Source organism: Molothrus ater, chromosome 4 (assembly GCF_012460135.2).
Source record: "Molothrus ater isolate BHLD 08-10-18 breed brown headed cowbird chromosome 4, BPBGC_Mater_1.1, whole genome shotgun sequence".
NCBI lineage: Eukaryota > Metazoa > Chordata > Aves > Passeriformes > Icteridae > Molothrus > Molothrus ater.
In genome coordinates this window covers 60,287,976-60,342,884 of record NC_050481.2, presented here as the reverse complement: position 1 = coordinate 60,342,884, position 54,909 = coordinate 60,287,976, and the positions used below count along the sequence as shown (strand labels likewise).

Genomic DNA, 54,909 nt, shown 5'->3' with positions numbered 1-54,909 from the left:
GGAGGGGGGTGGGGGAATGTGAGTGAGCAAAGTGGGAGAAACTCCCTCCGGCTCGCTCGGGGGGGCTGGGGAGGTTCGGAGCTTTTCTCTTCTTTTTCTCTTTTTCTTTTCGCCTCCCTTTTATTCCAGCCCCGAAGCCACGCAGCTGCGGTGACCGGCACCCGCCCGCCCGCAGGGCAGGACCCCGCTGGCTCCGGCCGCGTGTGCATGCGGCGGGCTCCCTCCCTGCCTCCGCCCCCTGCCTCCCGCCCCCCGGATCATTCTATACCGGGGGAGCTGTGCACTGCGGTCCCTGCTCGGGGAATCGCTGCTGCTCTTCCCATTCGTCAGGGGCTTTCCAATCACCTGCCTCTGCCACCCTCTCCGCTCCGCTCTTTGTACTTTATTTTCACGTGCTCTTTACTAACACGGCTATTTTTAAATCCCGCTCGGATTTATTTCTCTCTCTTTCCTTCTTTCTTTCTTATTTTCCCTTTTTAATTTTTTTTCCTTTTTTTAATTTTTTTTTTTCCGGGGGGGTGGGTGGGGGAGGGAGGTTAACGTTTGCAGGTCCCTAACGTTTGCAGAAGAGATCCCACCAGCCAACCCAGCTCCGCCACTGCTGCATCCATCCATTCATTTTTATGGTCACTAACAGCCTATCCCGGTAGTGGAAGGTGCAGAGAAGTGGGAGGCAGGGAGAGAGATAGAGAGAGAGAGAGAGAGATCCGGACAGCGAGAATGGCCGAGAGAAAGAGGAACTGGAATAAAGAAGATGACCTGCCTGTGTATCTAGCTAGGCCGGGCACGACAGCCCAGACACCGCGACAGAAATATGGGGGAATGTTCGCCTCCGTGGAGGGGGCCTATGAGAACAAAACCATCGACTTCGATGCCTACAGCGTGGGGAAGAAGGGGTCCCGGACCCCGCGGAGCGGCAGCCGGCACGACATGCTGGACGGAGGGGACAACTACAGCGAGACCGCCAGCGACATCAGCGAGATCTCCGGCTCCGTCATCAGTTCCCCGGGAGACCGGGAGGACAAGACCCCGGGCGTGGAGATCAAATACCCCACGGGGAAGGAGCTGCTGCAGGGCCAGGACAATGGACAGGTGAGCGGGGCCCGGGCTGGGGAGGTGGGAGCCGCCGCCCCCGCTCGCTGGGCGAGCCGAGCCGAGATTGCTGTACCGAGCGGGGCCGTGCCGTGCCGTGCCGAGCCGTGCCGTGCCGCAGAGCCCCGCTCGCCGGTGCAGGGGACTGGGGCCGCCTTCGCGGGGGAGTTTCGGCACGGCAGGTCGGGGAGGCACGGCCCCCTCCCCCTGGGCACGCTGATGCTCTGGGAAGAGCCCGGCTAGCCCCCGAACTACCTCACTTGGCAGAGCTTAGCGGGGGCGGGAGGGAGCGACCCCAGAATCGTTTTCCTTTGTAAGTGATGGCGATGAGTTTTCTCCGTTTCCATTCCTGCCTGTGCCGGGGGGCTGGAGGGCAGCTCGGGTCCCTCAGCGCCTCCCGGCCGCCCCCCGGAACAAAGCCGGGCCCGCTGCACTCCCGAACTCGCCGGGGAAACTCCGCGGAGCCTGTCCCAGGCACAGCTCCAGGATCTGCCCCGACCCCCCGCCCTGTCTCTGCCCCTGCTCCCCCCGGCTCCCTCTGCGCCTGCATTGTCTCCCCGGCAGGGAGCGCGGAAGGCGGGAGGATCGGCCCAAACCTCTGCCCCAGGTTCCCGTTCCCTGGCTCTGCAGCTGGACTCATGCTGGTGGCCCAAGGAAGAAGTGAAGCCGGTGGGCTGGCCGGCCCCTGACGGCAGTGCATCTCCATCTTAGCCCTGTCGGTGGCATGCAGGCTGAGGCAGACCCGGGGGGATGGCTCTCATGGGATCCCGGGCTGTCATTGATTTCCCCTTAGAAAGAAATGCGGCCTTGCAGTGATGCTTCTGCATGGATACACCCTGTTCCTGAGTACCCAGCCTGGAGCCTCTGAGGCTTGTCCGCACTCTGCTCTTTCCACAGGCTGAACTGAGAGTTTCCACTCTCTTCACCCCTCTTCAATTTGAGCATGAATGGGGTGCTGGTTTGCTCTGCCCTGGGATTGTGTGCAGGTGCCACATGGCCTCCCGTGCAGCCCAGTGGGTGTCTGCTGTGGTGGGACACTGCAGCGAGCAGGCAGGGCTTGGTGGGACACTGTGCCTGGGATGCTGCTGCTTTCTCTGCAACGACCCCAGGGCTGCCTTCAGAGGCTGCCAGCTGCAGTGCAGCCTTCTCTTCTCTAGCTCACCTGAACTCCTGAGTTTTTTTGATCAGGACCCTGGGGCAGTGGGAGGGCACAGCACACCCCATCTTCTAGCACATCCATGGTGCTGCATCCCCATTTTCCCTGCTCCCTAGTTCACCCTGGGACTCAGGATAGTGAGCACACACTGCACACTACCTCTCTGGATCCCACTGTGCTTGCAAAGTTGACCAAAGTGAGGTGAGGATGAGGTTAGAGGTAAAGCAGGCAAGATTTGGCCACTGGCTTAGGAAGGTGCACTGTAAGCAGCAGATACATGTGACCCCTGTGCAGTGACTTCCAGAGTTTTTTACAAGCTTCAAACAATGATTTCTGTGCAGATGTGTTGGGGATGTGGCCTGGGTGCTCAATGGCTTTTATCTATGTGTGTATCACAGGGGTGGGTGTGCTAAGAGCCCCAGAGTTCCTGTCCTTGAGGGGATTTACTTGGGCACAGCTTTGCAGCGCCTTTTACCCTCAAGCACCATGGGTGTAGGGATGCATTCTGTGAGTCACAGAAAAGACAGAAGAATTTCAACTAGCCATTTTACCTCTCCAGCAGCTGCTGCTATAGCATCTGCCTGGCCTGGCCTTGTTGTGTTATCCCCATGAGCTCCATGGGCACAGGAGAGAGCAGGTGTGTGACAATGGGGCGGTGAGGAGGGCAGAGCATGACAGTGCTGTTGGGTCAGAGTTGCTGGTGAGGACAGAGCAGGCAGTGCCACCTGGGTCAGTGCCATCAGGGACAGAGCAGGCAGGGTCATTGGGGCAGTGCAAGGCAATGCCATCAGGATCAGTGGTATGGGGACAGCACAGGGCAGTGCCATCGGGGTCAGTGCTATGGGGACAGTGCCGTGGGGACAGCGCAGAGTACTGCCAGGCTTCACGCCGTGGGGACGGGGCAGGCAGTGCCATTGCCATGTGCAGCACAGCAGCACCCACCGCCGGGGGTTTTATCCCCCGTCCCCACCCTGCGGCAACCCACGCGTGGGATCCTGCGGGTGACCTCAGCGTGCGAGCGGGGCGGCGGCGGAGCTGGCGGGGCGGCGTTTCCCAGCGCCGGTGCGGAGGGAGGGAGGCTCCGGCTGGATTGATGGGCTGTGAAGGGGGGCCAGGCGGAGGGGTGGGGGACAGGAGGGAAGGAAACGCTTCCTGGGTTGCGCTGAGCGAATCCTGCTCCGACCTGCAGCCGGGAGGGCGCTGCTGCCGCCGGCAGAGGCAGCGCTCGCCGACCCCCCCGGGAGCCGCGTCCCCGTTTGATTGCAGCCGGAAAAAAAAAGGTGCCGGGTTTGCCGGGCTCCCCTTCCTCTGGGCGACGGAACTTCGGCCCCATTCCACCGCTGTGCCGGGTCGCCCCTGCCCCGCCCCATCACCCGACCGGGCTTCGCATTATTATTCGTCTCAGCACCGCCGGTGTTGTTCCGCTGGGCTCGGCTCGCTCCTCGGGTTCGTTGCGTGCTCCCGGCGCTAGGGAGAGCCGACATGTCTTACCAGGGCAAGAAGAGCATCCCGCACATTACGGTAAGCGGCCCCGGTAGGCGCTGCCCGCGCTCCTTTGTTCGCGGGGCGGGGAAGGGCGAGCGGCGGGAGCGCAGTGCCCGGGGCCGGGGCAGCCCCCAGACTGCGGGGCCGGGGCTCCCCGGAGCGGCGGGGTGCGGGCGCCGCCGCCCGTCCTCCTCCCGCTGGAGCTGTGGACGAGGGCTGATTTAATTTAATTTAATTTTAGAATTTCATTATTACATTTTAATTTTATTTCTTTATTGTATTCTGCCTCCCCTTGCTCGCCCGCCGCCCGGCCGGGGCTCAGCGCTGTGTGCTCGCTCCAGCCCGGGGCGGGCAGGGAGGGAGGGCCGGCGGGGGGCTCGTCCCGGCGCTGCCGGGGCCGGGGCCGGGGGTACCGCCCTCCCGAGGAGCCGGGCCCGGGGAGGCTCGGCCGCCGGGCTCGGCAGAACAAAAGAGGGAGGGGACCACCGCAGCACAACGTGCCCCTGCCACCGCCCCCCGCAGCGGGCAGGGGCAGCGCAGCCTCGGCGGGGCACGGGCTGTGGGCAGGGGGGAGGCACAGGGTGCGGAGAAATGGGAGGTGGGCGAGCGTGGGCGTAGGGGGAAGCGTGGAAAATCAAAGAGCGCCATGATGCCAGCAGCAACACCTCTGCGCGCTATTAATACATCAGGCGTGGTGGGAATCAGAAGTCAAAGAGTTAATCATAACCATCCTCTTCCTATCGGTGCCTGTCTCCCGCTAGATGCTTTTGTACCCGAGCAGCGAGAGCTACAATAGGGTGTGCTTTCCGTGCTAGAAAGAAAGGATTTGGGTTCTCTCATAGAGTGTATGCTTTCCTTTAATACACACGATCAGGGGATATAGGGGCTGAGATAAAGAACAGGCAGAGCTGGCGGATAGGGGTGTGGCGGGGCAAATCGCACCCGGAGCTTGCTCACACGGCTGAGGTTTTCCCCAGCACCGGTGTTGGTCTCCAGGTTGATGCTTTCCTCTTGGGGGACTGGATCAGTGGATGATGGGGTCACTGTTGCTGTGGCACCTGGGGCAGGGATGAGCGGAGAAGCTCGCAGGTTCCTTGGGTTCGTGGAGCTTTCCCCGGAAAGCTGGCACGGTGTGATGCGGGCAAGTTTCGGTGCCTGAAGGAGCGGCTGCCGGGTGGGTGTGGCACCTTCTGGGCAAACCCGGCGCTTATCGGCATTAGTGCAGCGAGTGTTACAAAGCTCGTAAGCTCCTCGCGGTTTTCTCCCTGTACAATAAAAGCATCCTTCAGTCAAAATATTTGTTCGGGAGGGAAGCAACATCCTTCTAAAAGCTGAGTTTCATGATACTGAAGTGCCGCATTTATGCAGGTTTCCACTATCAACAGGCTGCAGTGCCTGGTGGCCAGGGCTGAACCTGGGTGCTGCAGTGGCTTTTTGGGTGATGGCTCCTCTTGCCTCGTTCCTCAGTGCGTTGTGTGACTTACTCAGGGCATGGCTGGGTCGAGGGAGACCCCGGTTACCCTCTGGGTGAGTGTCAGGTGCTTTGTGCATGGCTCAATCTTCCTTTGAAGCTGGAGTGTAACAGGGTCACACCCATAGCTAGTTCTTTGCTCTCCAGTTTGGAGTAGAATGAGAAGCTGGAAGACTTAGGAGTCTTTGCCTTAGAATCAACAGTTCCTTTTAATTTCATCATTTCTCACTGAATTTTTCTCTGTGGTGTGGAGAGGATTGCTGTGAAAAAGAAAGCCCAAACCTCAGCCTTTTCTCTTTGAAATGAGATGTGCTGAAGTGTCTATAAATTAATATTCATTAACATTACTGTTGAGTTTTGTGACCAAATCAAAGGCATAAATTAACATTAGTGAACTTGGCAGGCATCAGGGCTGGACTGTTTTTGGTTTTTTTTACACTTCTGGCTCTTCTCCTCCATCAGAAGCAATTCAGAGTCTTTGTGTCAGACCTTGCACACTGCTGCCTGTCCCACAAGAACCCACAGGGTCTATCTGTGTGTATCTTCTGAAGCCCCATTCCAGTGTGGTAAATTAGATGTTTCATTCATCCACTAAGGAAATACATTGTAGCTTCAAGTCCTCTGGGCTCTAAGGAAATGTGATAGCTCTGTGGAAGTATACAACAGTGATGATGAAATTATATAAAAATGTCATTTGTTACTGTTCTTAACACTCCCCCACTCACACTCCTGCTTTTTGGAGCTACACCGGCTCCTGGGTTCATTGGAGAAATGACAAACTAATTTCTGATGGTGTCCTGGGTGCTGATACTTTGCTGTGGGTTTTCCAGTACCAAGTCTGTGTTACTTGCATGGGCCAGGAGCTGTCCTGAGCACTCAACAGCAACACCCAGCAACAGCATCCAGCCACAGGCACTGCAGGCAGCAGTCAGTACCTGGCCAAAACTTCCCTCGGGGATCAGGTCTGCAGCATCAGGAACAGGGAAGGAAGAGGCAGCAGCTGGTTTCACCTCTGACTGGTGTGGAAGCAGACACCACAGGGTTGTCTTCCCAAGAGTGGTATCCTGCCTGGGTTACTGCTCTTGGTGCATGTGGCCATAGCTTCCTCCTTGTGCTTAGTCTGACTGAGCCTTATCTCCTGACTCCTTCAGACTGCAGGGCCTGACTGACAGCCCCTGCACCTCTTTTACCCAAAGCAGCTTTATTCCTGCTTTCCCTTCTCCCCCTGCTTGTGGTAAAGACACTTGCACGTAACCCTCTTTGACACTGGGCATCTCCCTGCTCTCATTTACCAATCTGCATGGGGTTTTTTTGTATCATCTGCCTCTTTTTCCCTTTCCATTTCAGCTTGTGAACATTCATGCTTCTTGCATTTTATCTCATTTGTGGCTGCCCTGCTGCCTGTTATGCATCCCCTGCAGCATCCAGGCTTGCTGTTAGTGGAGCACCAGCACTGTGCCTGTGTAAGGTGCCATTCAGTTGTGAGTCAGACTGGACCCTTTTGTGTAACTACAGTGGGAGGAGGGGAAGGACCTCTGTATTTGAAGCACCAGACCAGTTTGGGGATGTATAATAGAAATGCATTGAACCAGTAAGTGTAAGCACTTCAGTTGTGTCTTCTGCACTGTGTTGAAGTCCTTGGCAGGTGGGTTTCAGACCCCTGGTTCAGGAGTGTTGTTTGGGGATGGAGCAGGGGATGGTGCATGATGTAAGGGTGGCCAAGAGTGCAGGAGCAGTTTTCCCAGCCTTTGTAGTATGGACAGCCACATCCATTGCTGAGGTGTTTTTATGCATGAGGTGGCAATCTTTTGTGCTTTGGTTGTGCAGGATGTTCTCAGGCACACCAGATTTTTCAGGATATACCCCCCAGCCCATTGCTTTTAACATCACTATTATACTCCTCTTGTGCAACTTATTACAGGGAATCAATGGACATGATGACACAGAAATACCTGTTACAAATTATTCTGGCTTCTGTGTTTTGGTAGCAGTTGGCAATTTTCAAACAAGGCCTGAGCTTAGATGAACTCAGAATTGTACCATGGTTTAAAAAAGGCATGTGGCATGTTAAATGCCTGTGACAGGACATATTTGTTCCAGCAGCAACTGCACCCATTAAAACATAATCTGTGTGAGCTCAGTGAAGAGGAGGTGTGAACACAATTCTACTGAGTAAAGGCAGAATAGCTAGTCACCAAGGCAAATGCAAGGAGGCATTTGGGAGAGGAAAATGGTGCCTGAATCCCTTGGAAAAAAAAAGGGAATCATCTTTCTGGGTATGGTCCAAGGGTTGGCGTGTGAGTGGGGAAGTGCACTGCTGGTCCTGAGCTGACAGACTGTAAGGCACAGGGAGATAGAGAGCACAAAAATGTGGTGTTACAGAGGAAGGATCTCACTATTGAGCATTACAAAATAAAAAAAAGAAAATAGAAGATCTGCCACTGCATGAAAAAAAAAAAAACAGATGCAGAAAAATGGCGAGACTGAAGAAATTCAGAGGACTGGGCAGAAAGAATAATTATAGCTGTTACATTTAGAACTGGTATGAAGAGAGATGAGAAGCAAGTAGGCTTCAGTTGAAGATGGCAGAATACCTTGAGAGAGAAAAAATCCATTCATCAGGATTTTTTCTGTGTGACACAGTGGTTCAGGATGGAAACTTTCTGTTTGGTCTGAACAAAGTGCTGGGATAATGTGTAGTGTTCTGGTGTGAGACAGCAGCAGTGTGAGAGCTGCCAGCCAATTCATTTTGAACACCAGAGGGGACATATCCTACAGATGCAGGACATGGTGAGTACCTGGGATGGAGGACCAAAGTCCTTGTCTAGGTTTGGATCTATTCTGTATCTCCCCTGACTATGGTTTTTTACCACCCACGTTTGTTTAACATAGCTGCATAAAAGCTACACTCAGATTGCTCTGTTACTTGCCAGAAGTGTTTGAAAAGCCTACTGAGTGCTGGCCATGGGAACACTGCCTCATGTTACTATCTGCTCTTGGTGCAAGATTTTGGATGATTTAGACAGCACTTTTTGTCCTGTTTTAAAACACCAAGGCCTGGGACTTCTGGATGCCTTCTTACTCTTGAACATTTGCTTAATCCTCAAAATTACATGTTCCCATGTGTGTCTGTTTAACAGACTTGTCCCCTCTCAGTTTACTCATCTATCAGTGAACATATGTGAATTCACATTGTGTAGTGGGCTGGACTGCAGCCTGGCGCCTCTGGGGATGCTTTAGATGCTTCACTGTAAGTTTTGTGACTTCCAACGACCATTTCCATGATTCTGTGACACATCTTTTCCTTTCTTTTTTCTATAGGAGAAAATGTGGCTACTTTTTCATATGTCAGTTCCATATGGTGACTTAAATTACATTCAGAGTAGGTTCTTCTGGGGACATTTCTATGGAGACTGAAACCTTTGGCAGAGGGACAGAAGGAAGGGTTTGGGGCAGAGATTCCTTTAACTGCCACAGCAAGTTCATCAGTCAGTGCCCTCAGCAGGGCATCAGTGTTTTCAGCATCATAGCTGGTGCCATCGCAGAGAACTGAGCTGTGCTTTGCTGGAAGCTGGGCAGGTTTGGAAAGGGGACAGCGTCTGTCTGGGAAGACATCTGATCCAGTGGGGTGCTTATCTGAATCTTCTTGCAAGTGCTGAGAGCAACTGCTGCCAATGAACCACTTTTCTGATGAGAGATCAGGATCTGTTGTCTGCTTTGCTGCCATTTCTTTCAGAATCAAGAATTAGTTGAGTGGTAAAAGTGTGAAACTTCCATTTTCATTTGAAGGAGCCAGCAGAGGCCACTGGCTTGTGAAACACTTGGGAGTTAGTTGAGATAAACTTGGGGTTTGTACATACAAGAGAGATAAATGGTTTTGTATGTATGAGAAAGAAGGAATAGAGATGAGCAGCAAAATAATTTGCAGGTTTCTAATCTTGCTACATGTGCAGATGGTGGCCTTGTCCCCTGAAACAGAGATACTTTGGGATTATGTTTGCTTGTCAAAAGACAAAAGTTTTCATCTGTAGTGCATGTCCTAATGAGTTTTAAGATGTAAGGTATTGTTTATGAGTAATAAATGTTCCTGCTGACTTCAGTGACGTCTACACTCTGTAAAATCTCCTCTGTGTAATAGTGAGGACCCAGGTGGCTGGCTAGAGGAGTAGGCAGTGCTCAGAGTGAAGAGGCTGTGGAAGGGCAATCAGGGCTGATAGCATGTGAGGTGAGGCAGCAAGCATCACAACTTGCTCTCACTGGCAGAAATAGTGGGTACACAACATGACAGCACAAAGTGTCGGAGTGCAAACAATACACATGGTATCCACTGCATTTAGCTGATCGTGAATTGTCATTGCTAACATCATCTTAAAGGCATTTTCTACTATTCTGTTTCACTTGCATCCACCTGCTCTGTCAGAGAAGGGATTCCATATGGTCTTAGTTGGATTTTGACTGTGATTGGTGCCAAGTCAGATATGTCCCAGTAACCTGATGCAGGTTTCTGATTAGAACTTAGATAAAACACATTTTCAGTTCAGTGCCCTAGAGAGGTCAGCCATGATGTAAATGACTGTTATTTTCTTCCCAAGTTAAAGCTTTCCTATGAATGGCTTGCTGAGATTTTGAGATCCCCTTTAATTGACATAACCTGTGTGTAACCCAAGGGATGGGTATAGCAACATACAATGCAATGGTTTCAGCCCTCCAGCCCCTACTTAGGTGAAACCCCTGCTGATGCCAAAGAATATTGTCATCAATAAGATGTTTGTTGTGCTTCCCCTCTAAAAGCAAAGCAAAGATGACATTTTCAGTGAAGAAATCCCCATGGAGTTGGTAGCTGTAGGAGTAGCCCCTTTAGAGTGGGTGATTAAGCAATGAAACTGCTAGCTGAATAGGAAGCCAGGTCTCAAAAGGGGAAACAAAAGAACATCAGATCTCTTAAATGAATAAAGATGAATGAATACATTGGCTACAGACCAAGATACAGCACTATTACCATCAGCATAATCCTTCCTAAATTAATTGCCATATAGTAGAGTGCATCTGTTAAGAAAAGAACCTTAAAAGGAGGATTCTCCATTAGTGGCCTATCGGAAATGATGCCTCAAGGATGGAGTGTTTTACAAGGAATTCCCAGAGTTGATTCAGAGTTCACCCTAACTAAAAGCCACTTCCTATAGAGGGTAATCTAGATGTGAATTCAAAAGGAGGGATACTGCTGATTAAAAGCAGATCTTTTATAAGCAGACAGTACTTCATGAAATCCCATTTACGGCTCTTTGATCCTTATGAAAGGATTTTAAGCAAACATTCCTCTAGGGAAAGATATCTTTCTTCTTTTGCCATTAAGTTTAAAAATGTTCCTTATTTGTAAGTACTTTGCCTAAAGTGAGGTAATTTAACTGTATTGTATCACAGCTGGGTCTGAATCTGAGCAGCTCTGACAAAAGACAACCAAATATATCCACACACACTCAAAAAAAGTAAATCTCTTGTATATTGTGGGAAATAAGTCTGCAAGAATGAACACATGGAAGCACAGAGGAGCTCTGAGTGTCTCCTTCCACTGTTTGCCAGGGGGTCTTCAGCCTTTGAGAAATGTATTCCATGCAAATAGTCCTCTTGTGGAGATTTAGATAATCATGGAGAGCACAAATATCAGCCTGTTTTTCTTGTGTCTTTCCTCTGAACTGAATTCTGTGTCTTTTGTAACTCTCAGTGGACTCTTTAAGACCTTAGTAACAAAGAATTCTGCCTCTCAAATGCTAAAAAAGTAATGTCTTGGCTGCAAGTGTGATAACATAGCTTAATGCCTTTTTATGTCTATTGCATTTGTTCTGATGCCTTTTAAACCACATGACATTATAGGGAACTGAAGTGCAGGTGGATTTAGAATTTAAACTGTTTTCAAATGGCTATTTAGCATAAAATCCTTAGTCATCTTCAGGGCTCTTGACTAATCTGGGTTTTAGAGAAAACAGCCATTGTTGCTCTGGAAATGTATAGACAATGTTATATTCTAGTAAGTCCTTACAATTACACAGAGGGTGAAATCACTGCTGTTTCCTCATCCTCTAGGTGTGGAAAATCTGGGTTTGAGTGTTGCAAAGACTTTTTTGGTTGAAAAAAAGCTGCAATGCAGCAATTGTAAAGGTCCAAACCAAGAATTAAGCAGCACAGCACTTAGACCTGTATGCTGGATAAGTTATCTGAAGTTAATTGTATATGAAAGGTAAAGCAAACTGTCAATAATTAAAAATATATGGCTTACTTGATTTAGAGATGAAGATCTAATGGGAAGATCTTCCACTTGTGGAAGAAAAGCAAAAATGTAATAGCATGTGTTGGAATTGCAGTCTGGACAGATGCTGCTATTTGATGGAAACACTACTCTTGGAATTTCTTGGATTCTTCTTGTGTGGCTAGAATACATAATGGTTGTTTTTTTTTAAACTCCATCTTGTATCACAGAAGTGTGGTTTTCTCTGAAAGGTTCCTGCAGATGCATTGCATAGGTATCTGTGCTGTAAAGAACTGTGTGGTTTCTATAACTTGTGCTGCATTGTATTTTGACACACTGCACCAATTTGAAATAATGTTTGGTAAATCTTATGGCAGGTTTTTTTTTTCTGTTACTGTGTTTTAGTAGTCCCAAGAAGCAGATTTGAGAACTGCATGTCTAAAAGCTATTTGAATTTTGTTGTGTATTTTTAGATACCACTAGCTCTGAGGGGAGTGGGTGAATGGGAAAAGGCTAATTTTAAATTTCTTTGCAACTGTTCTTGCTCTAACATTTGGTTTGTAATTTCGAATAATCCACAGCAAAGTGATTTTCTGCCCAAGAGAATTTGGTTTCATTTGTATTTGCATGGAGCCATGGGGACCATGGCAGGGCTCAGGCTGGTGGTCCTGAAGCTTGGTCAGATGCTGCTTCTCTCTGCTGGCCTTTTGCCATCGGTGTCCATAAAAGTGTGGACACGCTTCACAAGAGCTGAGCCAAGCTGATTCAAACCCCAGCAAAACAGGCAGTCAGTACCAAGTGTGCCAGTCACCAGCTTACAGATGTTTGGTGTTGCTCCTGCTGTAGTGGAAACAATGGTTGTGAGGGAGCGACAGCCACCGCCTCCAGTCTGAGCAGCCAGCCCCTCCTCCTGCAGCAAACGTTTGTGCCATCTCCTTCTGCTGCCATGAAAATTGCTGTCATGTCACAGACTAAGCTCTGCAGCTTTGCTGCCAGGTTAAGCAGGAGAAGCTAGACTGTGATTAGGAGGAGATCCCCAGGGAAGCAGTGTGCAGGGCTTGAAGGCGAAGGGCTGGGAGTAGCAGGAGTGGCTGTGTCACACTCAGCAGTGGGCTGAGCTGGCAGGTGCCAGAGCGCCTGTGGAATGGAGCTGCAGGGGACACAGCAGATGTGCATCGTGGCTGAGCTGATGCTGTGTCATGGCCAGGCACAGAGCTCAGAGGCAAGCAGCATTGCAGCAATGCAGTTGCATCGTTGCAATAGTGATGGCTGGAGAAGAAACACCTTGGCTCCCACACCCAGCAGTGACTGTGGAGCATGGGTTTACAGTGTGCTTTCTGCTCCTCCCTTGTCAATGAGAGCAGGCCTTTTTACCCCTTGCATCTTGGCATCCCATTAACTGCTCTAGGTAATACTCCCTCTCTGTTTTGCTATGTTCCTGCTGTCTGTCCTTGGCAGCCTGGAGGGAGGAGAGGGCCCCAGAAGCTTCTTTCGGCTTGCAGTGGGAAGAGGTGGACTGGCAGCTTCTTGTGCCAGGCAATGCAATGAAGGCTTGGTATGGAGCCCTTGGAGCTCAGCAGGCAGGGCACCAGTGCCTGAGGCACCTGTCAGCTGAATAGAAAGGTGGCAGCCACCCTAGAAAGGCTGACAGTGCTGTCACCTCCTGAGCTGAGTGATGAGCCCATTGCTGTTTGCATTGTGAGAGCACCTGGGGGTCAGTGACTGGCTGAGAGTACCTCTGGGATCTGGGTGTTCTTCCTCATGGAGATTACAGCTGGGAAGGAGAAATACAGGCCAGCACTGCCAGGATTAGTTCAGGAACTTCAGGTCACTCTTCCCTTCCTTCACTGCTTTCCCCAGGGCACTGCAGTGTGTCTCTCCTCCAGCCTGAAACAGGGAGAAGGGGACTCTGGTCCCTAGTTTACCTGGACGTTTGTCACTTGGTAAGAAAATTGCAAGCAGTCTGCCTGACATCATGCCCTTGGTAAATAATAAATGGCCCCTGGTCACACACAGCCTTCTGCCTGTGCTAACCCACTTCACAGAGCCTGTGTGTGACCAGGTTTCTGTTCAGGATTTCCCTGCAGCAAGGACCAGTGACCTAAACCAGTGCAGGATCACCCAGGCTCCAGTGGCTGTCCCTGAAGCCTGTGCTTGGGCTGTAGCACGGAATGAATACTGCATGTGAACTAATCGTTTGTATGAAATCTTGTTTCATGAAGAATAGAACAAATTTCTTGTCAACATTAATCTGTGTCTCCTTTCTAGTGATTTATTTTTGTGTAATTTTTCCAGCCTATTCATGGAAGTGCATCCCTGTGATCTGTGCATCCAGGCATTGGGTACTGCTGCTTTGGCTAAGGACAAGCCAGCCCTGGTCTGGAGCAGGGTGTTTGAGGCAGTGCTGGTTTGCTTGGGCACAGTGTGCTGCTGAGGTGTCCACAGGACACCTAAACCTCACCTGGGCTGCTGGTGCCCACCAACACCATCTGCCTCAAGGTGCTTTGCTTCGCAGCAATCTGCAATGTGTCCTACACTTGGCAGATCAAGGTGGTTGGAGATGTTCCAACAGAACTCTTTTTCTTCTGAATTGGCTGATATGCTGGAATGGAAGCATGCTAGAGATGCTTCCACAGCTCTCAGATTCTGATGATAGCTGGGCAAGGCTCCACAGCACTGTCCCCAGTGGCTGCCTGGGGTTGTGTGGTTTTTTGGCAGCCCAGTCTTCCATGACTTCCTATACCCAGCTGGGGTAACATTAGCCTCAGGTGCAGGACTACTCTTGCAACAATTCTGAATTGTTTGTATTTTCTTCTGAGGTGCAAAGAATTAAAATTTTCAAATTTTCCATGAAGTGCAGGTTATTTATTCTCTACCAGAATTTCTTACACCCTCCAAAATTCTGAACAAGGAGAGACTTTGTAGCTGAACGTTCAGTAATCCTTTATAGGATATGAGGCCTAATTTAATGGCTGACTCCATAATTGAGTTCTTTCTTAAGACTGAATTTGTATCTTTTTTAGATCAGCTTATTCTAATACCCAATTTTGTTACTTTCATATTTATATCTATATGTAAAAACATTTAAAATCCTTATGTCTGCAGTTATTTTTGTGGAGCTGCGCTTTAGCTTTTATTTTCCTTGCCTGTTACATTTCTTTCTACTTACTATGCATCTTCTCCTGTTTTAAAATAAATGAAATGTAGAAATTCTTGATGAGGGTGCTGATTTTTTCACTCCTTAGCAGTGACAGATGCAGTGCTCTGGGAACACTGCCTGCCTCTATTAGTAAGCTTGTGCCTCTTGTAATTGGACAGTGTTAATGTTTAGGAAGGCAATTGAATGAGCTTAAAAAGAGCTCACAAGATGGTGGTCCCTGCAGGTCAGCAGGCAGTGCAGTAAATCATCATAGGGAGGAGGTGCAACTGCCTGCACATAGCAGAATAACTTATTACTATTCTGGCTGCTGATTCACGAGTCCTGCTGCAATTACAAGTGACAGTAGAGAGGCTGGGGAGAAAACAGGGAGCCTGCTCTGGCAAATTCCAGATGGAGGACTTGCATTCATCTCCATTCTCTAATGACAGGGTGACAATGTCTGAGGCAGGTCCTGGAGACATGTCATCATAGCTCTGTGCCCTGGTTACCCCCCTGGCCCCCAAGGTTGCTGCTGCAGCACTTCTCTGGAGAAGAGCTTCAGACCTGCTGTGTATATACTCTTTTGTTGTGCACTGTATTTAAAATATCTTCCCCCCTTCTTCCTCTTTTAGAAGTGTCTGTTTCTCCCTTTTTCCTTTTTCTAGAATGATACAGAGGGCTATAAATGCTTTGAACCTGCAAAATTGTTCAAGTACGAGCTAAAAAGTAAATGTGCATTGCATAACAGAGGTTACATTGTAACACCCCTAGCTCTGCCTTAGCGCTTTTTAATGAACAGGTTTTTTAGAAATTTATTGGTTTTGTTGTCCTGGTTTTATAGATTAAGAATATATCAACTTGTTTGCTTTCTAAAGTAGGAACTCAGGACGCTCATAGTTTATATGCCTGAGTCATGCTGTAATTAAATTGGAATTGAATCTGGACTGAGTAGTATAAAACATGGACAAACTGGAGATTCTGAGCTATTGTCTGGTGAGCCAAGGAAATAATTTATATTAAATGGCTATTTTTATGTATGAATGGGAAAAAATTGTTCTGACTTCTTTAAGAGTTCTCCAGCATTCACAGTCACTTGGCAAAATTCTTTCCAAAAGTGTTAAAGTGTACTTGTCATGGTTTAACCCCAGCTGGCAGCTCAGCCTCACACAACCACTTGCTCAGTTCTCCCCCCACCCCACCCCACCCCCATCCCACTGTGGGATGGGGGAGAGAACTGGAAGAGTAAAAGTGAAAAAACTCTTGGGTTGAAATGGAAACACTTTGATAATGGAAATAGAATAATCATAATAATAGTAATGATGATAATGCAATTGGTAGGAAAATAAAAAAAATATTAATAAAACCAAAGAAAGACAAGTGATGCACAGCCCAATTGGTTACCACCCACCTATTGATGCCCAGCCAGTCCTGAGGCAGTGCTCCCCCCATCAACCTCCTCATGAGTTTTTATTGCTGAGCATGATGGCAAATGGTATGGAACATCCTTTGGGTCAGCTGTCCCAGCTATCCCCCTCCCAGTTCCTTGTGCTCACCCAGCCTCTTTCCTGGTGCTGAGCAGAGGAGACATTCACTCTCTAAGCTCTGCACAGCAATAGTAAAACATCCTTGTGCTATCAGCACTGTTTCCAGCACAAATCCAAAGCAGCCCCCTACAAGCTGCTGTGAGGAAGATTAACTACCCCAGCTAAAGTCAGAAGAGCACTGGAGTGCTTGCCTGACTTGCCCTGTCTTTGGGTAGGTGGTAGGGGGCTGGCATTTCCAGTATGACTTCTTCAGTGAGAGAGTTTAAGTATTGGTTCTCTGGAATATGCACTGGTAAAATCTGTTTTCTATAAAATGCAGTTTTTGAGAACAGAATATAACCATTTGAATGGAGAAGAATATAAGCAGACAATTGTGAACAGTAACTCTTGCAGACTTTATATTTTGAACAGTCCTTCTTGGAAAAAAAAAAGTTTTCTTCCTGGCACTTTAGAAAATACCAGGAGTTGATTACAATTAATTCTTCATGCCCATAGAAGCTCTGTGTTCAGCTGTGGGTCTGTACCATGGTACCGGAGGCACAAGCTGTGGGCTGTGTCCCTTGGCTGCTGCACAGGAGTTGCTCCTGCTGGGCTGGTGTTGAAGGAGCTTCCCTGGTGAGGAATTTCTAAGTGGAAGGGCTAAGCAGCCTCTTAGGACCTTGTGACTCTCCATTCAAAGTTTTCTTACTTTTCCAGAGATGCCAAGGGTGCCAAGTGAGCTCAGCTTGGCCATTGAAGTGTTGGGCAGTTTCTTCTGGCGTCTTCTCTTTCCCTTTTGGCCCTTGTGCAATGAGGTGGTAAAAGGGGAGTGTAGTGGCACTGCAGGTGTTTCTGTGTGCAGTGATGGCTGCTTTGAGCAAAATGAACTGTGAAGATAATGAGGTCTCATGTTCCAAAAGTCAGGAATAAACTGAAACTCTCCTGAAATAGGATGAAACTATCATGTCCACTGAAACTATCAATGAAACTATCCTGTCCACTGTGTACCCACAGGTACCCTTTATATAGCATAGTGTTTGATATTAATGGCTTTCTTTATAATATGAGCATATTTGTTATCATATGTACATTATTATGTTTATTTATTTTGACAAACTCATTTTTCCTTTTTTTCCTCCAGAGTGACCGACTGCTCATTAAAGGTGGAAGAATTATCAATGATGACCACTCCTTCTATGCAGACCTGTACCTTGAAGATGGACTTATAAAGTTGGTTTTTATTAAATATTACTTTTTTTGCATGTGTGTTAACACAGACTACTGTGATTTCTTGATAGTGCTGACTTAAAATCTTTTGTGGGCAGAATTTCAGTGACCTCTAAATGTGAGACTGTAGTTGAGGAGTGTTTAATTATTAAATTCTGCCATTTTATCTTCACTAAGATTAGATAAGTAGAAAATTTCTTTGCTGTAAATTGAAGATATTTGCTTTTCGAACAGTTCAATCACAGTTTCTTCTGAAATAGTTAAGGCAAGTAGGCACTCTCAAGAAATGAAGTAATGGTAAGGACAATGGAAACCTTTTGAGTCCATGAATGGCAGAAAGCTCTCTACAGCATCTCTCCCTGTACCTAGTCAGTGCAAGTGCAGCCATGCTCCCAAGGATTGTAGGGCACAGAAATCTGAAATGTGCCTCATGTTGCATGATGCAAATGAGAACCTGCTGTGTCTCAGTTGCCTCTTGGTTAATGCTGTTCTGTTCCTATGATGTTGTTATGCATTGTTACACAATTAGAAAGAAAGTCCTGATTTATCAGGCTATAAAATACAGGAACTGGGAAAGTATTTGTTAGGTGAAAAACTTGAAATTTGTGTTACTGATAGCCTGGGAAACTGTAACAGAGATGTCCATGTGCTCTGTTGGTCCTGCCTTGGCTTAGTGGAGATGAGGGTCTCTAAGGTTTGCAAAGTTATGTAGTATATGAGCACTCTGATGTACACAAGGATCAAAGCCTTTTTCATGGTTGCTAAACACTTCACTAGTGACCTAAGAAGCTTGGTCTCCAGTGGCTACAATTTGATGCACAGAAATATAATTATGGTTATCTGGTAAATAATTAATTGCCTACTTGTTTTCAGAGCTCCTTAAGAATGTAACATCAGATTAAAAGTCCAATTCTTTATATATCTGTGACTGCATATGTTATTATGATTCAGGTTATTATAACAGAAAAAAATCTGAATACTTTGATCAATGGATTGTGAAATTTTCTTTTTAATACTTTATTCTGCCTTTCCATTTGTAGTGTTAATTGAAGTGGCAAAAGTGGAGAGGACACAAAATTTTGAACATGCATCTATTTTTAAAGCAACAGTTATCCAAGTTGTGCTCTCTTTGATGGGTGTTTTTGTTGAGTTTTTCCATGATTTTGTTAGTTCAGATACAAATCTTCTATTAACACTTGTAAGCATCAGAACTATTTTAACAACTAAATGCATGAGAGCCTGAAACTGCTGTGAATTTTTGGCTTTGATTCCAGAAATGCAATGGTAGTTAGTGGGCAGGTTAGCAATGCCAAGCTTTCACCTGCCCTTATTAAGTACATTGACTCCCTCTGAAATCCGTGCGTGGATCTGTACCTCCAGAGTATCTCAGCTGCCCAAGCTAATTAGGGTTAATAATGAACAGACGGGCAAGATCTTAATTTTTAAGAAGCATTTATCTTTGCACAAGGAGGCAAGTTCTCTATTTAGCACCCTGAGTTATGCCTGATGCCCTAGATTTAGACGACCCAAGATTTTTCTTTATAAACTGTGCAAGAAGTCCTGCCCCCTCTTGTGAGGGCAGCCTGCTGTGACATGGGGTTGGGTTCTTACTGTGTTCAGATGATAAATTTTGCAACCTAAGAAAGCTCTGTGTTTGTCTGATCTCTCAGTTTTTTCAGGTGGAACTGTCCATTGTGCCTGAATATTTAACATCATTGTTAAATATGGCTCAAGCTTGTTTGGAGCTGGACCTTGAAACTCAGTCATCTGCATTTCAGTTGATGCTATAACTTTCCAGCTGCAGATCCTGCTGATAATACAGAATTCTAACACAGAATGGAGCAGACACCAAACCACTCAGCCCAGAATAGGCAGTAGTGTCCTGGTTTTACCGGGCTATAAAAGATCTGGGTTATTTTTCTCGCTCTGAAATGAAAACTGATTGGAAAAGAGAGGGTTGGGTTTCTCGTGCAGCCTAATGAAAAGATTTGGGTCTTTTAATGCTTTAAATGCAGATCATTCTGCAGAGAGGAAAGCAGATGTAACCTTGAGTGTGTTTGAAGATCAGCTATAGTTTGGAGGATGGTCGATGTTTCTTCCTGCCAATCAATGTTCAAACTGGCTCCCTAGGTACAAGGAGCAGCAGTGCATGTGGATTTTTCCTACCTGAAACTTAAGCCCTGCACACTCAGATGGCAGTTGAGAGGCAATTCTCCATTATCTAAATAGTATTTTAAATATTTGGTAATTTAAATTGGCATATAAATAATGTATTTTGCCTACATCTCTCCTGCCTCTCTTATCACATGAGGAAGTGAGCCCTGTGCCAAGTGAACAGGTCATGGTCTGGTTCTTGCTGTTTTCTGCTCCATCCCTGCCAAGGGGAAGGGTTGGGTCCCTCTGGGCTCGAGGGACAAACAGTGGCAGGGTGGGGGACTGAGGCATGGCCTCCAGAGCTGGGCAAGTGATGAGTCAGGTTAGGGGGAACCTCAGATGCCTAAAAAAGGTCTGGGTTTGATAACTGGAGAAGCACCACCACAGAGTTCTGGGGTAGGTTTTCAGCTTCCTTGGATGAAGCTTAGGAAGAGCTGAAGCTTGCTGTTTCTGTTGTGCTTTAATCAGCTCATGCACAACAGAATTTACCAACTTGTTCAACTGAAAATGGCAGACAGCATCAGCTTCCTGTTGGTCTGAGTTTTCTGGTTGCTGACATATGAGGAAACCAGCTCAGTCATTTGTACAGTGTCTAGAATGCAGTTGTCTGCACTGTTGTATTTTTTCACCCACAAGTAATAGAACTCCATTTTTACTCACATACACTTTGCATTAATGAGTGAGCAATTCAGGAATCCTGTCACATTATCTCCTACTCTTTGTTCTACTTGGACAGAATAAAAATAACCTTGAGCAGAGCGAAGATCAGACTTCTGCCAGCCTTAATCTTGATGCCAGGGCAATAGATGAGACTGGTTTCTGACAGATAGTAGTGCAGCATCATCCACAAAGGCTGTTTGGTCCCATGTCACTTCAATATGGATGATTTCAGCTGAATAAGATGTTACTCAACCATACACTGAAAATAATGAGCATTGAGTCATCAAAAAACTTCAATGTATAGGTAGCACACTTTCTCTTTGTTAGGACATGTGTCTTCTTGAGGAGGAAATTGATAGATACTGATTGTGGAAGAAAATAAAAATTAGTTGTTTTTTTGTGAAAGTTTTCATTTATATTATTCTCAGAAGGTGTGTTAGTACTTGAAGTGCAGTTACTCCTCGGAGGTACTCAGAGGAGATGGGTCATAGTTAATTTTTTTTCCCAGTTCAATTTCTTAGCCACATAAATGCTCTACAAAGATGGAGGATTGTTCTGATTAAAATCTTGGGGATAGATTTGAGTAATGAAATAGTGCAACACCATTGCTACACATGGGGCTACCTAATTTTATACAGCCATTGAATCTGCTCATGGGTGCAGTGCCTTATGATATGCCTTTGTAAGGCACATTTTAAAACAGAGGAGCTGCTTGCAGCTTCTGTTTATGCAATTGGAAGTGCTGGGCAGCTGCTGGTTTTTGCATCCACGTTGGTTCCCTGTTTGTCAGGGTGTTGTTCACACTGTGCAGCTGCACACAGGCTATGGCAGTGCTGCACATGTTGATGACTTTTAGGTGCCAGACATGCAGGTGCCAGCTCTCATGAGTAAGCCCTCCTGGATTTGTTCAGAGCTGTGACCCTCCTGGATTTGTTCAGAGCTGTGACCCCATCCTGGTTTGCCCATGAGGAGTTTGCCCATGGAATGGCTGTGCTTCCCTCCAGCAAGAGCCCGGGGCACTGCAGGAGATGAGTTGCTGCAGGTGACATTTTTGCATAGCATATGAAACAAATTCTTGACCTCTTGGGGCTATTTATTAACTCTGCCAGTTTGGCCAGATTCCAATGTGAATAATTATCCCCTTTTTTCTTATTTTTCCCACTGGTTTTAATGAAGAGTTGTATTCACTTCTGGTTCTACCTTATCACAGTTGGCTGTTAATCAGTTGCTGTGTTTTGAACTGTAGGTGGGAGTTGCCTTTTAATATGGGGAAACAGACTCAGCAGCTCAGATGTCTGAGGTATTTATTTAGCTGTGGATAAAAGTTATTTAATCCAGAGAAAAGAAAATTAGGACCAAGAACTCTGTGTCTGTAATATAAGATAAACTAAATGAACTTTAATTACCTCACAGTTTCCTCTAAGCCCAAATATATTGTGGTGTAACACTGCAGGGACATGGCTTCCACATAGACCTCTCTCCCTGTTTGGTGCCATGCAAAGTAGACAATAAATTCTAGTGTGGCTTTAAAAGTTAAAAAGTTTAATTTATTTGTAATTGAGTCCATGAATAATACAAGTATTTTGATCACAAGTATCTGTAGTTTGATATTGGTATGGGGGACAGATTAATATTTTGAATAGTGAAAAAAAAAATCCTGCTTTGAAGACCTGAGGGGAAAAATATGGCAGCAGCTAATTATAATTTTTCCACACAGTTATGCAGAATGTTTCACTGGCTTTTAACTTCAAGAGGAGGATGAAGAATATGGGACATGGTAGATTAAACATGTTTAGGTCTCTTAGATATGTATTTCTGTATCTTAGGTTATTTAGATTTCTTTTTAAGGATACATTTGCATTGCATGATGACAAAGTAATTATAAAATGTTCTGCCTTTTGCTTCTGCTATATATTTTTACAATTCCAGCTTGCTCCCGTATTTGATCTATGTTTTCCTATTTTTATTTAAGAACCTAGTATACAAAACTGGAGCCCCCAAGAGAGCATTAAGTGTACATAATTTGAATTGTTTAAAGATAGAAATCATATAAAAAATAATCAATTTTTAATGCTGGAGCATTACAGCTCCTTTATTGGCCACTAGAGCCATGCAAAGCAAACAGAGCTCATGGCTCAGTGAGTAAGCTCTGCTCTGCTTTGTTCTGCTGTGCTGGGCAGGGCAGAGGGAGCGTGTGCTTGAGCTTCACCTTGCCTTTGGGGACCCACCTCCTGCTGTATGGGCCCAGGCTCCCTCTCCCCTACATGCCTCAAATAGCTTTGCCCTCTGTGCTTGTTCCAATAAAGTAATACTGGCTTTCCTTGCTGTGCAGGCAAATAGGAGAGAATCTGATTGTTCCTGGAGGAGTCAAGACCATAGAGGCTAATGGGCGCATGGTTATTCCTGGGGGAATAGATGTCAACACTTACCTACAGAAGCCCTACCAAGGGATGACTGCTGTTGATGACTTCTATCAAGGCACAAAAGCAGCACTAGCAGGGGGCACCACCATGATCAGTGAGTACCAGCAGAGCTGTCTCTGTGTGGGGATAGCTACCAGAGGCTTCATTCTGATTTTCTGAGATCTTCTGCAATGAATCTTCAAATTTCTGGGCATTGTGTTTGAGATCCATTCATCATTGTTAACCAGGGTTGGCCGAAAATGAACCTATCCTCAGAAAGAAATACCAGCATGTGGAATTGTCTCTTGGATTTTCCTCTGAAATACAGAACAAGCACTGAGGGATAATGTATGTAATCTTGGGATTTTTGGAAAGCAGTGTAGGTAGTGCTGTAAGTATATGGCACAGAAAATCTGACAAAGATCTGCTGTTCCCACCTACTGCCATTTCAAGAGGTTTGAAAATAAGAAGATATGCTTATTTATGAACTTGGATTTGGCAGCAGGAATTGAGGAAGACTTTAACAGAGATGTCCCAGAGGAACATCTTTGTTGGTGAAAAGAAGTGTTTCATGTTGTTAAAGACCCTTCTTGTGTCTACAGATGGTGGGACATGATTTATCTCTTTCCTTCTGGCTGTGACTTGACTTTGGTTAGATGTTGTGAGGCAATTGTTCAGGTGCCATAAAGTGTCTTAGCTTCCTTACTCCCACTGAATTGGGATGTGAATTTTTTTTTGGTGTTACCTATTACCCATATTCAGCAGCAGGCATCAGCTAAAAGATTCTATGGCCATAGGCACAAAATACACTGCTGTTCATTCCTTTTGTTAATAGTTTTTTTCAGTCTGTGTTCTTCAGTTGAGTATTCCTGTGTCGAGTTAGGCTTGCAGATGGCACTGGTAAGCCCATCTTGATTTGTTTTTGTACTAACTAGCTCTGCAGAGAGAAGTACCTATGCATAAGTAGTCATGTCTTTGTGTCAGTGGATGGTGTGGCACCATCAGAGGCAGAAGGGCTGAGGCAGGGGAGAGGCAAGGCATTCAATGGACTGTATAGTGTGACAGTGTTTGTGCTCAACGTCACCCCTGTTCAAACCTTTGGCTGTATTCCCAGTTTTGGCTGCTGAGAAAACATTGAACATCTGCACTGATGTGTTGGTGGGGCAGAGTGGGCCAGTTCAGAGACTGTGAGGCACTGGTTAATTATTGTGCTTACTGTGAAATACATAGAAATGGACACATCAGACAAGAACTACAGTGAAGGCCAGAACCTCTGGTCTCTTACAATACCGTAAGGGGAAAGACAAATGTTTCCTAAACTGTGAGGTGTTTGGCTCCCCCTTTGTGTGTCAATTGATGTTGCACCAAGCAGGTTGCAGACTCATCTTTAGTATAGACTGTTCACAAAGTCTGCTGCACCTGAGGCAGCAGGACCTGGCTGACACCCCAGAGTTACAGTCAGCACAGACTGCCTCCAAGGCTGCTCTTCTGGCTGAGGTGCTGGAAGGCTGCTCACACTGGGGAAATCTGAACAGTGTGTATACTGTCCTGCTAACAGACACTAAATCTCTTTTTCAGTTGATCATGTGCTTCCAGAACCTGGAACTAGTTTACTGACCTCCTTTGAGAAGTGGCATGAGGCAGCTGATACCAAATCCTGTTGTGATTATGCTCTCCATGTGGACATCACCAGCTGGTATGATGGGATTCGAGAAGAGCTGGAAGTACTTGTGCAAGACAAAGGTTAGCGAGTGAAATGTAGTAATATTTTTTGGGTTTATCGAAATATCATATGGAGGTGAAATTTTAAAGTATTTTAATGAATGCATAGGCACTGGCTATGCTGGCTAAGGTTCTTCACTACCATGAACTTGTATTTTCACTTGCTGCTGTGTAAAATGGACCTAAAACTTTGTGCATATATATGATTTTTTCCAGTACAGACATGGAAGATTAAGATGCTTACAATGTCATAAAGAAATTTATCACTTTTTCTTTCTTATATATGTGGAAATAGGCTCAGACATTGCATAGGTAGGTTTTTTTTGAAGGTAAAACTCAAAGATCAGTATTTAGGATAATCAGCCCAGTCACCTTAGATCCTCTATTTAATGAATGAAGAAAGTGAAACATTTCAAAGTAATGGTTCAGGTTTTAACTAGACTGAAAGATTTGATTCAGCTGCCTCCAATTAAATCCGAATATGAAGAGCACATGGGGCTCTGAAAATGTCACTACAGGCTAGATCGCATTTTGCAGCAGTGAATTGGAATAATTTACTTGCTGAGACTTGATTTTGTAAAATAAGACATGCCTGTATTTTTAGAAGATTCCAGTTATTAGAAAAAGAGATGCTAAAGTTGGGTATCTAATATTGAAAAAATGCCCTGATTTTCTCAAGTGTTTCTCTCTGCTGGCTTTTCCTGAAGTTACTAGAAGATGCTGTTTTAACACTTGCAAAAAAAAAAGGTCCCTTATTTAGGAATCTACGACACTTCTATGGGTTTGACTGTGTTCAGTGAACAGGCCTACTATCCTGTGAGATGCTATAGGTTACCTTGCCTGCACTCCAGATACCAATTCAGAATAGCACAGATGAAACCTCTCCTAAATGCATTTCCACACATGCAGGCTCAATGTGGCAGTCTCATATATGGAGAGCATCTTTGTGGCACCAGATACCTCTGTGGGCAATGGGATCTAGCCTTCAGAAGATCCTACCTTAGATCTTGTTCCTTGAAATTGTGCCTGACAGCTTGTATTTTCAGAATCATATATTTTCACATATTTCTCATTTTCTACTTTCCTAGAAAACATATTAGGGAATATTTTCTGAAATGGCATGCAGTTTCCATGGGCAAATCAGAATGACTCTTCTATTGGGAAACCTATGTATATGCAGCACCCTTTGCAATTTGTAGAGCTAGTGTTGACTTAGATGTGAAAGGTTCTCTTTATAGAGAAAGGTACTATCAAAGTAGGAAAAAAAAGCAAAATGCTATTTTTGAGTGAAGAGTTGTTTGCTGAGATGCCATGGAAGTGCAGTCACCCGGGGGAGTTTATTCCCTGTCACAGGATGCTAACAGTACATGTGCTGCATAACCAGATTATAGGCAACAAAACACTTCCATCAGCAAGACTGCACATAATTAGAGAAACTGCAGCTGGTCTTGCATAGGTCTCCAGTATAGGGGATTTTTACAAGGTGATGACATCTGTCAACACAGGCTGCGCTAAATCTGTGCTGTTTGCCTGCTATCGGCATTAACATGAATCTGCTGCTGTGCATTAGCTGACTGTACTCTCAAGACAAGTATACTGTGCCTTGTTTCAAAGGTTGGATATTATTTTCCAGAGCTCCCTGACCACAGATGGCTCAGCACTCCCAAATTTGCCCAAGGGTTTACATTAAAACCTAGTGCAGACAGTTAGGTTAATAGTTTTCTCCAACTATTGAAATATGCGTTTTCTATGTAAATCTGAGCTGCCTTTGAGTCATCAGGGGAAGCAGAAATCTGTTCATTGGTTCCTGAACTGAGATTTATGATGGAGCCTTGGTGGTGTCTTCAGTGGTGAGAGCATTAGAGGTCACCTTTGTTCTCATGTATGTCTCAGGCAGGCAGTGTGAGTTACTCTCACGTGTTGGAGACACAAGGTAAGGGTGAGACATCACAATAGCAAATAATTCAGTGTGGCAAGGGCTTTCAAATTAATGGGTAATATTTCCTGATAATTGGAAACATTTAAGCCAGCTGGTGCAAATAGACTTGATGTCAGTGGAGTGACCCTGGTTTTCATCAGCTGGGAATCTGGATTGAATTGGTTCTTGGCTGATTGTGGGTGAGTGAGCTGAGTGACAGGGCTCAGCTCATTGTGTTTCAGAGCTACATGTGCCTAATGCAATCAGCATGAGTAACAGGGGAGCTCACAGAGTGGCTCTTGAGGTGCCTTGTCGTGAGGTATAATTGAACACTATAATCAGTTTTAAATAAATACAATGCTAATTTAAGGAGACACAGGCTTTGGAAGTGCATGAAGATTTTGTAGAGACAAATATTGATTATAAACACTCAGACTTGTGTAATTTCAGCTGCTATTTTGGGATTGAGCTTCTTCAGTATATGCAAAGGACCAAGAGCCTAAAATTGCTGACAGAGGCCTCACTGGTTACTTTGACTTTGTCACTGTTCAGAAAGTTCAGGAGTACACTGTAGTCCTGCCTAAAATTTGGAGAGGATTCTGTTGAGTACCCCTGGTGTGAGAGCAAGTAGGACATTAACAAGAACGTAGTATGTAACAGATGTGAAGTATTCAGGTCAATAGGCCACGGACCAGGGCTTTTGAAAAGCTGCATAATTCCAATGAGTAGGTCAAGGAACCAGGCCAGGGCAAGGAGTCTAATCTTGGATACCTGTGTATGTAAATTTGTGTTATTTATCTTGGTACCTGGTATAGGTGCTCTCTCTGCAAGGCAGGATTGTTCACACCCTCACCTGTCACCTGTAAAGGCAGCCCTTGAAATGCTCTTCCACTGTGTGTGTATCTGGTGGCGGCTGAGGGTGGCAATGTGTTTACATGGGAGAACTCTGCTTCTGCACTGTGGTAAGGAGCAGGCTCAAGATCCTGTGGCAGATTCCCTACTGGGATCCCTTCTGCTCCCATTAATTTCAGGGAAAACATTAAACAGAATGAGAGCAAAACTCAGTCATTTTACCAAGGTCAGAAGAGGGCCAAGAAGATAGCAAGGCAATAAAAGAGAAAGGATGAGAATACATATTGCTTGGGTCAGGGGATGTGTTTTCTCCCCGCAGCAGTCAGGGAAAGCTGCCTTACCTCCTGCAGGACTGTGATGCAGTGAGTCACCTTTGGCTAGAGCCTGGAGGATAAGGGAGAGCAATGGGTCCCCCAGTGTGGGAACCCAGAACATCCCTCTGGCTGTCCAGGATGGCCAGGACCCCTGCCAGGGGGCTCAGAAGCCCTGGCACAGAGCCCAAGACACCCGTGGTTTTGATTATGACCTGTGGAGCAAATTACCAACCTTATATGAAGGCCAGCAAGCCACAACAGTTTAGGTAGAATAATAGTGAAGTTATCATGGGGTGGAAAAAAATAGATTTTGGGGTTTTTGATATGGTGGTTCCGGAGGCAATATGGAGGGAACTGGGTGTGTCCAGCCTTTCTCCTTCTTCTTGGCCTCCATCTTCTGCTGTGATGGTGGCACTTACAGATTGGTTTAGAGTAGAAGCTCACTGTCTAACATAGGTGATAGGTATTGGAAAGTAATTTTAAACATTGTATATAGGTTTTAGTATAAAGACATAACACCACCCCGGGGGTAGGCAGTGTGCCTGGAACTGTTCTGCTGGACAGACCTCGGCAGGGCAGGAGAAAGGATTTTATAGATAAGATACAATAAACAACCTTGAGACCGAGAAATGAAGAGCCCTGACTCCTTCAAGCACCGGGCTGGGAAAAGAGACTTTAAACTTTTCTCAGGGTCACTCTGACCAGCGAGAGATCCCGACACCCCAGCCCTGGGCTCACAGAGAAATGTGAGGTGTCAGTCCTGTGCCATCACTGAGACAGCCAGCATGGCTTGGAGCAGGCCCAACATGTCCTCCTTGCTTTGTGTGGGCATAGGCACCCCTGCAGGAAGGTGGTCCTGGGTGCAGCGACATCTGGCACGTGGGGTGGGTTTGTGGGGAGAAAATTGAGCTTTGCTCTGCGGCAGGTGGGATGGGTGTGCTGGGCCCTGCTGGGAGCACTCAGAGGGGCTCAGGGCACAAGGCTGCAAGCCTTGGCCCCAGGCAAGGCCCAGCCAAGCTTAGGTTTTAAAATAAGGACATACTGAGTGCTCTGAAATTGTAATGAGGAGTCGAGGGAGGGCTTACAGTTATTAAAGGCTATATGTGTTTTCTGAGAACATGATAAATAGGAAATGGGAAGAAAGGAAGGGCTTACAAGCTGACAGAGTTCCACTGTTCAGGCTGGATTTGCTCAGCGTGGAAGTCAGCAAGAAGGGGCCAGCTCCTGCTTTGTGTTTCTCTCTGAGCTGCCTGGACATAGCAGGAAGACATAATGCTAGGGATCATTTCAATGTTTTATCTTGCATGTATCCTGGGGTATTTTAGTCCTGTAATTGTAAATAAATGAATTCTGTGTGTGTGTGTGAGCAGCCATACCCTCTGCTTGAGGATGTATTTGCTCATTTTAGACTCATGAAGGAGTTACATCTTCATCAGAGAGATTTATTCATTTTATTCATTCATGTAGACAACATGAAAAACAGGAACATTTTCTTCTTCCCCCAGGAAGCACAGTTCTCATCACAGCCATTTTGAAATGCAGCATACACAGCTTAGGTAGCTTAGAATTTACTTTTTTTTGAGCTAGAAAAGTACAATACTGGTCCTTGGACCAAACTGGGAGTCTTGCCTAGACTAAAAATTAAGACAAATATGCACACTAATATGAATTCGTGTGTACAGAAATTATAAACAGAAAACATTTGTAAGTTGCATTCTGTAAGAATACAAAGCTGTGTAAATAACCAAATCTTTGAAATAAATAGCAACACTTATGGGGATTTGAATACAGAGGTTATTGACAACTGACACACTCAACACTAGCATTTCTTAGGGATTTCTGAAATTTGAAACTGTTGTCTTTCTTGGTTTTTTATGGCTGCCAGCATAAATCCTTCCTTCTTTGGAAGGCAGAAGAAGAGGTGTGGTGAGCTGCCCATAAAACTGGTTTCAGGCTTTGTTTCCACTCCTTCCCAGTGTCTGCCATCAGCTAAGCTAAGCTAAGCTAAGCACTTTGGAGAGTAAGGTCAAGAAAAAGCAAGTCTGTATGCTGATTCAGATACACATTTCCTACACCTTCTCAGCACTTTGGGGGAACCTAACCAGTAGTTTTATCTACCAAAAATCACAGTTTAGATCAAGCTGAAATGTTTTTCTGAATAGCTAAAGAAACTTAAAAAGAAAACCACTGATTCATAGAACCTTACACAAGGTTTTTTGAACTTCACAAACTTTACATGCTTGCTTTAGCCACCATTGCTTGTCTGTGATTTGGCTACAAGCAATCCTCTTTGCAGTGGTGGCTGGGTTACTCCAGGGATGAACACAGGCTACCCACAGCATCCAGAAATTTCCCCCAGAGTAGAGGGCATCCAGGCTTCTAGTCCTAGCAGCTGTAATGCAGCTGTGAAACCATGCTTGATTTTTGGCAATCACTAGTGAAAAGCCTAGTCCAGACATACTCTATTACTTACTTTTCCTGAAGTTTTTGTTCAAATACAATTTAAGAATACACTTACATGGCAACACCTTTGAATTTTGTCTTGGAACAGGTGTGAACTCTTTTCAAGTCTACATGGCCTACAAAGATCTCTACCAAATGTCCGACAGCCAGGTATTGCTCTGAATGCTTTTCTTTGCTGTGATCTGTCCTCTCTTTCCTCACCTCCCAACACTTGAGGAGTTGCTGAGGTTGAGTCCCAGAGAAACATTCTCACTGGCCTGATTGGCACTGGGAGGAATGTGCAGAGGTGGTTTACTCTCTGGAGGGTCAGTTGTGAGCTGTGCAGAACACCTGTATGTGTTTCTTCAAGTGTATAACATTCACCTTCTGTAGAGATCTTCTGGTGTCTCCCAACATTGCAGCCACTCAAGCTCTGCTCAGGATTTCACTCATTTTATTTTGCAGCAATTTTGAGGACTCTAGGTCAGAGAGAGAGAAAAAGATGAAGCACTCGAGGCAGTGGCAGTTCTTAGGCTTCAAGAGTTTTTTAGTTGTGTAAGCAGCTAAATAGAGTTGCTCTTTGGGGGAGGTGGCCTTTTCTCATTAGGGCTGGAGATAACAATGAGCTTGTTTGTCCAGAGCTCATTACAGATTCCAGACTCTTCAGCTTTCCCATCCATACATATCAGGCCACTGTAAATAGACAATGGCATCTGTTAGTAATAATAATGTTTGCTTATTCAGTTGATAAAATGTTTCTTTCTTACTTATTCCCAGAGCTACTGCTCTTGGTCTCTTAAATAACTGTTGTTACACCTCCAATACATGTGGTTTTAATTGGAATTTTGGACATAATAATTTATAACTATTCTCTGACAGTGTCTGTTAAATTCAACTCCCTGTTGGAATTGCTGAGAGGAATACATCAAAAATGTTTAGTGTGTGGCTGGACTAATGGCTGTTACCTTGTTTAAATGTCCATGTTGCAAGCTGTATATTGCAGCCCATTCAATGCTGCCTGAAGTGCCCTAGTGCAAAAGTAGACACTGAAGAACCTTTGTCCTCCATATTTAATCTGTGTTTGAAAACTGGGCTCCCTGTTACTGAAGTCTGGTTTAAAAAAGGGACACATAAGCTGAATAGCTTTTGGAAAGGAAACTGTTTCAGTAGATGTGTGCTCAGAAATTACCAGTAAAAGCAAAAAGGTCAACTACTGCCCTTCTTTAGGGATGGCTGTTGAATCTTAGAAAGCAATTAAAAACCAAGCATGCTCTAGATAAAATATTGCAACTTTTAATACCTGAATTAAAGATGTTGCTGAAAGCTCAGCAATGATGGCTCAAGAAGATGGTGCAAAATGCCTGCACTTCAGAAAAGAGATGTTCTAGCCATAATAAAAGTGCCTGTAGCACATGGCAATAATTCTATTTTACATTTGCTAAAACTACAGAACTACAGGGCTACTAAACTTAGATGCATGGGAGGGCATGGAGAGGTGACCCTGCAGGTGCTGGGGCAGACTCTGTGTCCCAGGGAAATCCAGCCCTGCTGTTAACCCTCTCTTGGTGCAGCTGGTGTGTACAGGGGTGGGTAAGTCAGCACCAATCAGTGAAGCTCAGGTTCTGTGTAGAAAAGAGATCATTTGCTATTCACCAATATAATTACCAGCATAGAAGGTGCAAAACTGAGGTGAAGAGAGAGGTCTCAGTGTTAAGTAATGTGTTTTCCTTATTCAGCAGTGTTTCCTTCTTTGTACTACCTGCAGCTTTATGAAGCCTTTACCTTTCTAAAGAGTCTTGGGGCTGTTATCCTGGTCCATGCTGAAAATGGAGACTTGATAGCTCAGGTGAGTGAACCATCGTTTTTGCTTCAGTTTGTGAGATGATAGATATTAGAGAGGAGGAATTAAATAGGCCATTCAGAGAATGGGTAGGAAGAAGGGAACTCCCTGGAAAGAGCCTTAATTGAACCTGATGCCCTGCACACTGTTGGTATAAAGCCTGGGATGAGAGAAGGGAGGTCCTTTTGCATTAATTGGCAGAGCATCCTTGAGATAGGGCAATGATCCAGGCAGCTCCTTGCCTTGGAGGAGCAAATGAGGACTAGATAAGGAGGGCAGAAGGAAGCAAGAAGATTTCTTCTGAATCCAGCAGATGCAAGTGAAGCAGAATAATGTAAAGCCTTGTTCACAGATTTTGAGTACAAAAAGAGGATCTGAAAGCTTTATATTAAAGTCTTTTGCTGCAGCTATCAGCATAAGCAACACAGTGAGTTTGGAGCAGGTATTAAAGCTCACAGACCTATTTATTTTTGAGAATATTCTTATAAATCTCTGAAGTTTGAGAATAAGAACTACTGTGATCTTGTAGACATTTCAAAAATGTGTGTTTAAGTATAATCCATGCTCTTAGAAGATGCATCTCAGGACCAGGAAGCTGGGTTCAAGTTCAGAATGTTTCATTAGAGTGCTCTGCATGTCCAGTGCAGTCCTTGCAGTTCAGGTGCCCTGGGAGCTGCTGTCCTCCCACTGGACTGGACCATGGCTCTGATCAGTGCCACGACACACTGAAACATGGAAAGAGGCAACCCAAGGACAGCAGTTGATAGTAAACCTTCCACTGGGCTTTCAGAGGCCCTGGATCCCCCTCTGAAACAGAAGGGGCAGGTTTGGGTGGGTGTTGTTTAGATGCTGCATTGTGACAGATGAATCTTTGAAGGCTGTTGCAGAGATGTCTCACAGCCCTGATCTCTCCTACGTGCATCGAGCCCCTCTTAGGTCGGTGAGGCTCTGAGTGAGCCATCTGATTTATCTGCTGAGCTGCTTATCTGCTGGCTTATCTGCTAAGGACTGGGCTGCAGAGCTGACAAGGAAATTACAGCAGCTAAAGCTGTCTTTGAGATCTGCACAAGGCAACCCACCTTGTCTCACAGCTAAGGGAGAACGTCAAGGGAATTGTTTGAGTTGTTTGGCAGTGTGTAAGAACTCTTACCTTGGGTGTATTTTGTTTTTCCTTCTGGGGAAAAAGCATATCTCCATCTGCCTGGTTAGAATTTACCCCCTTTGAGATCTGCCTTTCACTTTAACTTTGACCAAAAGAAACCACTGGGATCAAAAGTTACTAGTGAGGAGTCAGCAGGCACATACAGTGTGGTTGTGTCCTTCCCCCACTGAAACTAGGTGATAACCCTCATTTGAATTAAAGAGAGGAAAAAGCTGATTTCTCATGGAGTTTAGCATGAATAAAAACTACTAAATACATGATTTATAGCTTTAATACAACATAAAATATCTAGTAGAATTAAAATGACTATTAATGAGCATGATTAAGTCAATATTACTGTAGGAATGGCAAAATAAAACAAATGGCATCTGTGGTGTTTTGATACATTGCCCATTAAAATCAAGGTGGACTCATGGTATTGCATATTTGAAGAAATCTATTTCAGATTTCTATTTTTCTATTTAATTTTCTCTGATCAGCCTTAATATATGGTCATCAGATATGAACAACCAGGACAGAAAAATTATTAGGAAAAGAGGAAGTAGTAAATAAATGTAAGTTATGTTATACATCAACATATTTGTTCACTATTGCCACATTTCATAAAATCAGTCTTTCTCTATGCTTTTATGTAGAAGAATTGTTTGATAATGAAAAGAAAGCTGCCTGCACATAGGTTTTTTAGGACTGTCCTGTGAAAATACAAATTTGATCTTGTCAAACAAATATTCTAGTGAATTATCTATATGATAGTTAATTAGCACTGTCAAGTCCTCTTACAGGGAGTAATTTATCATATGATCTGATTTTAGTACTTCCTTCCAGATGTAAATCTGTCCTACTTTGTGTATCTATTCTGTGCCAACGTGCTATTTTTTTACACGGCTGTAACTTCCTTTTATTGATGTATTTTAATTATCTGAAGTCTTTAACTGGCACTGTTCAGAGCCAGTGCATTAATGATACAGAACAGCTGTTTTTAATAATACCTAGTGAAACCTTATGTTTTTCTAACCAAAATGTTCTTACACAGTCAGATTAATGCATTCCTGTTAATGCCTCTTCAGCCCTGATTGATTGCAGTGAAGACTAAAGTATATATGAATGTTAACTTTTCCACTTTTACTGGAGTATGTTGGAAATGTGTGAGCTTTTCACCCTCAGGGACCTGGGATCAGATATTTATTAGTTGACACATTCAAATATGTTCAGTAACTTCATCCTGGTCTCTAGGGGACATTTCTCTGTGTCACAGAGCCATTACATCTGAGCTGGGCTCATTAGAGCCCTGTGGGCAGGGCAAGGCAGGGCAGGCCAGGGCCAGACCTCAGATGAAAAGGGGTTGACCACCAGTTTCTGCAAAAAGGGGAATTTATTCCAATAACACTGCTTGGCCTTAAATTAAGTGAAGCTTTTCTATTTAAAAAAGTTTTTTTTCACTGCTATGAAGCTGGATAGCACAGATTATTTTTCTGAAAAGCCCCCATTGGTCCTGAGATGGGGTCTTTGATGAGGACACAGTGCCCTTGCAACTGGAGGGCACTGTTCTGTTTCATAAAAGCATAATTTTAGTGGTTCACTGTATAGGAAGAAAGCATTACAGAAAACTGAAAGTGTCAGCAGTGCTGAAGGTTTAAGAAAGTGCTTTGTGCATTGCAAGAATGCACAAATACTCTCCTCAAGTTGCAGAGAGGAACTTGAGCAAGTAAATAGGGAATGGCAGGCTGGAAGAACCCATAATTACCATTTAGTGTATTGGTGGTTGAAGCCCATTCCCTGGGCTGGTGTTGTGGTGTCAAGTAGGACTTTCTGGGGGACAGAGGAGGTTTCTGATGGTGCAGGCCAATGGCTTGGGGCACAAATGTGCTCAATCACACAACAGAGAGCACTGCTGGCTGTGCTGGTGTGGCATGGGAGCAGTTCAGAGCCAGTGTTTTCAGTGTTCAGTGGGCTTTGCAGCTGTGTTTACACTGCCACTGAAAGGGGCACTCAGACCATGTGGTGGCTCATCCCCCTGAGGGTGCTGGGTGCACAGGTCTCATCCTGGAGCTGGGTCAGCGTTTATCTCTTACATTGCAGGAACAAAAGCGTATTCTGGAGATGGGAATCACTGGACCTGAGGGACATGCCCTGAGCAGGCCAGAAGAGGTAAGGCCAGATATCTGCTTCTCCCATTGCCTTTTCCAGTATTACTTAATGTCTGAAAAGTCCAGGTCCTTTCAACTTGTTTGTTTGCCTGAAAAGCCCTTTGGATGCTGCAGCCAGGTGCATTCCCTTACTCCAGGGATAAGTGTGTACACTCCTTGTACACTCAGGAATCTCAGCTCCTGCTGCCCTGGGCATGGATATCCATGTACTTTTTTAAGTGTGACCTTTGTGTTTTGATTTGTGATGGCAAAAAAAAATGGGCTTATCAGGCTAAAAACCAGCAGTGCAGCTTGAGGGTTAGTCCTCAGAGTAACTGCATTTGTTAAAATGCTTTGTGTGAAAACCTCCTATAAGATGCATGTGCACATCTATACTGTGCATAGGCATACACCCACATATAGATCTACTTTCATGCTGGCAGATATATTGGTGTCAGAAATGCAGGCTGTAGAGATGCAAATACATGAGAATGGAAAGTTGCTGTGAGGCAGATTGTTTTAAGCAACTCCCTTATAATAAAATCTGAGCTCTGTTGTGGATCATCGCAGGCATCTGGAAAGGGTTTATTTAATGCCAAGGAAAATGTGGAGACATGAGAATGCCCCCTAAAGTACACAGCTCAGACCCTTAATGGGATGTGGAGGGCGGTAGTGGGAAGTGACTGCTTTCCTAGAAGACTAAAGAGACGACGTCCCGAGGGTTTGAGGCTGAACTTGAAGAGATTGTTGTGGTTTGCAGATCTTTATTTAACTTCTCCCCAAGGCAAAAGGAATCAGCTTAATTGGTCACATTCTTCTATTGAACTGTTTATGTACTTTTTCATTTTGCTGTTCAACTTCTACTAAAATTATTCTAAAAGGATTGAATTGTTTCCTTTTAATGAGAACAAGGGCCTAAGGAAAATCTGCATTTGCAGTTTCCAGAAAGGAATTTTGCTCAGCTCTAGTGCTTCAGGGCAGAGGCTGTGCTCCTTCCCTGCTCTCTAAAGGTGCATTTGGGTTTCCAGAGCAAATGTTTTTGATACAAGTCCTAGGACAAACTGAAGCAGTCTGATTTAAGGAAAAAGATTTTACTAAACTATAAAGGATTAAGCCATGTAGTTTTGGAAGGTCTAAGAAGCTCAATTTTTCTAGAAAAACTTGCACAGAAATTTCTGTACCACTGAGTCACTATTTTCAGTTACAACAGGGTTTTTTGTATTAAAATGCCAATACTGTGAGTCCATCTGGGAAGGATCTGGTATAAAACTGATGGTTGGGGAAAGGAGTCTCCAGAGCTGCTGGGAAACACTGCTCCTCCATCTGAAGATGCTTTCTTTGTGTGCCTACGTCCCAGCTGGCTCCCTGGGAGGAAGGAGGTTGCTTTTATGCTTGCTGACAGAGAGGACTTACTGGGCACTGCTTCAAAGGCTTCTGTGGATTATGGGCTAAATTCAGTCCATAGTGCTGAAGTTGCTGTTTGAGAATTCTTTACATTCACTGTCACCATTATGTAAAGATTAGGGAAAGCTGCCGGGGGAGCTCAGAGGTTGTCTCCTAGCAGGGGCAAAGTTTTCTTGCTTTGTTCTCCTTTCAGCTGCAGGGTAGGAGTCTTAAACAGGAAGGTGGGAGGAAGGTAAGGAGGGGCTGCATCAGCTGCTTGGACATGACCTTTCCTGGGGTGCAGGGAGCCAGGGAGCTGTGTTTGTACTGGGACAGCTGTACCCTGGCAGTGAGTACAGCCTGGCTGTGGTTACTGCTAGTGGCAAGTGTTTGGGGTTGAGTTAGCTCCCTCTTTCCTAGCACTGTGTCTCTATGGAAAAAGCAGAATCAACCCCTGAAGAGTTGTTGCTGAACAATTAGAAATATGGTACAGTCCTCTAGCTGATTTTTTTTCTTCAGACTGCATTTGCAGTTAACTTTTCCCTCCTTGTTTTGCTCAGCTTGAAGCAGAAGCAGTTTTCCGTGCCATCACGATTGCCAGTCGAATAAACTGCCCAGTGTACATCACCAAGGTGATGAGTAAGAGTGCAGCTGATATCATTGCACAGGCCAGGAAGAGAGGTAAGTGACTTCCTTTGCTCCCCCAGTCTTTTTTTTTGTTGTTGAATAGAAGCTCAGTGAAAAAATCTGTATGTCTTGACTCAAATGACAGTCTATAGGGAGAGGTTACCAAAGAATGGCAGCACCATTGCAGAGTAAATATTTGTGGCTGGGAAGGATGAGGGGAAATCTTTTCGTATTTTTAGGTTGAGATGCTCTTCCCACAAACTGCCCTCTTGATGACTGAATTGTAACTCTTCCCTATCCTGTTTTCCCTTTTACTTTTCCCTTAGACTGCTATATCTCTGTTGATGGGAAAGAGATATTTTATTCCTAATGGCACATCCTCCAGGCCAGTATTTCAGCTTTTCTGAGAGGTGGCTTGGGCAGTGACCCTGCTGTTAGAAATACTTGGAGCTTGCTCCTGGCCTTGCTGCTGGAAGCTGATGGGTGCTGCAGGTCAGCCCTGCTTGCTGGGGCCATGGTGGGATCCAGGTTACAAAGCACCCAAAAGGGCCTTGTGAGCCTGAAGGGAGATGCTGAAGCTGCATTTGCAAGTCAGAACTGTTCTGCTGGTTGGGACTACAAAGCTTGTGAGCAATATGGAAAAGCCAAAGAGCAAATTATTGTCTTGATGTTTGTATTCTTGGAAACTTGGAGTGTGGTGCAGGGGGACCATATGCTGCTGTCTGCTGGTGCTGTGCCCAACCTGGGAGTAGTAAAAAGGCATCTGCCTGCTGAAGTAATCCACCATCCAGTGCACTCCAAATTGGAGCAAGGTGCCTGTGATTAAAACAGTACAAATTAAAAGTGGGTCTGAACTGTCTCCTTCTGGATTAGAAAGAAAGATTTGTAAATAGGCTGATCAAAAGCATGTAGAGCTCAAAGAGACTCCTGATTAATTTTTTATCATACAGACAAAGCCAGGGCTGTTTAATTTCTTGGGAGCTGTGCTAGCCATGTAGCAATGTGTGAATTATACATGGCTGCATGCAGCAAGCAGTGTCTTGTGCTGAAGAGAGAGTGGGCTGTACTAGTTCTTGTGTATCCTTGCTTTCTCCAAGGTCCCCTTGTTTTTGGAGAGCCGATCACTGCCAGCTTGGGGACAGATGGGACACATTACTGGAGCAAAAACTGGGCCAAGGCTGCAGCTTTTGTGACCTCACCACCTCTGAGCCCTGACCCTACCACTCCAGACCACTTAAATTCACTCTTAGCATGGTAAGACTTCCTTTTTTTTTAACAGGATGCTGGTGAGGCAAGTGCAAAAGACAAGTGGCATGAAGCATCTAGGGATCAGCCTGGTTTCCTTTAGACTAGTCTCATACATGAAACAGCAGAGAAAGGACATAGAAACCTGGGATAGTTATATCCTTATGCTTAGGCTGCAGTCAAGTGAGCAGTCAGGGACACTCCAGTTGCTGCTTGGCTTGATAGAGAGGCAATTGCTGGCTATTCAGGAATTAATTCTTTTTCTTTCTGCTTTTCAAGTGATTCCTAGCTGTACAACTAGATTGTCAGGACTTCAAACTGGCCTTCTCCCTAGTTTTCAGTTTTCTTTAGCTGAGTTGTTGCTGTATGATGGGATGGCATCCTCACTGTCCAGCATAAACAAAAGCCTGGTGGATACATCCCCATCTTTGAGACTGGACTCAATTTTAAGCCCCAGGCATATTTGACAAGCACAGCTCCAGAAATCAGGGCTGTTCCTGAATGCAGAGATACAAAGAACAAAGAAACATTTCTTGGGGTAATTTTTGTCAAAGCTGGTGCAGGGCTCTCAGCTGTGAGTTCTGAAAATTGGCTTGTCCTAAACTAACTTGTGTTAGTAGCAGAGATTGGTGGGTTTATCTCCTGCATATTGAAAAATTCTGACTTGGTAGTTTGCCTTCATCTGGGAGGGACCAAAATCATACAAGTTTCCTTGTGTCCAGTTCTTGCAGGCTTATTTTAGCTTGCCTTGTGTCTTTATGGGCTCTGGGATCCTCCAGCTGGAAGAAGGCAAAGATAAGTGGTACATGTAGAGCAGGAATGTCAGGAGAGAGAGGCCAGAGTGAATTACAAAGGAGACTGTGAGGGATTTGGGTGGAGACAGCTGGAGACTGAAGGCCATCTCTTGACAGGATAGGGATGTGAGCTGACTGCCTTCAGGTAGGTAGGTGAAAGGAATGTGGACAGCAGAGGAAGAAGTGTCTTATATAGAAAAGAAGATAGCAGCAATGCCTTGCCAGAAACCCAGACTGTGAAACCCATCTCTGAAAGTATTTCCTGCCTGTAGCCAACTGTGGGTCTTTAGCTTAAGCAAAAGACCATCTGCTCTGAAATGATATAGAAATCCACAGCTGAAGCTCCACCAGGACAGACTGCTAGGGCTGGAGGGAGGAACTCAACTTACCATTCATATCCTCATTTACCTTCATGTGGTGGCACCCAGCTCAGCTCTGGCCTCCCCTTTCTGGGGTTTCCAATGCCCTAGACAGAGCAGAGAAATCTGAACCTTGAAAGTGACCATCTTCAGAGCTGCCTGGGAGCTGGGTGGGCACACACATGTGACAGGAAGATGCCATCAGTCAGTGCCATGTCTCCCCTTGCACATGATGGGTCAGGCTGTGCAGCCCAGAGCCCACCCAGCCTTTAACACAACTGCTCTAAAGATGCTGCAGTTGAGCTCTGAGTAATGTGTGGCTCTGGTAAGAATTCACAGCAGTGAATTCTGACAGTCTGATGGCAAAAAAATGTTTTTTCCATAACTGAGTGTTTTGTTCCAAAGCAAGACTCAGAAAAAAATGACTTTCTTGGTCTGATTCATCACTATCAGCACTGTAAAGGGTGAAGTTCACTGTGTGAGGGTAAGGCTCTTAGCCAGCACATGTAAATGTGTATCAAAATGTTTGACTCCTTACTCTGTTAGAGTGGCTATATATGCTTTCTAGAAGAGAGTCCCAAAATAATAGTATGTGGGTCAAAGCAGATTAGCAAGAACATTTTTAGAATTGGAATCCAAATAATGACTTTTTAAATCTAACATCAGAAAGACAAACCGAGGACTAACAGAAGTTTTCATTATTCTCCAAGCATGCAAAAATAGGGTTTTTTTTTCTGGTGGCTTAAAGTCCTAGATCTTAAATGACAGCAGCTTAGCCTGCTTTCAGTTTTAATACTTCAAATCCATACTGTGAAACTAAAAAGAACTGTATATTGTATCAGTCTGCTCTGAATTCATAGGGAATTTTATGCAAGTATGATGGTAAAGACAGTATTTTATGTTTCTATTGCACTGTTGATTTGGATACCAATATTTTACATTCATTAAAAAATCCCTACAACATCCTTCCTTTGCAAGCATGCAGCATACTGCTTGTGCTCTTCTCCACAGAAAGCTGAATGGTTTGATTTGTTGATTTTCCACTGAAAAGCTGAATGTGTAAAACCCCATCATGTCTCATGGGATTTGCAGATTGAATTTGCCTCATGAGATTAGGTCCTTGTGTCATCTGTGGGCCATGCACTTGAGTTAGCTTTGATCTTGCATGGTGTGCTGCTGCATTACTGCAGCTGGGATGTGCCACCTCTTGTGAACCAGAGATGTGAGATCTTGATGCTACACAGATGATGCAACTTGCCATGAAAACCTTGTTTAAGGGGAAAAATTTGATGATCTGGCATTTATTTCATGATGATCCCTTCCTGTCTCTCAGTTTTTCAGTTGATGTAATGCTTACCCCCCATTTGACAGTAGAGTGTGTCCAGACAGTAACAGTGCTCGTGGATTAACCAGGGATGGAAGGATCTCAAGTGACACACTTCAGTTTTGGAAGTCTTTTATTGATTTGACTGGGGAGTGCAGTTCATATCAATAATGTCATTAAATGTCAGAGAGGAGGGAGTATGGAATTAAGAAAGCAAGCCCTTGTTATCTTTCAGGTGTAGGAATTTGAAGCGTGGTTTTAGAAGCACAGCATGACCTCAGGGAACTTGGCAGTGTCACAGGCCTGGCTGTGACAGTCAAGTTTTCATTGTTATATCAGTGTGTGGAAAGGAGAGATGCCACAGGAAGCTTTGCTGATTAGAGAAGCATCACAAAGGAATAAATGCCATTGCAACCTTCTGACGTTATTGTTGTGTTAAAATAAATGGATATTTACTGATGAAATTGGCTTAATCCTATGGAGTAACACCAGGCAGTCATTAACAATCAGGAGCAGCTAAAGCACAGCAGCCTTTTCTGTACTGAATTCATGGATTTAGCTTCTGCTAAAAACCGGATGGATGGCTTGTGAGTGTGGTGAAGAACCAGAAAAGAGGCCAAGGACTTTTCTCTGTCAGCAATCATTAGGGTTGGCAGTCTAGAAAATGGCATTAGAATTACTCATGTGTGATACTTTTTTCTTCTGTACTTGACTGTTTGTTAGCTTGTTGGATCTAGATTTGTGGACCAGAATCATTCAGTTGTTTCAGAGCTGGAATTTACGTTATCAGTTAAAGAAAAAGATGGCAAGCTCTTGGGGACTTACAGAGTGATGGAAGGGAAATCATAGTGAGTTCTAATGTGCCTGCCTCCTGTAAATTTAATCAAGAGCTAAAAATATCGTGTTTCCTGTGGATATTGGAGAACCTTCTTCTTTGACTTTCTATTTTGGCAAGATTCTGCATATTGATTATGTTCTTCCTCCTTACTTCCAGGAGCAGCTGTGATCCAGTTCTGCTCTCTGCCAAAAAAAAAAAAAATTCTCTAGGCTGAAAAACCCAACCTCTTAAATAAAAGCATTATAAATGGTAGCTCTTTCTGCATTTTTCTCCATGCCTTTTTCTGTGTAAGACTCTTAAGTTAGATAAATCCAGAGCATGTGTTTGACTTGCACTATGCCTTTTGTTGTTTAATTAGAAAACTACCTGATAAAAATATTTTTATTTTCTTGATTCTGTTTTGGAAGGTCAGATGAGAAGTATTCATGTAAGTTTTGCAAGAAAAATACATGTGTAGGAGAGAAATGCAGGGGAACACGTTTGAAGCTCATGACTTTGCACTGTGAAATTTGCCATCATTTTTTTAATGTGGTTGTGAATTAATTAATCTTGAGAGTGCCAGACATTTCATACAAGCTTCTGATCATTTCCTTAATCCTGGAGTAATCCTTTGTCCTGGTTAGTGGGCTTTTGCCTGATCTCTGTTGATAAGCAGCCTGGAGCTGGAGGGGGCTGTAATCCAGGAGTCCAGGGTGCTCCTGGGGGAAAGTGGAGATGTCCAGTGCCATTGTTACTCTCAGTGATGTGTAGCCAGCACAGAAATGTCTGGCATCATTTACAGCCTGTGCCTCTGGTGGCTTGAAAGGCTTGAAAGGTCCATTCACAGCCTGTCTGAGACCAAGGTCACCTTGGTGATGCCTGGTCTAAACCTTCTGTGTGTTAACTCCACAGTGGGGACCTGCAGGTGACGGGAAGTGGACATTGCCCCTATAGCACTGCCCAGAAAGCCATTGGAAAGGACAACTTCACTATGATTCCTGAAGGGGTCAATGGAATTGAGGAAAGGATGACTGTTGTCTGGGACAAAGCTGTAGTAAGTAATAACTTACTTTTATGGACTAAAAGGAAATTGAGTGTTGGCTGAATAATGAAAGCCAAGAGACTCTTGGCCATTGCTTAAGTGACTTTCTGCTATATTTCTGAGAATTCCCTGAGAGAATGCTACTGTGAGGTGAATTGCTTATTTCAAAAACCTCTTCTAGTTTTTTAAACTCAGGGCTGTGTTTCACTTCTGACACTGCAATAGTATTGGGTTTCATTAGACCTGAGGCTTCCCAGACTCCATTGCTCTTATTTTCCCTTAGTGTCAGAGAGGATGCTTCTGAGATGTGGTATCTGGAGCAATTTAATGGTTTTGAAGTGAACCTCATATAAACGTGATGAATGAATTGTTTGAATTTGGGAAGTGTCTCATCGTTTTTGAAAAATTACAAATGGATGGCAGCTGAGCCTGAGGCTAAATGATGAAATGCTTTGAAGGAGAGCATTGCACGTAATTCATCCTGGCATACTTTGCAGTGGAGTGCCGGTACAAGTCAGGAATTTTTTGATGGTTTCATGGATTCTAATGTATAATGATATTCTCCCTCTACTGTCTGTCTCCACGTGCACACCCTGCATTCACACACACTCACTGCATTGTGCTCAAATGCACATTGCAGACTGCAGTGCTGTGATGAGCACTTCTCCCAGACTCTATTTCATAAACACCTTATTCAGGGACAGCTATTGAGATTCCAAGCACAGAAGCAGCTTCAGATACCTGCCATGTAGGAGCAAAGTAGGGAAGCAAGCAAAGCACAGCCAGCAGCTGCTATTTTCTTTTGTGGCTCCCTCAGTGGGAAGGAACTGCAGGAAGGGCTGCAACATGGGATTTATAGGTGGCAGCATTCAATCCTGCACCACTGAGTAGCTTATACTTTACAAACCTTATATTTTACCAGGAAGGAAATAAGTGTTTATCTAATATTAAAAGGCTTGGCACTGTTGTTCTTCCTTAGAACATTGTTCTTGCTCATTGCCAGGGAAGACCCCAAAATACTCTACTGAGAAATCAAAATGCTGTACAGTTGCAATTACCATCACTGACTGTATGCCAAGTTCTATTGGTGATGACATTTCTCCAGGCAAAGACTTTATAATTGGTTGTATTACTTAGATGTATAGATCTGATAATAATAGTAATAGAATGGACTTAATTTGCAAGAAGTGTTCCCAAAGTGTTGGACTCTTGATCTTTTGTTAGATCTCGTAATACTCATATGAGTTTCTCTGATTTAAAATTGCTTAAATATTTAAATAGAAATTACTAGGACTAGCAACAAAACTCTTAGGCCTCAGTATGTAGAGAAAGGGATCCCAGATAGCTGAGCACCTTGGTGGTATTCTGTGCACTAAGGTTTCACTGGCTGTCCTTTGCAATGCCTGGAGTAACACACTCATTTATTTGAAAGTTCCAGTTAAAGAGCTGTACAGAAAGTCCTGTGTGATGCAATCTCTGTTTCATGCAACATCACCACATCTATAAAGGGATGCCTTCCAATATCTCCCCAACCTTTCAGTACTCTGAATAGTAAGTCCTTATTTCATAAGCACGTTTTGCTCAAATCACATTGTTTTTTAGGCCACAGGCAAGATGGATGAGAGCCAGTTTGTAGCTGTCACCAGCACCAATGCTGCCAAAATCTTTAATCTGTATCCAAGGAAAGGCCGGATTGCTGTAGGATCCGATGCTGATGTTGTGATTTGGGACCCTGATAAGGTGAAGACTATAACAGCCAAAAGCCATAAATCGGTAAGGAGGAAATTAAAACCAGCAAGAAAAAGGAAATGTCACTGTTGTTTTTCAGCTGTTGACCTAAATCATGTGAACACCAATAGCACAGAATACACAGGAGTGGGGTAACTGCCTACTCCTGTTCTGAAATGGGTAAACGTTTCAGGACATGAGAATATTGAAGTCCTATATTGGAAGCATTGTAATCAGGAAGGATTTCTTTTCTCTCTGCATACACCCTTGCACTATTTATTTTTTGCATGCTTGTGGCAGACCTATAAACAGGTGTGAATCAGCAGCTCTGCAGCTGAGGTTAAAAGGCTGTGAGAATAAACTTAAAACCAGCTTAATTTTTTTTCTTACCTAAAAAGCACCTGAAATTATAAATGGCACGATTAAATTAACAGTATTCTAAACTATGACAGATGATTAAATGTTTTGTTAATACAGCTTTAATCAACTTCATGGATGGAATTTTCTGTTTAATGCCAGAATTTTGCTACATGTTTCTTTGCCCTCAGTGCAGAGAACCAGTGACTGACAGTTGCTTTCATTTTGACTCTGATAGGTTTTGTGTTGTGTATCCCAAAGTTTTTATCTTACTGTTTAGTGGTTTGGCCTGTTGTATTGGAGAATTCTTCCAAAAGTTTTACTTAATATCCAGTATTGTATTTTTATATTAAAAGACCAAATCATTTAGAAACCTTTAAAAAGTAAATTTGGGTAATTCAGTTTCTGTTTCTCTGTCTTGGGATCTCTCTGTATTTTCAAGGAAGTAATAACCACATGCCCTGTCATTCCCATTTAGATTCAGACCTTCCTGGGCTTTTCTGGGCTTTTTCAGACAGAAATAAGTGTGCTGGCCTCTTTGAAATTTGCTGACACAGTAACAGCAGATGCACAGTGGGACCTCATCCTCTGGTTATCCAGCACCTGAGTCACAATTTTCCTTCTTATTAGGGTTATCATTATTCTAAATGCTCTGGTTAGATATAGCAAATTTTCAAAAGCAATAAAAATCCTGGATGGAAAATGAAAAACTGGAAGGAAATGTCTTGTCCAGGAAAGTCTGATCAGAAAGATCCTTTAAAATAATTTCGTATCAAAAATGAATTAATTGCTTTTCCTTCATAAAAAACAACTTTATACACTTTTAATGGCAGTTGTCTAAAACTATGACTACAAATGTACATATTCTAAGTTATTAATGGAAAGAGGTCTTGGCAGTGAATATGTTGGTCATATTCAACCCCAGGCCATTGAGTACAACATCTTTGAAGGAATGGAGTGCCATGGTGCCCCACTCGTGGTCATAAGCCAAGGGAAGATTGTGTTTGAAGATGGAAATCTGCACGTCAATAAGGGAATGGGCCGCTTCATCCCTCGCAAACCTTTCTCTGAGTACCTGTACCAGCGCATCAAAATCAGGAATAAGGTAATGTCAGATCCTATTGAACCCTCTTGGAAGCACAGTAGCATCTGTTTTTAACATTGTTGTGCTGTTATGAGTCCATATCAGATGGACTGTGTATGACTTGCTCAAAACTGGTTGCAATTGTGAACTTACCTAACTTAGTATTAACACTGTGAGCTTCAGCAGGTAGAACATATAATTGCCAGCTGACATAATTGCCTTATGTCCAGCAATGCCTTATTCCACCTCTTTGAAGAGAGGTGGAATAGTGATAGAATTACTTTCAGTTCAAAATTCAGGAGAAGAAAAAGATTTTTGTGAGGGAGGGTTAGGCAGAGTAAAAAGAGAATTTTAAATTGCATACTGAACTGCTACACTGCAGAGAAGAAAAGTATGTCAGCCAGAGAGTCTCATTATATTGGGCATTTCTGAACTATTGTTAGTGCATTTGCTGAGCTGTGTATTAGCAGCATTAATGGCTCAGAAAACTTTTCTCTTTTGTTTAATAAAAAGCTTGGGAAATGACCAAGATTTCACCTCTGTGTCACCTCTGATTTTGAATTATATCAGTGCTTATCTGTTGAATACCAATTGGCTGGACACCAGTTTGGAGCTTGGAAATTGCTTCTTGTCACTGAGCAGGAAAGTCACTGTGTGAGCACAGGTAATGAGAAAAATTGACTGAATCTCATATTTTTTTTCAGCCAAGCATATACCATAGGCTGTGATACTGACAGCTGAAATTAAGACTACAAGCAGGTTGATAGCTTTTTTCTTTCATCATTTATTATACAAATTATATCAAGCTGCAGAAGAAGGGCCTGCATGTCTTAGAACTAAAGGCATTGTAAAAAGCAAGTGCACCCGCAAAAATTTTGCAAAATACCAATCAGTGCTGCATTTTTTTTACTTTATCCATGTAGATGATACAGGCCTTCTCTTCACACTCACTGCTTAAGGCTTCAGTGCCTGGGAGTGTGACCTAAATTAGTGACAAAACCATCAAAATAGTGAAACCAGCACTTTAGAAACAAGTATCGCAGATTAGTGTCTTGTAGCAGGAGTTTGAACAAAATTACCTGGGCTAAGTAACCTGTGTCTTGCAAGTGGGCCTAGATTTTGGGAGACCTTTGATCCCTGGGCAAGGTCTGCAGACAGACAAAGGGACTGATATTTTTGCTCCTGCAGCTCCCTCTGCTGCCTGCCAAGAGGGAGAGCAGATTCATGCCCAAATTTCTTTTCCCACTATCAAATTTTATTCACTGGAAGTATTCAGAAAAACCCATAGATGGTTTTATCAGCTGCTGTATGAACATGTCCATGTACAACAGAGGAATATATAAAAACTTATCAAGCAAGGGATTGCAAAACTGAACTGGCAGAGGTTGGCAGTATAAACTTATCCCTGGAGCAGGGACAGCAGTATAAATTCATGCCTTTGTGGGTCCCTGGAAGATGGATTCATTGCTGTGATTGGCAGCTACTCTCTTCTGGGCATTAGTTTTGGCTCAGCCTGGAGGACAGTGGCTCTTCTGAGCCTGATGTCCCTGTCGTCAAAAGCAAGGAGAATGCACTGATTGCTTTGAGAGCTGGATCAAACCCCTGTGAATAGTGTCTTTCTATACAGTATTTTAATTTCACTTTTAACCTGTTGGGGGAAATTCTCTGAAACTATAATCTTGTAAGACACAGATTTCTGATGTCTTTGATGATCTTTGCATTCTGAATTCAATGGCTTCAGGCTCTTTCTGAAAACTGGAACTGTTCTTATTAAAATATTATTTCCTAGATTCCTATGATTTTAAGGCCAGTGAAGTTTTTTTGATTGTCATTTCTAATAGTCCTTGTAAGAAACATACAGGGAAAAAATCTAGAGACCTCAAACTGAAATCAGAGCTCAAATGACAGATACTTTTTTGACAAATATTGTAAGATCGATCCCCTGCCACAGTCCAGTGTATAATCACTTTTCTAGTTGATGATGGGAAGCAGAAACATTTGAAATTTAATTTAAAAATTGCCACTCCTTTTCAATGAGTTCTAATAAAGAGAATCAGACCTATGAAGGGGAGGAGCAGAGGAAATGCAGGTAGGAGAGAAGTTGCTACAGTTGGTATAGTGGGTATCAGCTGTGCTACAACCCCAGGGTGACTCGGCAGCTGAATGGAGAGACAAGAGGTGACTGAGACTGATCTGATGTAAAATAAACACCTCACACCTGTTCTTTTGAATCCCACTTCTCCCCTTTGATTGTGAAGGAAGCCTGATAAGAACTCCTGTCATTTTTTCTATATATATAAATGGAGGGAGTAAGCTTTAAAATTTCCTTTATATATAAAGCAGACTGCACTTTGCTTTATAAATAAAGTATAGATGCATTGTTAATTCAGCCAGTGCAGAATATAGCTCTGTGCTCACTGCTCTTTTCATACAGGGTCATAAGGCAGCATTATCTGAGCATTCAGTGCCTGGATTTTCACTCTCCTCTTGTTTTAGGTTGGAGGACTGCAAGGAGTCTCCAGAGGAATGTATGATGGACCTGTGTATGAAATCCCAGCTACGCCAAAATATGCAACTCCTGCACCCTCAACTAAATCCTCCCCTGCCAAAAACCAGCCCCCACCAATCAGAAACCTCCATCAATCCAATTTCAGCTTATCAGGTAAGTCAGCCTGACTAATGAGAAACCTTTTAAAGCTGTAAGTATGGACTACTGGTGATGAATTTCAATTATAATTACTTCTTTAGTCAAATATAAAAGGACTGTATATAGTCATGTACATGCATATATTTACATATATATAAGTATATACATGTTTTTACTCATTCATTGCCTAGCAGTATTTTACATATTGCCAAATATTCAAAATGTTTTCAATCTGAAATTTTCTCTGTGTCAATCTTTCACTATTATTTACCTGGCCTATTGCAATTAGCTGAATTCTCTGGTTGATGTGACTGAAGCCCCTTGGTGGTGTGCACAGCTGATAGGACTTGGGTCTGGTGTAACCTGTGAGTCTCAGACATCTCACAGGCTGCATCACCAGCAACTGCTAGACATGGAAACTTCAGCTGTCCTTGTCAGTGGTCATAAACCATGTCCAGAAGTTGTTCATAAGCAGACTGGAGAATTTCTTATCCTCTGCTCTTGGTGCCCAGAACATTTTCCATGGTACATAGGAAACAGACTGGAAAATCATCCTTTGGGGTTGCTGGAAATAATTCTTATTGTCTGAAGACAATTACAAGTGTGTTAAATCCTTATTCTTCAAAAGTCTACAGCCCCAGTGGTGAATAATGCATTCATATGATGTTGTGAAAGTCACTGGATTTTTCCCTTGTGGGAGCTGATGGTGGAGTTTTCCTACTTTACAGATCCTCTCTTCAGAAACTAAATGAAACTTGTGTAAGAAAGTCCTAGGAGAGCAAATATTTTCAAAACCCTTCTAATGAGGTGAAGTATATTTTTGCCCATACACTTGGGGCCATGGTGAGCATATACAGATATATATGAAGCTATACAAAACAAAAAAAATGCTTAGGAAGTTCACATCATAGTAATAATCAATAATTGGGATTTTCATAAGCATCTGAAGCTGTGGTTTCACAGAGCACTGCTGGATCTGGGTACTACGAAGGCATCTAGAGGTACAAATTTGTCTGGATGATGCAAACATAAAATTAAGCAGAAGTAGAGACAAAGGTGACATTTTAAATGATCCCACACATTTGTTACATTGCCTTTAGGAAATTGAGTGTGATCAGGCAATATTTAGCCTGTCAGAAAGCTTGTTGTCCACTTAAGCTTAAGCTTTCAGTATTTAAAATGCAGTGTGAAGTTTACATCAGCTCGGTGCTCATTTCCTCATGGATTTATGATTGCTAACATCAGATTTACTGAACTATTATCCCATATACTCAGTAGGGACATATGTTCTAAGTCAGTGAGGCAGGTTTGAAAAGTCCTTTCAAGTCAGTGGAAAATAATTATCCATGTAAGGAGAGCATTAGTCTGATGCTAAGCATATAATCTCACACTTCTCATTGAAGACAGAAATGTTCCTTGGAGGTCTGTTCAGCACTTCAGTCAGGCTCAAGAGAAACTAGCTGATGGTGGTGTGAGGGAAGCATAGCCAGGTAGAACCTCACTACTGATGTTTTAATCCCTTTCATAGCTTTATTTCTCATTTTCTGTTGTTGCAGGAGCTCAGATTGATGACAACAACCCACGTCGTACTGGCCACCGCATCGTGGCACCTCCTGGTGGGCGCTCCAATATTACCAGTCTTGGCTGAGAAATGATGATGGACAGAAACACAAGGATGAAGGATCATGGGAATAATGTCCATTCCCTTCAGTATCTGTGTTATCGAGCCCACAGTTTTATTTGGTACTAACAGAAATAAAAAACAAAATGTCTTTTTTTTCTTTTTTTTTTTTTTATTTTTTTTCTTTTTGTATAGAAAGAGGTGATAATAGTGTGGTGTGTTTGCTTGGAACTACTTGCCTCACAATTGTGCTTTCATGCCATAGTCACCTTAAAGCATGGTGCTTCCATTGCCCCTTTAGTGACTACAGGTTTTAGCTTTGTCTCGTAACTGAATGATGGTTCCTTTGCACCCTTTTGCTGTATTAGAGTAGTTAATGCATGTTACTGAGTTATTTATGCAAGTTGCATTCTGTGAGTGAGTCCTTTTAGAACACGTTGCCAACAACTGACTAGACACAATGCCAAGATTAATGTCTGTATTTGAGAAACACCACCAAAAACACTAATGAAGGAAGAAAATGGCCATCTGGAAAGTAAGCAGTAGAGTAGTATAGGCAGCTTCTGTTTAATCTTTAATTTATTATAAACCCAAGAAGCACTTCTCTCAAGACACAGAAACTCACTGGGACACGTAATGACAAATGGTCTTTGTAGCACCTGTCTGTTCCCACTCGGTACATTCCAAGTCTGTGTCCTTCTTGTTTCCATTTTAGACAGAGCCATTAGTTTTACATACCAATGCCATTGCCACCCCTGCAGGGATTTCTCCACCTGGGCAGTAGTGCTCTCCTTCTGCATGAGATTTTTGGTACTTACAGATAATCCAAGTTGCTGTCGGATTTTTAAAGTTTTTTGTACAAATTTTTTCCTTTGTAATCACACGCATTTTTACTTACTCTACCGTATCAAGATCTACTAGTCGTGGTTCAATTTCTGAATTCAAAGCTTGTGAAATAAAGGAAATTAATTGATGGGTAAGCCTCTTGCTCTGTGCTGTGACTCAATGACTGAAAATTTGGAATGGAGGAACTCAAGAGAAATTGTCTTTCAGGTTGACATCATTCAATAGAAGGAACCACCTTAGATCTCAAGTGTTGAGAAGTGTATAGGTCTGCATATGCATACTATAGCATCATACAGTATGTCTTATTCAACAGTGCTCCCAGTAAAAATGTATTTACTAAAAATTGTACTTACTATTGGCTAAAATGTACTTAGTAATGGTTGGATTCAATCTTAAGAGTTCTTTTCCAACCCAACAACTCTGTGATTCTATGACATCGCAGCTGCCTCAGTTTTGCCCAAATGAGACACGAATTAACTTTCTGCCAAAGACCTTAGATCTACATTTTATCTGCCTAAAAAGGGGTAATTCACTGCTATCATCTTCACCTGTAGTACAGAACCAGTAGCCAGTGCTGCACTTTGACCTAAGCCATATTGACTTCATTGTGGTTTTCTCCACTGACTGAGCTGTGTCCAGGCCTGGCAGGAAAAGAACATGCTGCAGGTAAGGTGAGGGAAGTGGACTTCAGTTCTCTGGGAGTGAAGGAAGTATTTCTTGTCTTTCTGACTCTCTCACAAATTATGTAAAGAAACCTTGTTTCCTGTCACTTTTTGCTTGTGTGACGGTGTAACAGATTCTGTGGGAGGCGTGGGCTGCAGTGGAAGTGGGGTGCTGTGAGATTAGCAGGTCAACAAACACCTCCCCTTGTGCTACTTTGCCTTTATCCACACTACAGAGCTGCAGCAGGAACAGTCTTGCAGCAGTGGGGTGCCACTGGAGTGGTTTTACTAGCTGTGCTGCACCCATCCATCCCAGCCATGCATCAGTCACTCGGGTTGGCACAGCTCCTGTGTGCATGCCAAGCGCACGTGAGCCATAGCAGTTTTGGGAAGCAGCCCCCCTGAAGCCTGTCATTCTGAAACAGGTACACTGTCACCTCCAGCTTGCCTGGGAAAGGAACTGCTACCCTGGAAAAATCCATTTTGGTCAGCTTGGTCTGAAACCTGGCAGCAGAGCTGGTCTGAAGAGCCAGCTTTTCCTTTGGCTTTGAGCTGAACCAGTGCAGAAACATTGCAATTCAGTCTGCAGTGAACTGAATTGCTTGCTCCCAAAAAAAGGAAAATTAAGCTTTTCATGAACAATTCCTTCTGCTAAGGATTCAAATTCACATTTCATATTGCTTGGAGCATGCCCTCATCCTCAGGCTTCCTTGCTCATGTGGTGGTTCAGATATTTTATATGATGTGAATTAAAATAAATTGCTCATTTGGTGGTGCAGGTTTTTTATAGGAAGTAAAATAACACTAGCAGAGAAGCCTGAGGACAGTGTGCCCTGGAATAACCTACAGCCTAGCAGGTAAGGCAATCCTAAAATGCCAAGTCTCCATCTGCCTTGTCCTATTCCAACCCATTTGCTGTGAGTGTTGACAGCCAGCAACAGTTGTGGTGATGTAACCCTGACAGTAGAAATACAGCTGCTTTGTGAAACTATGTGGGAAATTTGACAGAGTGAAAATTTCCAAACTGCTGGTTACAATCTCCCTGTTGCACTTCTTGCATGTTTTTGTGCAAGTAGCAATGGTTGCTGACCTCCAGATAAAAAATCCACTCAATGTATGAGGCTTGTCACACTTGAGGTAGCAGAAATGATCATTGTGTAACTTGTGTTGAGATTCCACTTTTCCTACCCACTTAACAGCATCTTAAAGCAAAAGCCCTTTGCCTACAAGCTGGTCAAAGATTCACTGGTAACATGCATTTATTTTTTCACTGTGAAGTGTCTGTGAATAAATACATGTGGGTGTTTTGAGAGGCATTTCATGGCTCAGTGCTCCTCTGTGAACAAGACTGTGCCTGTCAGGTGAATGTGGCTCTCCTGTGATGTCTCCAAGAAGAAGTAGCCTAATCCCTGCAGCCTGGCTGCTCCTGCCATGGCACTGCTGAGGGACAGCCTGGCAGGAGCAGCCAGGATCTAGGAAGCTGTGGATCCTGAGCTGCACCTCACCAGGTGAGGTGAAGGAGGCCTCACCTGGATGGTTCCTGTGATTCCACCAGAGAGGTGGCAGAATAGGAAACTGCACTTGTGTTTGCTCCCTTACAGGAACACCAGGCTGGGAGATGTTGTGAACTTGGTGAGGAGCTGCTGTTATCTCAACCACAGCTGGAAGCAGTGCAGAGCTTTCAGGTTTTCTGAATAGTCAAACTTCTAAAAATCTGCAGCAGGCTATGACCTTTCAATACCTGATGTAGCTCTAATGATGTAAAGCTGCTCTTCCCTATTGCTATTTGCAATGGTCAGCTTAAAATTAGTCCCTATGACCAGCCTGGGAACGATCTTTGTTAATTGTGAAAGGAAAGGCTGGATCCACAGATTGAGAGTATTTCAGACCAGTTTGTCTTGTGCTACAGTTTGTCTGCTACCAGAGCAATGCAGTTACATGTTTAAATTCGAGTGTTTATAGCAAAGCCTGCTAATTATGATGCTAAGACTGTAGCAAAACTGACAGCTGTCCCAGCCTTTAAATGTTTCTCTTGGCAATATACTGGTCTTTGTCCTCAAGAACTAAGATCTCAGACTAGACCAGGTCAGATGACCATCTGCTCTGGGTTCCAGTAGCCAAAAACACAAGCTTGAAGGAGATCAGAAGAGCAAGCATATAATGCTAATCCTCCTGAGTGTCTGCTTCATTTCCAGTGCTCTGTAATTTCTTGAGAAACACCAGCAGCATCATTGTACCTGCAGCTCTCAGTGAATTTGTCTGCCATGCATTTGCCAAGGTGTGTGTAAACCCATGTGAAATCCTGCCATTAATGTCTTCCTGGAGCCAGGAAATGCACAGCTTAATGCACAGTGGCAGAGTGTTGATCTAGTCCTCTTGGCACCAGCTATTTCTTGCCATTTAGACCTAACATGGTTCTCAAAGACCTCACATAGCAACAGCCTTACTTACAGACCCAAGGGAGTGGCGAGCAGAATTCACTAGTTTGCCATGATTTCATCTTCTTGACATAAACATTTGTCAAAGGAAAACTCTTTAGGGTACAAAATATCTACAGAGATATTCATCTCTCAGTGTATCTAAAAATACAATGGCACTAATAACACTGTAGGTGTTACATTTAAAAAAAATAAAATATTAGAAATATCACAAATCTGCATGATAGAGACAGCTGCATAATTAGAACATCCGTCTGGAATAACAGTGATTTAATTCAGCTGGGTTAGTTAAACAGAGTTAATCCTGTTTAATTGCCAAGAAGCTCTAGGCACAAAAAAAAAGGTGTTTTTATTTCAGGCACAATAGAACACTGAATTTTGCATTTTTTATATTTTGGGTCAGGAAGTGTCCATTAAGTCAGTGCTTGCTTTTGAGTTTTCACCTCCCTTTAAAACTCAGGGATATCTGAATGCACCATGCTCTGTTCCTTATTACCTTCCCTCTGACTAGTAAGCTACCAATCCTTGTTCATCTAATGTTGGTAAAAAAATAAATCTCACTCATCTAAACAAACTGACTTTAGGATAGTTTTTCATCATGGTTGTGATGAACTTTCCACAAACTTTCCAGATAAATTTCAGTGATGGCAGTAAGAGCTGTTGGGAAAGGGGTATATGGGAGATGGAATAATGTTACCCTCAATGTTTAAAAATAGGAGGAAAAAGGCATGGTATTTCCCCAAAATTTCTGCAGTGTTTGTGATATGTACCTGTAAAGCATGATCAAACCTCCATGTTATTCCTTCCAGAATAAAGAGAGGGTGCTCTATAGATTTACAGTATAAACTGGTTTTGAGCTGTGACTGGTGCCTAGGTATCCCATTTTCCCCTAGTCTATGATTCTCTAAGATGATAACATAAAAGTTCAACAGTATTAACTGCAAAGCATCTGCTCTGAGTTTTGTTTGGCATTTTCTGCACTTGTTTCTTGGTCCAGTTAAACCCT

The 54,909-nt window shown here is 43.9% G+C and overlaps 1 protein-coding gene across 2 annotated transcripts; it reads left to right on the top strand.

The window, feature by feature from the left end:
• Positions 1-545: 545 nt before the first annotated feature.
• CRMP1 (collapsin response mediator protein 1) lies at positions 546-50,937 on the top strand. 2 transcript variants are annotated; one of them, XM_036381847.2, is made up of 14 exons: positions 546-1,092; positions 17,252-17,340; positions 22,484-22,668; positions 24,132-24,296; positions 29,911-29,972; positions 31,567-31,647; positions 34,883-34,951; positions 36,873-36,993; positions 38,037-38,193; positions 42,391-42,532; positions 44,123-44,293; positions 45,531-45,710; positions 48,186-48,351; positions 49,893-50,937. In XM_036381847.2, exons 1-14 carry the CDS (start codon positions 721-723, stop codon positions 49,982-49,984), a joined length of 2,052 nt encoding a protein of 683 aa, XP_036237740.1. In that variant the 5' UTR covers positions 546-720; the 3' UTR covers positions 49,985-50,937. The 2 variants fall into 2 exon arrangements, with proteins under 2 accessions (XP_036237740.1, XP_036237741.1); XM_036381848.2 differs by lacking the exon at positions 546-1,092 and adding an exon at positions 3,436-3,769.
• The last annotated feature ends 3,972 nt before the right edge of the window (positions 50,938-54,909 follow it).

Bases quoted from the DNA above. Each gene is read 5' to 3' on its own strand.
- CRMP1 (XM_036381847.2), top strand. From the start codon at position 721: ATGGCCGAGAGAAAGAGGAACTGGAATAAAGAAGATGACCTGCCTGTG. The intron at 45,711-48,185 runs GTAATGTCAGAT...CTCTTGTTTTAG, and splicing joins GCATCAAAATCAGGAATAAG to GTTGGAGGACTGCAAGGAGT. The intron at 48,352-49,892 runs GTAAGTCAGCCT...CTGTTGTTGCAG, and splicing joins ATCCAATTTCAGCTTATCAG to GAGCTCAGATTGATGACAAC.